This window comes from Phaseolus vulgaris, chromosome 5 (genome assembly GCF_000499845.2).
Source record: "Phaseolus vulgaris cultivar G19833 chromosome 5, P. vulgaris v2.0, whole genome shotgun sequence".
NCBI lineage: Eukaryota > Viridiplantae > Streptophyta > Magnoliopsida > Fabales > Fabaceae > Phaseolus > Phaseolus vulgaris.
This window is the reverse complement of record NC_023755.2, coordinates 21,595,210-21,667,298: the sequence shown is the minus strand read 5'-3', so window position 1 is coordinate 21,667,298 and position 72,089 is coordinate 21,595,210. Positions and strand designations below refer to the sequence as shown.

Here is a 72,089-nt window from a genome sequence, read left to right as displayed (position 1 = left end):
CATGATTCCGAGAAGAGCTCCATGAATTTGCCAAGACCCAAAAATATTTTTAAGACAAAGTTCATCACTAACAATATTACCTATTATATAAAACCCATAAGATCATTCATTGAGGTCATGTTTTGACCTAGATATGAGAAATGAATCATCAATACCACGTAAACATTCAACACTTTTGCAATGTTGAAAACATAAATAATGATGTTTATGGCATTTAAAATATGAAGTTTACAAAAGAAGAAGAGAGTTATAAATGAAATGAAATATGAATATTTTATTATTTAAATATAATGTTTATAAATAAAAAAAAGTTAACTATTTAACTTTTATTTAAAAAACTGTTATTTCTATAAAACATTTTCTCTTTACCTTTTTTGACTTCTCTTTATATTTCAAACAAATTTGTTATTTCAATCAAAATCTACTTTAGCATAACTTCATCTCCACCATTTTTCTTGAGTTAGTTTTGAAAAACTTTGCATGTTTGGGAAGGGGATATCTTGTATGTGGGTTTTATAGCGCCAAGATGAGTTTTTGTTAGTCCAAGATCAAATAGGTATGTTCACATCATTGATTAGAACTTTCCATGTACATGTTTAGTCTTCCTATGAGTCTTTTGGAGTTGGAGCTTGGTTTTGTGTTGAGCAAGCTAAATATGTAAGGGAAGAATATTATTTGATAGTAATTATTGAATTCATATATTTTTTGGAAATGTAAAGAATTTTGATTAGATATTGAAAGATTTTGAGCTATATTGTTTGAGGTTTAAGCAGTTATGAAAGTTGTTGATCAAATTATAGGTTTGATTTTGAACTTGGTTGAGTTTTTGTTTTAATGTCTTGGATATATATGTTGATCTATAAGTACAATGAGACATCAAGTTATTCTTTTAGCAAAGTAATCTCATGTTAATCTTTTAAGTTATACAAAAAAAAAAGTACAAATTGATGTATTGACTTTGGGTAAGGGTTTTGAAAATAAGTTCGTTATGCTACCTAATATTTTGATATTTTTCTCAAGCAACAAATATTTTACTCAAGCAAAAATATAACAAGAAAACTTATCTTTTCTCTTAGTTCCATTTTCTCTCAAGAAAAAATGGAGTATAAATTGTCTCTCTTTCTACTCTGTTTTCGTTCAAGTGAAAGTAGTACTAAAAGTGAACCCTTGTCTCAATCACATTTTCGTTCAAGCAAAGAAATTTTCACTCAAATTAAAAAATATATATACTTTTTTTGTTTAGTTATTATTTATTGTTTTTAGTGTTTTAAATGTGGATGTTTATTTATGCATGTAAATTGAATATTGATTCTATGTAATGATGTGTCCCGACCAGTCCTCAGTCATCGATTCCAGAGACCGACCTCAGACATCGCACACTAATGCCTGATAGTGGAAGTGGGTCACGTAAGGGGGGGCCCATACGCACCTATCAGGAGATTGGTCAGTCTTCGGACATCGGTACCATAGACCTCGACGTCGGAGATCGACATCAGACCTTGCCAACGAAGGAAGAGATCGGACATCGGCAGTCTGAACATTATAGTGGGCCACGTAAGGTGGACCCTAGAATTATACTAAGTTATCAGTTAAAACATCAGATAAGGGAAAAGCCTAAGTCACGAGGGATCTATGCACGTGGTGTGTATAGCGCATACAGGCACGACACGTGAGAATAACCCTTGGAGGCGTTGAGGCCCACTAGGGTTAGGGTTTCTAAGGGAAGTTGCATGCATGGCACGTGAATACTTAGGGCACCCGCAGAAACAGATGGCGCCAGAGATTAGGTGCACAAGTTGGTACCCAGGCGGCCACTCTGTTAGTCGTTGCACTCCAGTTAAGGGAAGTTCTATATGCCAAATGTTGTAAAAGCTCAAATGATGAATGTAAACCAAGTGGACCCACATTCATAAGGGGACCAAATCTTTGTACTTGAAAAATTACTTTGTAGGAAACCTTGAAGGAGAGCATGCAGCAATGGTACCTGGACAGTGGGTGCTCAAAGCACATGATTGGGGACAAATCAAAGTTTCTAAGCATCTCCTTTAAGCAAGAAGGACACGTTACCTATGGGGACAACAACAAGGGGAGGATTCTTGGGAGAGGATCCATAAAAGACAAAGATATCTTGGTCATTCATGATGTTCTCTATGTAGAATGATTAAAGCACAATCTGTTGAGCATTAGTCAATTGTGTGACAAAGGATATCAGGTTATCTTCAAAACAAACTCCTGTGAAATCTGTCTTCCCAACACAAAAGAGGTAATATTAATTGGTAAGAGAATCAATAATGTTTATCTTCTAGATATCTTTTCACCTTGTTCAATTGGTTGTCTTCTATCCAAGCATGATGAGTCTTGGCTTTGGCATAGAAGAATTGCTCACATTCACATGAATCACTTGAACAAGTTAATTTCTAAAGATCTTGTGATTGGGCTGTCAAAGCTCAAGTTTGAGAAGGACCATATTTGTGAAGCTTGCCAAAAAGGGAAACCAGTGAAAAACTCTTTTAAAATAAAAAATGTTGTTTCTTCTTTAAAACTTCTTGAGCTACTTCACATGAATCTTTTTGGACCTTCAATAACCATGAGCCTTGGTGGAAACTACTATGCTATTGTTATTGTGGATGATTTTTCTAGGTTCACTTGGACTCTCTTCTTGGAATCAAAAAGTGATGCCTTTTCTGCATTCAAGAAGCTTGCAAGAAGATTGCAAAATACAAAGAACAACAACATAGGCTCAATAAGAAGTGATCATGGAGGTGAATTCCAAAATGAAAAGTTCAGCAAGTTCTGTGAAAAGATGGGAATTTTGCATAATTTCTCTGCTCCAAGAACTCCACAACAGAATGGTGTGGTGGAGAGGAAGAACAGGTCCCTTGAAGAGCTAGCTAAAACAATGCTAAGTGAATCATCTCTTCCTAAGTATTTTTGGGCTGATGCAGTTAGCACTTCTTGTTATGTGATGAATAGAGTGTTAATTAGGCCAATTCTGAAGAAGACTCCTTATGAACTCTTTAATGGAAGGAAGCCAAACATCAATCATCTCAGAGTTTTCGGTTGTAGCTGCTTTGTTCTTAACAATGGAAAGGAAAACCTAGGGAAGTTTGATGAAAAAGCTGATCATGGTATCTTCATAGGCTATTCTCTAACAAGTCATGCATACAGAATCTACAACAAGAGGCTAATGATTGTAGAAGAGTTTGTTCATGTTGTCTTTGATGAAGTGGATTGCAAACATTCAAATCCCGAAGAACAGTGCTGAAGAGGATGAGCAAAACATCAGTTTGGAGAAGCTGGACATCTGTGCAGAAAAACAACTGGTTGATTCCTCGAAACAACCGATTGAAATTATGCAGCAGAGTGAGTTGCCCAAAGAATGGAGGATTCCTAGAGATCTATCAGTGGAAAACATCATTGGGCAGATAAAGGAAGGTGACTCAACACGTAGCTCCATCTCAAACTTTTGCAGGCACACTACTTTTGTCTCTCAAATTGAACCAAAGTCAATTGATGAAGCCCTCAAGGATGAAAAATGGGTTGAAGCTATGCATGAAGAGCTGACTCAGTTTGCAAGGAATGAGGTATGGTTTCTTGTCCCTAAAACAGCTGAGATGAACATCATTGGTTCGAAGTGGGTATTAAGAAACAAACTGGATGAGGATGGTGTGATCACAAGGAACAAAGCAAGGCTAGTTGCCAAAGGCTACAATCAAGATGAGGGAATTGATTATGGTGAAACCTTTGCTCCTGTTGCAAGATTGGAGGTTGTGAGGTTGTTTTTGGCTTTTGCATGTATGAGTGGTTTTAAACTCTTTCAAATGGATGTCAAAAGTTCTTTTTTGAATGGCTACATCAATGAGGAAGTGTATGTGAATCAACCACCGGGCTTTGAAGATCATCAATATCCCAATCATGTCTTCAAGCTGAAAAAGACTTTGTATGGGCTGAAGCAAGCTCCAAGGCAGTGGTATGAAAGGCTTAGCAACTTCTTGTTGTCTCACGACTATGAAAGGGGAATGATTGACAAGACTCTCTTCATCAAAAAGTCAAATTCTGAAATTATCCTTGTGCAAATCTATGTAAATGACATCATCTTTGGTGCTACACAAGATAATTTGTGTGAAGAATTTGTGGCTGCTATGAAAGGTCTATGATGGGAGAATTGTCTTTCTTTCTTGGATTGCAGGTTAAGCAAACAAAGGATGGAATCTTTCTATGCCAATCAAAGTATTGTAAAGAGATTCTCAAGAAATTTGAAATGGAGAGTTGCAAGGAAGCAAGCACACTTATGCCATCGAGTTGCTACACGGATGCAGATGTTGTTGGAAAAGGGGTAGATCAAACTAAATACAGAGGTTTGATTGGCTCTTTGCTCTATCTAACAGCAAGTAGAGCAGACATTATGTTTGCGGTATGTCTTTGTGCAAGATATCAAGAAAATCCTAAGGAGTCACACTTCAAAGCTGCAAAGAGAATTCTGAAATATCTCAAAGGAACATCAACTGTTGGGTTATGGTATCCTTCTCACTCTCCCATTCATTTAATTGGCTATTCAAATTTTGATTTTCCAGGATGCAAGCTAGATAGGAAAAGCACAAGTGGTACTTGCCACCTTCTTGGTTCAAGCCTCATCTCATGGCATAGCCAGAAGCAAGCATGTGTGGCTTTCTCTACTGCAGAGGCTGAGTACATAGCTGCTGGAAGCTGTTGTGGACAAATTCTGTGGCTCAAACAGCAACTTGCAGACTTTGGATTGCAAATCAGCAAGGTCCCTTTGATGTGTGACAACACAAGTGCTATCAATCTTACCAAAAATCAGATTCAGCACTCAAGAACTAAGCATATTGAAATACGCCATCATTTCATCAGGGATGATGTGAGCAATGGGTACTGTGAAGTGAAGTTTGTTGAGACAAAACTGCAGCTAGCAGATATCTTCACAAAACCATTACCAAAAGAGAGGTTCTTCTTTTTGAGAAATGAGTTAGGTATCCTTGACCTTCAAAATCTTTCCTAAATATGTTTTAATATCTGTTAGAGTCTATTTGTGAAGACAAATAGGGGGAGAATTGATTGGTTCTTGTGTATCTTTCTCTGAAACTGTTTAAATCTGCTGAAATCTCTGATATCAAAATTGTTTATGCTTCTGCTGATAGAAACAATTGATTGTTTCGTGTAAACAACTGATTGTTTGTCTGGAATTCTGCTTTAAATATGTGAAAATCTAACCTGCTGTTGTAGGAAACATTGGAGTGTATATATGTTGTTTTTGCAGGAAACTGCTTCAGATTCAATCAAATCCAACACAAGCAACCAGGAATTTGTCTTCATCAAATAGGGGGAGATGGTTGAATCAAGTGTGTTCAAGCTTTGAAAATTCCAAACCCTTTGAAGGTTGATGAAAGGCTGGATGTGCTTGTTGTTGCTGAGCTGTCTTTAGATAGGATCTGGGGTAGATTATCTATGTAAATCCACTCTTGATTGAATCCAAATCTTAAGCATTCTCAAACCTTTTAAATGAAAAGTGTTTTTCAAGCTAAGTGAAAAACAACTTGTTGCTTTGTCGAAAAAACCGATTGTTTTATACTTAGATGTTTTTAGAAAGGTTGAAAACTATTTTTGATGGTTGACTTGCTATCAAACCAAAACAACCAATTGATTCAAGCATTCAACCGATTGTTTGTTTTGGGACCATAACAGAAAACTGTTTTGTGCTTTGACTGAGCATTAAATGATTTTGTAACTGAATACGCTCCAGTTTTAAATGCTTTGACCAATCTTTGAATGCAATAAATAGTTTGTTCAGATTTAGTAACAAACAACAACTAGGATTTAATCAAAGAAAAACAAATTTGAGTTTTTCACTAATTTTGCTTATGAAAGAGTTGGAGATTATTTTAAGATTGCTTGGATCAAAGAGAGTGTGATATAGGATTTTCATCTTATATTGATTTCAGATCTTTTTTGTAACAAGTGTAATCCTTTGTACCTTTGAAGAAACTCTGTGTGAAGCTGAGAAGTGTTGTGTCTTCTTGAGGTTGTCAAGATCAGCATTCTTAGTGGTGTTTGTGCTGAGTCAAAGGAAGTGTGTGTCTTGAGAGGATCAAGGTCACTTCTTTGGTGGTGTTGTAAGTAATCTAGAGTTGATTGTTTAGTGGATTTCCCAGTGGTTTCTGGGAAGACTGGATGTAGCTCTTGGTTAAGAGTGAACTAGTATAAACTTGTGTGTTCAATCTATATATCCCTTGAACTCTTTAATTTCAGTTTGTATTTGTTAACTGGTATAAACAACCGATTGTTTCTGCGAAACAACCAATTGTTTTTCTGGTGCTGTGCTAAATTGCTTTGTGTTTTTGGCAAACTGAATTCTGATTCAAGTTTTCTCGAAGTGATTTCATTCTAGACTTAAAAGTTTGCGAAAAATCTCTTTAAACCATTCACCCCCCCCCTCCCCCTCTAGTTTAAAGTCATACATTCTAACAAGGTTGAAGCCGAGCTCGTGGAAAAGACTGAAGCTTTAGCAAAAACCAAAGAGGAACTGGCTGCACAAACTGAGGCCCTTGAGAACATCAAGGTTGAGCTAGCTGAGCAGGCCAAAAGCTTTGAGGAGATCAAACAAGAGCTTTCACATAAAGCTGAAGCCCTTGTCCAAGCTGAGAAAGAGATGGATGCCCAAGTTGAGGGCTTCAAAAAGGTCGAGACAGAACTCATCGACGCTGCGGACGCCTACGCCGCTGGGTTTGAAGATACCCTGGCTCAGGTTGTTTTCAAACATCCTAAGATGGACACTTCGCCCTTTGCTACAGCGAACCACGTCGTCGAAGGAGAAATCGTGCCAAGGAGCCTTCCACATGATGCTGCTTAGCTTTGTGTTAAAAAATTGTATTCTTAAGAACCTTTCACATTTTGAATGTATCTCACACTTTTAACTTAACTGCTTTGCTTATTTTTGCTTGCATTTTTACTTGCTTCCTATACTAATAACGCTTCTGATGCTTACTTCGTTCTTTACTTCGAGTAGCTTTGTTTTCTCGAACTATAGGTAGCACGCCCTTTCATCTTTTAACTTTACTGTCAAACAATCTGCAACGAGACAGGCGTGCGCGGACCTTCAATTCTCCCGTTCCCCAAGGCCTCGGTTACCCTAAAGGGACCAGTCCACTTAGGAGACAGCTTGTTCTCCAGTTTGTACGGATGAGCCTTCCGCATTACCAAATCAGCAACTTGGAACTGTCGGGGCTTTATCTTGGAACTGTATTGGTGTTCCACCCTTCTCTTCAATGCCTTGGCTTTGATCCTTGCCTCCTCTCTGACCTCGTCCAACAAATCCAGATTCACCTTCCTTTCCTCGTTACACTCCTTGGCCACAAAACTTTGAAAACGTGGCGAGCTCTCGTCGATCTCTACCGGGATCATCGCATCCGATCCATACACCAGGCTAAAAGGCGTCTCCTTAGTGGAGGATTGAGGCGTGGTGTGGTAAGCCCACACTATCCTGGGAACCTTTTTCGCCCAGGTCCCCTTAGCTTTCTCAAGCCTTCTCTTCAATCTTCTAAGCAAGATTCTGTTAGCAGACTCCACCTGCCCGTTCGTCTGGGGGTGCTCGACGGACGCGAACACCTGCTGTATGTCGACCTCTTTACACAACTTGCCCAACAGCTAGCTTGCAAACTATGTACTATTGTCGGAGACAAGACGCCTTGGTACGCCAAAGCGACACACAATATTTCTCCGCACAAAATGTTGTACCTTGTGAGCCGTGATCTGCGCTACCGGCTCAGCTTCAATCCACTTCGTAAAGTATTCGATGGCCACTATCAAAAATACTTCATCTGTCTTATTGCCAACGGAAAGGGTCCCAGAATGTTGATTCCCCACGTATGGAAGGGTCACGGACTATAGATGGACCTCAACTCTTCTAGTGGCGCCTTGTGTCAGTCGGCGTGCTGCTGACACTGCTTGCACCGCTGGGCGTACCTCACGCAATCTTCTCTTACTGTCGGCCAGTAATACCCTGCGTGTACAACCTTCAACGCTAAAGACCTACCTCCAACATGGCTCCCACAAATTCCCTCGTGGAGCTCAGCCATTATCCTCGTACACTGATCTTCGCTCACACACGTCAGGATCGGGTGTGTGAACCCATGCCTGAACAATGCTCCGTCAACGAGGGTGTACCTTGCGGAGTTTCTCTTTACCTTCTTTCCTTCATCGAGCTCTACTGGGAGTATCCCATCGGCAAGGTAGCGCCTATAGGGCGTCATCCATGCGTCTGATAGCTCCACTGCGTAGCGTACCATCCTCCCTGCCACGTCTGGCTTCTGCAGCACTTTCCAGATAGGGAGGTCCGTCATCACTACCACCATGAAGCTCTGGAAGTAATGACGGAGCCTCCTGGCCGAGAACACCACGGCCAGTGATGCCTTCTCTAAGACTTGATACCTCGCCTCTGGCCCTTGTAACACCTTGCTCACGAAGTATATTGGCTTTTGCCTCTAGTCCTACTCCTGAACAACGACTGAGCTGATCGCCCTCTCATTCACAGCAAAATACAACCGGAGGAGCACACCCATCTGTGGCTTGCACAATACAGGGGGAGCGGCCAGGTACTTCTTTAGCTTGAGGAACGCCGCCTCACACTCCTCAGTCCACACGAACCGACTGTTTCTTCTTAAACACTGGAAGTAGGGGTGGCTCTTGTCACCTCCAGCAGATACGAATCTGGACAGGGCCGCCATCCGCCCTGTCAGCTGTTTTACTTCTTTCACCGAGGCAGGGCTCCTCATGGCGAGGATCGCCGCACACTTTTCTGGGTTCGCATCTATCCCACGCTCGATGAGTAGAAACCCCAAGAATTTATCCGCCTCGACTCTGAATACGCACTTTTTGGGGTTTAGCTTCAAACGATATTTGGCTATTGTAGCGAACAGCTCTTCCAAATCAGCTATGTGTTGTCCTCTCTCCTGCGAGGTCACCACCATGTCATCTACGTAGGCCTGCACGTTTCTTCCCAACATGGGTGCAAGGACCTTATCCATCAACCACTGATAGGTGGCGCCTGCATTCTTCAGGCCGAACGACATCACTGTGTAACAGTAGCAGGACGTCTCGGTCATGAACGCCGTTTTGCACTCGTCGCGGGGGTGCATCTTGATCTGGTTGTACCCGGAGAATGCATCCAAAAAGTTGAGCATCTTGCAGCCCGATGTGCTGTCTACCAACGCGTCGATGCTTGGTAAATGGTACGAATCCTTTGGGCACGCCTTGTTGAGGTCAGTGAAGTCTACACACATCCTCCACTTCCCATTGGCCTTCTTCACCAAGAACACATTGGCCAACCATCAGGATATTGGATCTCCCTGATGTGGCCGGCGTTCAACAACTTCCTCGTCTCTTCCTGTACGACCAGCCGCCTTTCTTCGTTAAACTTTCTTCTTGTCTGGCGCACGGGTCGGACTTTGGGGTCCATGGTGAGGCGGTGGCATAGAAAATCCGGGTCAATACTTGGCATGTCCAAGGCAGACAATGCGAAGGCGTCCAGATGACGAGATATCACCTCTGCCACCTGGTTTTGTTCCTCCTGGTCCAGCGATTTACCCAACTTGAACGTCTTACCACCAATATGCCTCTCCACAACGTTCTCAGCTGGCTCAAGTTTCCTCTCCCGAGATTTTTCTGTGCGGGCCAAGCTTACACGGTCCTCGTCCATGGGCGCCTCCCCATGGATGGGCGCTCCACTACCATGAACACGCCCCTCTTCGTTTTGAGGTTATTCTTGTTGAAGATGGTTGCTGCCCCTTCAAGATTGTGTTTGATGAAGACTTGTATGTAGTGTTTGATGAAGACATTTATGTACTTTCCATGTATTTGTGCTTTGCTTTAAGTGTGTCTTAGTTAGTGCTTAGAGGTTGTCTAAGAGTAGCTTTTTGCTGAGTATCTCACCTCATAACCACTGGCCATGTGTTAAGAACAAGCATAAGCTTTCTAAAACTGTTTTGCACATGTTTTATACAAAAACACGTTTTACTGCATAAAAATAAATATGTTCTTTTCTAAATAAACAGATTCATTTTCTTCACTGATGCCTTGGCTAAAGTCTTGTAAAAATTGGATTTTGTGCATCAGGTATTTTGACTAAGTCTTCTTCTTTTCAAAACGACTGAGTTTCAAATAGTTAAACTTCCTCTGTTTTCGTTTTGAAAAATAAATCTGTTCATCTGTAAATGAATAGATTCTTTTTTGCCTCTGGTGCCATATCATACTTAAACGTTTTTCAGTTTTATCTCAGCACCAGAATGGTTGACTAAGTCTCCTCACTTAACAGATTCTCTAACTGCTTTTGAAAATAAATCAGTTTATTTTATTTTCAATCTGTTCATTTTATAACAGCTTTAACTGTTTTTCAAAATTCTGTTATAAGCTGGCTTTCTATAAAATGCAAACTTGTTTTCTGAGTTTAATAACGATTCAAACAGTTTATACATTTGCAAAAAACAAGTTTTAACAACAGAGAGTTAAGTGTTTTCAAGGATTAGCATTTGTTCTTCAAAGATTTCAAAAATCACAAAGTGCTTGTTCTTGGTTTGGTTCCAAAAGCTTGGTGTGAGGTGCAGCTACTGTTCTAGCAATCTTGCCTACTGGTTTAAGGCAGATCTGTGTATCCTCAATCAGGTGTAGTCGTTTCACTTCTTATTACTTGTAATAGTTTGGTTGAATCCTCTTCTTGATAGGTGTTCTTGGAGAGTGGATGTGTGTGTATGAGTGCTGAAATAGGTTTTTTCAGCAAGAGTACCTAAGTTCTTGTAGGTTTCAAGAACAGTGGGAAGTGTACTTGATTGTACTGTGTGTTAGTGAATTCCACCTGTTGTTGGTGAAGACTGGATGTAGCTCAGGTTGAGTGAACCAGTATAATTGCTTGTGTTCATTCTCTCTCTCTCTCTGCAATTTCGTTTCTGCATAATTGATAAAACAGCAAAGAAATAAATCTGTTCAATTGAAAATAAATCTGTTCTTTCTGGGCACAGTGCATACTGTTCTTGATTTCTGAAAAAGCTGTTTTAATCTGATAAGAACATATAAAATCTGCTAAAAGCCACTGGAACAGATTGACTGTGATAGGTTGCTCAAGAAAACTGTCAACGTCATTAATTGAACCTTAAACAATTGCTTAAAATTAAAGCTTGCTGTTCTGTGATTAAGTGTTCTTAATTTCTGGAAAATTGCTTAACATCAAGAAGAACATTCATAGTCTGTTAAAAGTCACAGGAACAGCTTGTTTGCAAAGGTCACTCAATTAACTAGCATACTATCAATTGAACCTTAATCACTTGCTTGAAATTGAAACTTGCAGTTTTGTGTTTCACTGTTCTTCAAATCTGATATCTGTGTGTGTGCTGCTGGAAATTCTCACTGCATAGTCTTGTGATTAACCTTGCTGTATTAAAAGCGTTTTCAAACAAAAAACAGTGCTGAAATAAATCTGTTCATTTTTACATAAATCGATTTATTTTCTGTAAAACTGGATTAAACACTGTTTCTGCGAAGAAGTTTTAAAAGGTCAATTCACCCCCCCTCTTGAACTTTGGCACTATTAAACCCAACAATTCTCGTAGCACTTCTTGGCCTCTTGCTGATCGGATTTGATCACGATCACCTTTCCACTAAGATCGAGCAGCTTCAACTTCATATGGCGTGTAGAGGACACCATGCTCAGCCGATTCAGGGTCGGGCTTCCCAACAAGATGTTGTACGTCGAGTGGGCGTTTATCACTACGTATCTCATGTTTTCTGTGCGAGATGCGGAGCCATCTGTAAAGGTCATCCTCAACTCCAAATAGTCACGCACCTCCACTTGATCTCTCGCAAAACCATACAAACATCCCATGTATGGCTTAAGCTGGTCAGGAGACAACTGCAACTTATTAAACATAGGCTAGAACATTACATCTGCCGAACTGCCCTGGTCTACCAGCACTCGGTGTACTTTCCTCCCCGCGGTTACAACCGAAATCACCACGGGGTCATTATCATGTGGAACGGCGTCGCGAAGATCAGCCCTCGTGAACGTGAGGTCGACGTCGAGCGAGTCGTTTGCCACCTGTTCTGCTACTGACATTACCGAACGCACGTACCTCTTGCGCTGAGAGGTAGTGCACCCTCCACCCGAGAATCCACTTGAGATGGTGTGGATTTCCCCGTGGATGGGCATCTCGTGGGCTTGGTCCTCTGTTGATGTCTTCAAGGCCTCGGTCCCTAATGACCCCGCCAGGTAATCATTCAAGAAATCGCTCTTCACAAGCTCATCCAGCTTATGCCCCAACGCCAAGCAGTTGTTTATCAGATGACCAAACGCCTGGTGGAACTCGCACCATGCATCCTTGTGTGGTCCCAACACCTTATCAGTCTTCATAGGCATCTTCAACTTGTCCGCTATGTTGGCCACAACGATCAGGTCTTTCAACTCCACCATAAAGTTGTGCCTCGCCGGCTTATTCTCCTCCGAGCACCCCTTAGCCTGGGGCTTCCTTGGCTCGTAGGGACGCTTTCCTCCTTGACCCCTCTTCCCCGTCGCGGCCTCGTTCACCCTCATGGGCTGTGCGCACGACGAAACTAGTGGACACGCGGGAACGATGCTCACGCGCTTCTCATTTACTTCACCTTCCGCTGCAATGTGTGCCATCGCACGACGCCTGATCTCAGCGAAAGTATTGGGGCGACTTCTGATGAGCGACTCGCTGAAAGGTCCAGGGAAGATTCCCTTTCTGAACGCATGGACTATCATCGACTCATCCGTGGTGTTGACCCTCACCACCTGTGCCCCAAAGCGATTAACAAACTCTTTCGACGTTTTCCCCTGATACTGCCTTACGTCGAAGAGATCATAGGAGTTGGGTGGGGGAGCACGATTCGCTATGTACTGCTCCCTGAACAGCTTCGACAGCTGTGTGAATGAAGTCACGTGGCCATCTGGAAGGCTGATGAACCATTCCATCGCCGTTCCCACCAACGTACTCATGAACAACTTACATCTGACGGCGTTGGAACCGCCAATTAGCATCACTTGAGTATTGAATGCTATGAGGTGCGCCTCTGGATCCTCCATCCCGGTGAACGTGGCTTTCGACCCCACAAACGTGGCACGGATAGCAACATCCATGATTGCTTGTGAGAAAGGCATAGGAAACTCCCTGGGAGGCGCTGTGCACTCTTGCTCCTCTGTTTCGCGACTCCCAGCCTGGTTGCGTAACCCACGACGCAACTCTTCGTTGGTGCGGTGCAACTCCTCATTCCTTGCTTGCGACGCCGCAAGGTCCAACTAAATACGCTTCTGCTCCGCCTTCGACGCCGCCATAGCCTCCTAGAGGCCCTGCATCATTTCCATGACCTGCTGCAAGGTCAAACTCCCACCTCCCACATGCGCCGTAGAACTCTGCCTAGTATTCCTCATTCTTGGATGTTTCTTGGCGAATCTTGAACTGTTTTATCGAATCTTGGAACTTTCTTCGGTGAATCTGAGCAAACCTTGAGGATTCTTGACGAACCTTTCAAGAATCTTGAAAAACTTTGACGAATTTCCACAACTCTCACTGAATCTTCTCCTTCTTGCTGTGGGACAGATGTTTTAGACCAAGCCCCACGATGGGCGCCAAATGTTCCCGCCGGTTGACTAGAAAACCTTCGTGCGTCTCTACAAACCGCGCTCTAAGAACTCCTTTACTTCTGTTCCAACGTTCTCCTTCCTCTGTCGTGAACACCTGAAACAGAGAGACAAATGGCGCCCTCGCGGCCGTTTGCACTCCAACGATCAAGTCAGCTATTGAACAGGAAACACCAAACACTTCTCGTCGCAGAACACCGTAAGGTCAATGTTCAAAGAAATGCGTAACTGAATCGTAACTGAAAATGCTAGCTTCCGGTCAAAATGTCTTAGAATGTGTAAAATGTACCTTATTCTGTTTATCGTAAAACCTTATATTACCTTCCTGGTGTTTCTGTCCACGTGTCATCTTGAGACTTGCGCATTCTGGGGGTGCTCCTTAGCAACACTGTTCCCAGTCTTAGAGCCTTCTCAGTGTGTAAGGTTGCCCTGTCGAAGTGCAACTCGCGCGGGGTGACTGCATGGGTGTCAACTCATGCGCCCATTCTTTGAGTCAGCCGCCCTGGGAGTTCTCTGCCTTCCTCACGTGCCATGCATGCAGATCACCCTCTGGGACGTGACCCTCCCATGGGTCGTCTCTGCCCCAGTGGCTTTCCAACGGTGGTGCGTATTGTCGCGTCCCTACACCTCATTCACGGATCCCTTGTGAGTTGGGTCTCTCCCTTCTGGTAACTGGGGATGTGGCTTGAAAACCACCTTTCTTTATCTATTATTACTGTCTTGGGTGCCGAGGCCCGAGGCCTTCACGCTCCTACTGTGCCGCCTTCTCCACGGTTATCCCTACCCGTGGGTATCAGGAGGGGACACTTCCCTGGCTTGCCAAGCTTCCTGGGCGCCTTTATTATGTTGAACCTGGGCGACGTCCGAGGCCAGTCAACGCTCGAGGTCGTGGACCTTAAAGAAACTCCTTCCTGCCCTGCAGTACTTTCTAGTGGATCCCTCTCTCGGGGTCCCACTGTGTTGACTTTGGTCAACGCCCGAGGACCGTACGGTACAGAAATGAAAATCAATTCAACAAATTGATTTTACTTAAGAATGAAATCAACATATTTAATTAAGTCTTCAATTTGTTATAAGCTTTAGATATATTTAAAAACATTTTTCTTGGATTTATGTGGATTATTTACCTTGATATATAAAGACAAACAAACATTGAATCAAAATATATTCAAAGTCTTCACAAGGGATTGGATTCATCAAATACTAAGTTTCAACTCCAATAGGAAAAACACATAATCTGTCTTTAAGAATTATATGAAGAAAAACCTGATTTGTGTCCTGATTTTTGACAAAACAAGAGTTAGCGTGAAACTCAAAATATACACCATTATCTTTAGCAAAACGAGAGAGTAATAAGAATACATGTGCCAATACCTAAGCCATTACCAGTTTTAATCGTCTCAATGCCTTGATATTCATGTTTCACATAAAAAAATAGATGAATTATTTTTTTATGTGATAGGTAGCATTGTTGTCTAGGTATTGGAAGGGATCGTCAAGGGTTGAAGGAACGTCCAACGTGATGGAATCAAAGGTATCGCTTATTGTGGAAGGAAGCTGAGAAATGCTAGCATGAAAAGATGGTGAGTAATGTTGATCAAATCTTCTCCAACATTGTAAGATCGTGTGTCCAAGTTCGGCATAAATTTGGCACACATGTTTGCTAGCAAGAATTTGGACCGGGGTGGAAAGGACGTGGAAATTTTGATGCTCCAATGAGAAATTTGGGAAATGTTCTTGTACCACATATAGAATGACTTTTAAATCTTGGTCGAACAGAAGACGACTATGAGGGAACCTATGGGCCCAAAGTAATGTTGGCTTGCAAAATATGTTAATCAATTTTGGTTTGTTTCTCTAAATGGTCTTTTTAAGCAAGAAGAAGCGCTTCAATGTCTTCCACAGTGTTGGGGTTCAACCTAGACATAACAACCGTAACAAAGGAATTGTAGTCATTTGAGAGATTATCTACCATAACTTTAATATGTTCTTCAATAGATATGGGTGCTTCTATAACAACAAGTGAATCAACAGTCTTCTTGATTTCAAGAAGACATGTATGAATGTTCTGATTGTTCTTTGGAGTCTTGAGTTGAACCTTGATTTTATTGATTTGAGCTCGATTGTGAGAGCCAAAATAATTTTTTAGAGTCTTCCAAATTTGGGAAGAGGTGTTGAGACCAACCATTTTCATTAAAATCGTCATGGACATGGAAGAAAGCATCCATACAACTATGAGATGATCTTATTGAACGCATGTGCCCTCAAGAAAATGAAAGAAATGTTAGAAATAGTGGCCTAAACAAGAGGAGGTGTGTAAGGACCGAGAAAAATAAGTCTTAGAGTAAAAATGGTACAATTAAAATGACACCTGAATATTTTATTATTAAAGTGAAAAAGCTATATAAATAGAAAATTAGTTATTCAGGTTTCATTTTAAAAGAACCATCATCTCTCTAAAAGTTTCTTTTTTCCTTTCCTCTCCCTTCTCTCTAATATTCTGACCTCCTCGCTCATCTGTTTGACGATCGGAGTCCACCATTAGACTCCTGGCAGCGAGATTTACAAGACTGCCCGATCAGAATCTTTCATAGAGTTGGGTTATCCTTAAGCTTTTGGTGGGTTGGAGCTCTTAGTGAGCATCTCCTCAATTCCAGGTAATGGAAGCTAGTCTTATTTTTTTCATTAAAACCCTAGGTTAGAAGATTCTGAATGTGGGGGTGATGTGGTCACCAATTCCAATTGTTTTTGCTTGCAGGATTGTCTCTTTTGAAGAGTAAAGTAATATATTGACTGAAATAGTTGACTTTGAATATTTTATATTGATTTTAAGGTGAATAAGTTGTTGAAGGTGTTTGTGATTGAGAATTGAAAGTGTTTGAATAATAATATAAATGAGTTGAACTATTTTAGAATATTTTGTTGAATTACTTAAGTGAGATGTTTGATGAGAAGTGGTTGTTTGATTTTAAATGATGATTGACTTAAAGAGAATATATTTGGAATTAATTATGTGTTTAAGTAAAGTTTGAGATATATTTTGATTGTTTAGAAAGTTTAAATATGATGTGATTGAGTGGTGCATTGATATGTTAAATGATGTATGTAATGAGGTTAAAGTGTGATCAAGACATAGTATTTTCAGGAAAAGGAAATACCGTGTTGAGATTGTTATTAGGGTGTATTGATTTGTAAGTGTCCTGTGAATGAGACGATCCTGACTCTACTGATATAATGGAATCACATAGATGAAGTTATTCAGTTGGTGAGAGTCGAAGGAGGTCCATTTGGCTGTCTGAGGTTTGAAAGAATTGATCAGAGCATATCAAATGGATTTACCCTATCATATGAAGATGATGAGATATTGAGATAATTATGCACATGGTTGTGAGGGTTTCACAGCAGTAGTATGACAGGTGCAGGTCTCTGAATGCTAATTTCAATACACGAGTCTTCCGGAAGTAGAGTCAAGTGTCTGAGTATGTGAGTCAGTAGAAATCTGACAGGAGTAATGTGGATGATGAACGTGATAGACACTTGATGGTTATGTGAAATGTTTGAGAAATTGTATGAGAATTTATGAATTTTGTGTATCAATTTGAAATTTAAATTATATAGAAAATTTTGTTATAGCTAGCTTACCCTCTTATTTGTTTGTGTTTGTTTCTTTATCTGTGATGATCGTGTTGTACACAGGAGCAGATGAGATTGCAGGTAATAGAGCTCCTAAGTGAGTAGCTGGAGGATGTGATAATTTTAATTTGAATGCTCTGTTTGTTTTTAAAACTTTTGATGTATATATTAAAATCCCTATGAAGAGGGATATTTTTTTTAGATACAATTATGAGATAGTTATATATATTCATATGTTAAGTAGATAGTGTTTGTTTTACTTTTATTTTATTATATATGGGTAAAAATTAGGGATGTTACAAGGTGAATTATTTTCACAAGATTTTCGCAAAGTTTGGAAATAGAGTGAAAAACTCTGAAAAATCAACCAATTGATTTTCTGTTCAACTCAATTAAATTTTTGTTTTAAGGTTATTTATAGAGAATCAACTTGTTGTTTTCACAAAACAACCAGTTGTTTATACCAACACAATATGAAACCAAGTTAAAACAATTTATAAGAGTAAAGATAGAGAGAATCACACAAGAGGTTTATACTGGTTCACTCTTAACCAAGAGCTACATCCATTCCTAAGCTAAACATGGAGAATTCGCTATGTAATCAAACATAGATTACAAAATACTCACAAAGAGTGATGATCTTAAACCCCTAAAGAACACACACCACTTTGAAACATTATATGAAAGAATTGTAGATATATTTGTATTATGTTTTTATATTTATTTTAATATTTCATACAGATTATGATTATTAGATATGGGAAACTATAGGGATATTACATCATGTACCACATGCAAAGAACATTTATCCAAGTAAATAGAAAAACTTAAAATCTGACTCAAAGAAAAAATTAGCAGAATTGAATTTGCGCTAATAAAAAATTTGACGACTAGTATTACTCTACTCAGTGTCAAGAGTCCAAAGATAGCATCTAATTGTTAGTCTAATAAAAAATGTTGTTATAAATCTAAAGAAGACAAAGGAAAAAAAAGTAAAACTTTTTTAGTAATTATTTTAAAATAAAATCTAAATAACTGTTTTTTTCATTTATATAATTTTTTATTTTAATAATAAAATATTGAGACGTTTCTAACTTCTTACACTTATTTTCTTAATTTTTTTTCATATATTATTAATACGCTGCTACAAATTTAATGGATTGATAAAATTTATATAAAAAAAAATATAATGATAAAGTACATTAAAAAATTATATAGAAAAGTTCACAAAATAATAACAATTGAAGACATAAAATTACCATTACATTTTTTTATCCATTATAATACCGTTAATTGATAACTATATTACTAGTTAATTGTTTAAAAAAATAATAACATTCGTCTCTCTTCCATTTTTTATTTGAATATAAAAATATATAAAACTTTAAATAAAGAAGAATTGAAAAATATTAATGTGCAATTTTTTTTTATTAAAATTCTTATAAATGATCATAAAGAATGAGGACCACGTCTCATACAAATATGTTGTTAATAAAAGAAATTAATGCTCTTTTAAAAACATACTACTATATATGTTAAAAGAATTTTTTCTAAATGTGTAATTAGTAATGAAAAATCATTAATAATAATAATAGACTATAAGAAAATTATTAAATAAAAATTAATTTTAAAAAAAATAATTAATTGATATTAAATTAAATTAAATAATATTTTAAAAATTAAAATTTTTATTGATATCTAAATTAATTTTTATGATTGAGAAGTAGTTTCTAAATGATATCTAATTAGCTATTAAAGTTTTTATTACATATTATTTAGATTATAAAGTTGGTAAGTAAAATTTTGGTATCTAATTAAATATTAATTTATAAAAAATTTATTAATAATAAAAATTAATAACTTTTTTATTTTTTAAATAGTATTTAATTTAATTAATATAGTAGTTAATTATTTTTTATTTTTATAATTAATTTTTAATTAATAATTTTTTTTAGTGATAAAATTTGTGATTGGATTAATTATTCATTTAAAATGAAACCAAATAGATTAATCTAATTTATAATTGGTAGGAAGAAAAAGAAAAATTGTGAAGTTCCTTCTTGTGTATTGTATCTAACATACAGAAGTGGACAATTTTGGCTTGTGGGTCTAGTAGGACCAGTAGTACCAAACTCCATTTTTCTTGCCATACACTATACTTTGATCAAACTTACACTTTTAAACAAAACAAAATACAAAAAAATGTACATTAATACCTTGTTGTAAAAGAATCCTAATAAATATATATGCTATTATTGGAGTGCTTATACAAGACAATGGATTTTCAATTATCTTCATCCTGCTAAATTGTCAGTGTACCAAAGTAAGATTTTCTTAGGATTAAATAATGTAAAGTTTTGATGGAATCAAGTTCCATAAATGACTTTTTTCTTTATTAATATAACTTTTATTTGGATAATTTTACATCAAAGGAATCACAAAATGGCATCAATATTGCAGGATCTCATCCTTTTATTTATTTTCAATACTTAATAGGAAAGAAAGAATAATTAAAGTTTGAAAAGTGAGATCATCTAAAAACATACACAGCTGTTGCTGATGTTATTTTGACTATAAAATTAAGAGTTAAATATTTTTTTTCTTCTGTATTATAATTTGAAAATATTTTTTTAATAAGAAAATTATTAAAATGGATAATTTTTTACATAATAAACTCATTCAAATATATCCAAAAAAAATCAAAAGTTTATATTAGATATGAAAAATATATTTAACCTTAAAATTAATTATTTTTATGTTCAAATCTCTTTATTTTGAGTATAAAAACTACAAAAAGTGGAAACATTTAGATTTCTTGTTAAATATCAGATTAAAGTATATAATTTATTGACTCATCAACAATCAATTCTTCAACCTCTGCATAAAATATTTTTTGTATGAAAAAATACACACTAAGTTTTATAAAGAATTTGTGTGAAAGAAAAGTTATATATAGAAATATGAATGAGACGAAAAAATTAAAGTAAACCCTAAGTTAACATATATGTTTTTGCCCATAGATTGAAATGTTATATAGTTAACGGGTAAATCCGAAGAAGTATTTTAACTAATGTTTACTTTCTTCTCTCTCTTTTTCATATGTTTTTTATTCTCTCTAAAACTATTTGGTTTTAATTTTCTTAAAAATTTAATTTTAGTTCCTCTAATTTCGAAATGTACAAATTTCTATTCTTTAAGGTAATTTGCATAACACTTTCCAAAATTAACTTAAAAAATATTTAAGGGAAAAAATGGTGAATTTTAAGATTAAATTACTAAATTAGATAAAAAATTTAGAGTGTTTACAAATATAATTTATTATTATTTAAATTATTATAAGAAAATTATTAAATAAAAATTAATTTTAAAGACAAATGATCACTAGAAACAAAATTATCAAATAAAAAATAATTTTAAAAATAAAAAATAATTAATCACTGAATAAAAAAATATTAGTATGTAAAATAGTTTTTATTCTTAATAAATACACTAAAAATACTTTAAATAAAAATTAATTTTAAAATTAAAAATAATTAATTGTTATATTGATTAAATTAAATATTATCTTAAATGTTAAAAAACTATTAGTATTTAAATTAGTTTCTATTATTTGATAATTAATTTTTTAATTTAATTAATTGATATTTAATTAAATATTAATTTAAAAATTAATATCAATATTTTTAATCTTTAAGATAATATTAATTTAATTAATATAATAACTATTTTTCTCTAAATTAATTTATATCTAATAATATTTTTAGTGAATTATAAACTTTTTATTATTTTAAATATAAAAAATAAAATTAACTTTAGAGATTGAAATAATGGTATGCTTATTATACATAACTAGCGGAAACATAGGCGCGGTTATACTTATATATTTACATTTTCCTCTCCTACTCAACTTCCATTATGATAGAAATTTAACATATATACCGAAATAATTTTGGATGATTCGAAATTGAAAAGAAAAAATAACATGTAAAAGAAAAATAATGAATTGATTAATCAACATCTTTTTTTTTCTTCTTTGATTTGACTTTCTCTTCTTTTTGAAGTTTTTTCTCTTATTCCATTAGTAGTTTTGAGATTAGAGAATGTGATGATGCTTACGTTAAGGTTAAGATTCACTTGTTGATAGATACAAAAGAATAATGACTTTACCAAATAATAGAGTTGCTGACGAGTGGAGAGAGTGATTGAAAATGAATGTTATTTTATTTTATTGGTGTGTGAACTGAATAAAGGTGAGAGTATGTTCTCTTTTTCTTTCTTTCTATTGTTGCCTTAAAATGAGAAATTAAGGAAAGAGTGAAGCAATTAATTTGCATATAAAACTTGTCTATTAATATTAATTAAAAAATTAAAAAAATAATTATTTTTAAGTAATTTATATGAAATGAAAAATATTTCATTATACTAATAGAATGAGATATATTAAATAATAATATAATAAGAAATAATTTGCGTGAAAAAAAACAGTTATTTAAAAGAATTCTGTTTATATATTGGAATGTATTAAAATTTAATTATTTATCTTTAATTAATATTACCAAATTAATTAAAAAAATTACAATTTTTATTTACAAAAGGATAACGTGTTGTCGTATCTATGCTTAAATCTAAGAAAATTTTAAATGAGTTTATGATGTAGTCTTCTGGATATAATGTGATGTAAGTTTTCAACTGACCTTACTATATACTGCATTACTTTTTATCACTCACACTATACTTTATTAAAGGATAAAATTTTATAAAATATATTTTCATTTTTTAGTTTTACTTTTATAACTTAGATTAATAAACTTTCTATTTTTTTAAGCCTTTTTTTTTGTCTGAAAAGAAGACATTAATTATTTTCACATATTATATTTTTTTTTTCCTGAAAAGAAGATGAAGTAGTCCCACAGTTGTTGTACCTTAGTACCCTACACTCTGTAACACAGTCTCACACTTCGCCATCCCAAAGCAGACTACAATTATACCTTTTTAAGGGTATGATTTTTAAATTAAATTTTGTACTATTCTTTTAGTTGGTTCTGCTGAAATAGATTTTCTTTTAAATCTTATTTAATTTTTTTAATGATAAATTTATTTTTCTTTAACATTTTTTATATTTTTATTTAAAGAAAAATTATTATATTATTTTATAGAAAAATTAATTGAAAATATTGAATATAATAGTAAAAAATACTATCAAATCTTTATTTTTTGATTTCACAAAATAAGATGAAAATAATAGTAAAAAATACTAGAAAATATTTATTTTTAGATTTTAGATTTTAGATTTTAAAAAAAATATTTATAATTTAAGTTTTAAATTATGAAAGTATTAAGTTATTTTAAAATACTTTGAGAGTTTATCTATGAAAATTTATGATATTTATTTTAACCAAGATGTCATAAAAAAAACATGATTTTGCATCTCAAAATAGATTGCACGCTCTTATAAATACACCCCCCTTTCTTCCTATTTCTCCCACACCCACCCACCCACCACCTCCACCACCCAAAGCATTAGTCACGCGCCGCCGCATTTATTTCCCCGGAGACCCATCCTTTGCATGGCAGTGAGCTTTCTGGCGCGCGATGTATCGGACCTCTGCCTTGGGAAGCCGCCGCTGAGGTCGCTGTCCACCGCCGCCACCGTCGCCGACGCCTTGGCCGCGCTGAAAAACACTGACGAGAGTTTCATCAGCGTGTGGCTCTGCTGTGAGCACGAGAAGGAGCAGGAACTGTGCAGATGTGTAGGGAAAGTGTGCATGGTTGATGTTATCTGCTACCTTAGCAAAGAGGACAATCTCTTGTCTCCTTCTTCTGCTCTGAACCAACCCATTTCTGTGATTCTCCCTAAGGATTGCTCCCTCGTTGTGCATCTCCAACCTTCTTCTAGGTGCTTCCCTTTTTCCCTATCCATTTTCAACATGAATATGGAGACACTAAGTTACTATTATTCCTTCAATCAATTTTATTATTGGAGGATTTTTTAAGTAAACTACTCTAAAATCCGAAGAGTTTTTAAGAGATTTTGCTAAATTGTGTTTTTTTTTTTTATGTTTATAACGACCTCTCTTCCAGCTAATGTTTGTTGCACAATTAGGGGTTCATATAATCTATAAGGGGGTGTTAATGTAGTATATTTCAAACAGTGGAAGGATTTGGGGTTAGTTGAAAAATGGGGGCTTTCAGCAATCTACGAAACTTCAAGATACCAGTGTGATTTACTACATTTTTTTAGGTTTTAAATTACTACACTTTTACTACCTTTTTACTTTGATATTGTCGGAAATGTACTAAATAATTTTCTGCTGTTGTCACAATTATGATCCTGAATGATCACTTCAAAATGTTATGGTACAATTTGCAGTATTAAGCTAATTTTTGAAATCATATTTTTATTATAAAATAGAGGTTTGAAAGAATAAATGGCGTGATTGTGATTAATAAAAGGATGTAAGTTTTCTTATATAAGGGAAAATAGTATTTGATGAATAAAATGTGAGGATAATTCCTTTAGCGTGTTGGATTGTGTAAGTCAAGGTCAGAGTGCAAGGTGTTTGGATGATTTTATCATGTAAACTTAATCTGATTCGGATACCGGTTATTTTAAAAAATCTAGATTTGGAATCTGGACTAATTTCGAGAGATTAGTAGAGGTAAGAAGAAAACTTTGACAAACCAAAACAAATCAATAAGGCAAGGTTGAGTGATTCTTTTTATTTCTAATTGTAGCCTGATTTTTTTATTATAGCCTCTTTTGAATTTGTTGAATCTGTTTTTTTTTTTGGATGGAGTTAAACTTTTGTTTCTTCCTGGTGTTTTAGTGTGTAGTGCAGATGAAGAGCTAGGTGAATTAACCATTCTTGATCTTTGTTGTTTGGATTTTTCAGCTTGTTGGAAGCTATTGATCTTATACTCCAAGGGGCACAGAATCTTGTGGTGCCAATATTGCCAACTAAGAGGAGTGGAGTTTCAAGAAGGAAACAGCATCTGAAGGCATCATCAACTGTTATTAACAGCCACAACGGTGGTGAATTCTGCTGGTTGACTCAAGAGGATGTGATTCGATTCCTTCTTGGTTCCATTGGGGTCTTCACTCCACTTCCTGCACTGTCTCTTGACTCTCTTGGGATCATCAGCTCTGATGTGCTTGCCATTGACTACTTCTCCCCTGCATCTTCAGCAGTGGGAGCTATCTCAAAGTCCCTCGCCCAACAAACTTCTGTTGCCATTGTGGACAGTGACGGAACTTTCATTGGGGAGATATCACCCTTCACCCTTGCTTGTTGTGATGAGACGGTTGCGGCCGCCATTGCCACATTGTCTGCAGGGGACTTGATGGCCTACATTGATTGCGGAGGCCCTCCTGAGGATCTTGTGAGAGTGGTAAAGGCTAGGTTGAAGGAGAAGAGTTTGGAGAAAATGCTGCAAGAGTACACAGTTTTGTCATCTTGTGAGAGTTTACACTCTGCATTTTCCTCTTCCTCTGATGAGGAGTCACCAACAAGAACAATGACTAGGTCTGGGAGGTACTCAAGGTCATCTAGCTATTCAGCCAGGATGGTGAGGAAAGCGGAGGCTATAGTTTGTCATCCCAAGAGCTCGCTTATCGCTGTAATGATCCAGGCCATTGCTCATAGAGTGAACTACTTGTGGGTTATTGAGGATGATTGTAGCTTAGTCGGCATTGTTACTTTTTCTGACATGTTGAAAGTGTTCAGAGAACATTTAGAGACCATGTAGATTGCTAGGATTCTGTGGTGAGGTTTTGGCTTTGGATGTTGGTGAGAAGCATGAAACCAAGGTCAATGAACATGGCCCTTCTGTTGTTTTGAGTATTGCAATGTGGCCCGGGAGGTTTGGATTTTGTTGTGGTTTTTTTCAGTGTGCTTCCCCTTCTAATAAAACTCCCTTCAACGCAATTCTTTGTAGAGGACCAGTTTTTCCTGCCTTAGTTTGCCTGAGAGTACCTACTTAAAATGTACCCTTCTTTAATGGAACACTTTCTTTTGCAACGACATTTGTGTATCAATTTGCTTTAGATTTTGTGTTTTAAAAGGTTTCCTTTCATCAGTTTATTAGGTAACTACAACTTCTCTTAACAATGAAGTTTTCTGATAATGCATATATATCGTCTGCGTTTTAAGGTTCCTACTGTCACAAGAGATGAATGACACCCACAATTTCTTTTAAGGTACATTATGCAAAGTGAGAAAATCACCTTCAAGTCAAATAATTCTAAATTTGAATACATTTTGAAATTGACTGAAACTATTGAAGAACCAAGTTTATAGTAGAGGTGGTGGCCCTATCACAGATTATTAGTCTCTGTGCTCTTAAGAATTTGTTGACTATTACAGATATGGACAGTTGGACACCATCGGAATATGATATGAGTGAAGTACTTTGTTATAGTGTATGGCTAGGGGAAATTTGAAATCATTGCATCATTTAGTGACAACGATGTGGTTGTTCACAGAAAACACAGCACACATTTTCTTGTACCACTTTAGTTTTAGAAAATACAAGATGGGCAGAGATATTTATTTTTACTATAATACTTTTGAAGATATTAGACAGTTTTTTACATTATATGAAGCAAGAGTGTTGATATGTCGGACACGTGTCTGACACACCCCTTGCACATGTATGTATATCTGGTATGGGATCTTATCTTCTTTGTTTTATCAACTCTGCCAGTGGGGTTATACAAGATAACAACACTTCATTTTTAAGAATACAAGACAATTAGTGCCGGCTTCTTTTAACATTCAAGTTGTTCTTTTAGACTTTACATATAAGTATTATAAAATTAACTAATTTATTATAGTACATGATAATATATTTTTAAATGATAAAATAAGAACATATTCTAATTACATGCAATAGAATTTAGTGAGACTAATTGAAAAAATCTAGATAAAATTTCAATTATAATTTTCATTCACTCAGGTTAATGCCAGACTAGATTGATTTATTGTCTAATAAATCGGAAATTTTAATAACTTCCTGAAAAATTTATACGAGCATCTACAATCTTCTTTTATAACAATTTATGTATGCTTAAAAGGTTTAAATTTTACCTTCTATGGATGAACTCTCGATCCATATATATTTAATTAATCTGGATTTTAATTAATTCTTCATTAAAAATTAATTATGCACCGTGTAAAATATATATACTTTTTCGTTTATTAAAATAATGGTTTCGAATGCAAAATTAAAATAAACAAAAAGGAATTAAAAACTCATTAACCTTGAAGAATTTTAAAATACTAAAACCTCACCAAGTAATTTTTGTCCCGGTACTAATACTCAACTAGTCTAAATGCAACAATACATCTAATAGTTTGTTTGTCCATTCAAGAATTACAAACACAAATCATTATTTCATTAATAATATGAAAGCCAGCAAAATAGAAATTGAGTTCCAGAATTGCATAGCAAAACAAAATCCACCCTTAAGGGTGAAGAAAAATGAAGATAATGTTGTGTCATTTATTATTGTTTTAAAAAACTATAACATAATACAATATAGAACAGTAAGCTATAACATAATACAATATAGAACAGTAAGCTATAACATAATACAATATAGAACAGTAAGCTATAACATAATACAATATAGAACAGTAAGCTATAACAGTAGTGATGAATATAACACTAGGGGAGTCAGGTATCTGATGTATCAGACCCACACATAGAAAGAGGTGATTGCTTTTGGAGCCTCACATGCTTTCTTTCTACATCTTCAGATGCCTCTATTGAAAATTTGAGTTGGCTCAAGGCAGCTTCTTAATGTGTCGTGACCAAGTTGTGCTCTTTCATTATCTCCAAAGCCAAATATCTTTCCCCTGCTAGTGATCACCACAGTGTGGAACAAGCCAGTGCTAATTTGAGAAACATGGTGAGATTTCAAGGTATCTAAGATTCGAGGTTTCAATACTTTATCTAATACCCTTCTGTCCAGGAATCCGAGGCTGCCAAATCCCATGGAGCCAAAGCCATAGACTAAACCAGAATCAATTAGCACAAATGTTTTCCTCTTCCTTGCACAGACCTACAAGTAACAAATAAACATAAGCCCTTACACTATGAATATGATAGGACTATGCATGCAGTGTCAAGTCTCATCACAACTAAGACTTCATCTAGAAAGGCAAATTGCAAATGTGGTAAACCATTGATCTCTCAACAAAGATTGACCTAGAATATGGGAAAATAAATAATAATACCTGAACAGCCAGTTGATTCTTAAGACTAGTTAACATCTCTGGAGTTGTCTTCTCAATCTCATCGCCATGGCCTAAAGCACCACAGTATCCCTTGCCCCATGTATATACCTGGACCATTAATAACAAAATCCTAGTAATTCTCACAAGCTCTTAAATAATGAAAACCAAGAATAACAAATAAAACTTGGAAATATATCTTGCCCAATGAAACTCACAAATCCATTTGAGTCAAGGGCCACTGCATGCTCATCCCCAGCAGATACACGGACAATATGAATACCTTTCCGTCTGAATTTCTGTACAGCACGTGGCTGAAACTCATTGTGTTGCTCACCATGGCCAAGACAGAAATTTGCACCTGACCCAAAGGAGTACACTGTTCCATTTTCTGTTACGGATAAGATATAGCTTGGTCCTGCAGCAATCTGAACAACAGATCCAAGAACTTCAATCATTTTGGGGGTTGGCCTGTCCTGAGTGTCACCATGACCAAGTTGGCCATGTGTGTTGGTTCCACATGTATAAACATGACCTTGTCTGGTGAGGAAAACTGTGAAGTTAAGCCCCGCCGCAACCTAAGACATTCAGGCACTTCTCAATATCTTTTAATGGGGACCTTACAAAAATAAACATCATGGAGAAATAATAAAATTGAGAACTAAAGAGTTAGTAGTAAATGGACATCAAATGAATGGCTAGAAAACAGCACACCATAGCAAACTGGTGGAACATCTTATGTGCCTACCAGCATGAACAGTTGTCGAGACTCAATATAGGATTTACAGATGTCCAACTTGAAACAACACACAATGTCTCAAATATATGAAAAAACACTTATATGAAAGAAATAAGAACCACAGCAAACTAACTTGGTTTGAAACTAAAATTACAAAATACTTTACTTCAGATTTCACAGAAAAACTGGATTGCACGTCTTGAATTAACTTTAAACTCAGCCAACAACTATTTAATCCATGAGATTAGTAATAAACAATAGGATACCGACATTATTTTCAACTTAGCCAACAACTATCATCTCTAAATAATTCGATGATGATTTGCAAACCTGTTTGCAAGGAATCCCCTTAAGGGATTCAACAAGACGAGGCCTGGAAATTGGTCGGCTAGTATCTCTGTGTCCACAGCAAGAAGCTGAATTATCTCCACATGTGAATACCTGCATCAGTCAAAGTTGAAATTGTTTGTTTATGATAAAAACACTTATTAATCATTATGCAGTCTCATACCATTAGTTTCAATCCCAGGAAAAGAAAGCAACAATGGATCTCAATTATCAAAACGGAGCATACACACAAATTCTTTAGACTTAGCCTTGTATTTAGAGCTGCTAAGAATTATAAGAATTTTGTAGCTAAGTTTTACTATTTAAGGCACACCGTTACACAAACACTAATGAGTGCAAGTATAGCATACATCATTTCCTAATATTTGCATTATCTCCCCAGTAACTGAAGACCAGATGAAGAAAACTTCATAATTGACGGATATATGTTTAAATACAAAAGTTTACTATGATGTAGCTCTGAGTAAGAAATATTAGAAATAGTTAAACTACCTGTTATTACCTTTCTTTTAAAAAAATTCATAACATTACAAAAGTCTAATCTATTCCAGTTACAGGAATAAAATCAATTCCAGTTGTCCCAGGTAGTCAGATCCAAAACCAGACAAAAATAATGATAGGCAAGGAATAATTTTGGGCCATGCGACCAGGTATCCGCCATCTCTCATACCAGCAGATGAAAGGGCGGAGCAAGAAGGGGTTATGCTAGGGGTGTGGTAGACCTTACCACCCACGACATCTCTTCTTCTCTAGGTAGCACTTTTGGTTTACCTCTTTGCAAGACACCGTTGAACCAGCCACCACCACGCATGCTCTATTTTCATTTCTCCTCTTCTTTGGCTTCTTCATCCTCTGTTTTTCTGAATTTTCTTTTTTCTATTTTCAACCAAGCCCGGATTATAAGTGTACTGTTTCTATACTTTTTACCGATTATATATATATATATATATATATATACTGTATTTTGTATTTCTTTATTTATTATATTATAAACGGTATTTTATGTTGTTTCTATATGTTTTTTATCATACTTTTTGTAGGATTATATGTACTTTATACACAAACACAGACTACAGAAAGGTGATTTTATAATGTATCAATTAATTTGTTTTGTTCTAGAGATGAATACTGCTACTAATCCAGCAATAAAACAAGAGGATAAAATTAGATCTCTATGGAAATATTTTTTAAAAGTAAGAAAGGTTCCTAGCAGTGGAAATTTCCAAATTAAGTGCAATTTATGTGAACTTGCATACAATGGATCTTATACTAGAATTCTCAACAACTAGAGTTAGAGTTTGTTCAAAAGTCTTAACAACTAGACTTCTTTTATTTAAGAAGTTGGACAACAAAGTATAATGGAAAATTGAGAGGTCAAAGAAAAAATGTGTCTCTTTGCCCCGTCTCTAACTAAGACAAAGTCATAAACATTGGATCTAATCCAAAAAAGTAACATCTTTGGAAGCTACTTTGCACAAGGCCCAAATACTCTTGATTGTGAAATTGCAAGGATGTTTTACTCTTCAAAACTACCATTTCATCTAGCATAGGATCCTTAGTTTACAATAGCATTTTTTTGAGGCCTCCACTATTTCTAATCTTAGTGGGTATGTATATTGAGCTTGCAATAAAAGTTGAGAACTACCTTGCTTTTGAAGGAAAGAAACCATGTAGAGAACTGTTGGAGATCCCACATCGACTAGAGATTAGAGCCTTTCATTGTATATAAGTGGGTGCAAACCTCAACCCTATGAGCCGGTTTTATGGGGGTTGAGTTAGGCTTAAAGTCCACTTCTTAACATGGTATCAGAGCCATTTCGAGCCTATCCTAGCGAGTGTTTGTGTTGGGCTTATCAGGCCACCCGCTATCGGGCCGCTATCGGACCACCCATAATATATAGTCCCACGCACGAGTTGGCAGTCTCGGCGTGAGGGGGGTGTGTTGGAGATCCCACATCGACTAGAGATTAGAGCCTTTCATTGTATATAAGTGGGTGCAAACCTCAACCCTATGAGCCGGTTTTATGGGGTTGAGTTAGGCTTAAAGTCCACTTCTTAACAAGAACCTTTTGCAAATAGTAAAATATCATGGAGTGGGAAGGGAGTGACATAGGTAGCAATGGGCGGAGTGATCTTCAAAAAAGACCTTTGATAAATTCAATGGTTGTCACTATGAGTAGACTAAGTTTTTAAGCGCATTAAATTGCTCTAGTGAGATAAAAAAAAACAAAGACTTCATTGCTAAGCACATGAGAAATGTAAATATAGAGGTTGGAGCAACAAATGTGACGCAAACTGTAACTGACGATGCAGTTATTTGTGACGCAACAAGTTTGCTAAAAAAGGCTTGTGTTGTATTGAAAAAATAGTGTTGCATGCCAACAATGTTCTTGGATCACACAAATTGCAGATGTTGTGACTTATATCGGAAACTTCATCGTGGGGGCATTTCATGAGATTGCCAATGTTGAACACTGCAACTCATTGAAGTTGGTTTCTGTTGTTCCAACAAAATTTGTGTCAACCATAGTAATACAAAAGAGGTTTAGAAGCTTGAACAAAGGATTCCAAAGGATGGTTATTAGTGATGGATGTTGAGACCCTGGACAATCTGTCTAGACGGTTTGTTAAGCCCTTAGACGGTGTGTTGAGGCACTTGACGGTCTCTGACCCACTAGACGGTTTGATAACCAGAAAATCATGTGGAATTTATGTTTTTATGTTTGATGATAACAAAAACTAACTAAATTGTTTACTTGTATTCTGATTGTTCTAACAATGTTTTGTACAAATGCAGTTTTCAGTAGACCTTCTAAGCGTCTACAACATGCATTCATGATAAAAGTCTGATAAGACTAGTTGATTAAATAATCTAACAGAGGTTAGTGAAAGTTGTGGGCATCTACAGTTTTATTCATGTTAGACAGTCTAATGAATGTATTAAACATGTAATAGGTTTGTTTAAAACAATTAATTATGAAAAATGAAATCTTCTAAATGCATATATCTGCTAAAAGCACGTTCAGTCAAATAGAGATTATACCTAAAAATAAAAAAGATTTTATCTGCAAGTTTAGTGGAACAAAAAGATATTAACGTGAGTGGAAAGAAATAGATGAAATATATTTCTGAGATATCTTACAAATGTGATTACAGTCTCTATTTATAGACTGTTTTACAACCTAATTAAAGAAAGAAATAATAGGCAATGAAAGCCAGAAATAATGAGTGTTTAAAGCTGTACAAATCAAATAAAATCAAATCACTAACAAATCTGTCCTAATAAATATAAAATGGAATCTGCACTTAATTATAACATAATTCTCCTGATTATGCAACACTCCCCCTCAAGTTGGTGAATGTATATCTATCATTCCCAACTTGCAAGTAAGATCTTCGAATTGTTTTGTGGAAAGTCCCTTAGTAAACATATCTGCCAATTGGAGTCTTGAAGGGATGTACTCAGTGGCTATAAGACCATCATCCAACTTCTCTTTAATAAAGTGTCGGTCTATCTCTACGTGCTTTGTTCGATCATGTTGAACCGGATTGTGTGCAATACTGATAGCGGACTTATTATCACATGCCAAACCCATAGGAGCTTCATATTTTATTTTTAGGTCATCAAGTATGATCTTCATCCATAAGAGTTCACACACCCCTTGAGCCATGGCTCTAAATTCTGCCTCTGCACTTGATCTTGCAACTACATTTTGCTTCTTGCTCCTCCATGTCACCAGATTTCTACCCAAGATCATGCAGTAGCCTGTGGTGGATCTCCTATCAACAATCGATCCTGCATAGTCAGCATCAGTATATACTTTCAAGGATAAGTTTTCCCCCTTTTTGAATAGCAATCCTTTTCCTGGAGAGGCTTTTAAGTACTGAATAATTTTATCTACTGCCTGCAAGTGTCTTTCTCTTGGATCATGCATAAATTGACTAACCACACTAACTGCATAGGCTATATCTGGCCTAGTGTGTGAAAGATAAATGAGTTTTCCCACAAGTCTTTGATATTGTGTCTTCTCCACTTTTGGGTTTTCCTCATCATTCCCAATCCTATGATTTTGCTCTATTGGCACTCCAGTGGGCTTACAACCCAACTTACCAATCTCTTTGAGAAGATCAAGGATGTATTTCCTTTGAGAAATAAAGATGCCCTGTCTCGAGTAAGCAACCTCTATCCCAAGGAAGTACTTCAGCTTCCCAAGATCCTTCATTTCAAATTGAGCAGCTAGTCTCTCCCTCAAATTTTGTTTTTCAATCTCATCATCACCTGTAATAATCATATCATCTACATAGACCAAAAGTAGAGTGAGCTTACCATTCTGAGAATGTTTTATAAACAGAGTATGGTCACCTTGGCTTTGTCGGTACCCCAAAGATACCATAGCTTGAGTAAACCTTCCAAACCAAGCACGAGGTGATTGTTTAAGACCATATAGGGCCTTCTTAAGTCTGCACACCTTATTCCCTTCATTAACAATACCATAACCAGGTGGAATCTCCATGTATACTTCTTCCTCCAAGCTTCCATGCAAGAAGGCATTTTTAACATCAAATTGGTGCATTGCCCAACCAAAGTGTGCTGCCAGGGAGAGAATAATCCTGACGGTATTCATTTTTGCCACTGGAGCAAAAGTCTCCTCATAATCGATCCCATAGGTTTGAGTGTACCCTTTTGCAACCAACCTTGCTTTATACCGATCCAGTGTGCCATCAGACTTATACTTAACTGTGTATATCCACCTACAACCCACTGCTTTCTTATCTTTTGGTCTCTCTACAATCTCCCAAGTCTCATTCCTTTCTAACGCGCTCATTTCTTCATTCATGGCTCGAATCCAGTTCTCATCTTTTAAGGCTTCTTGTACCGATGAAGGGATTTTGATAGAATCAATAGCTGAAAGAAAACTCTGGTGCTGCATAGAAAGTTTTTTTGTAGACACAAATTGGGATATAGGATATTTGGCACAAGATCTTTTTTCTTTTCTCAAGGCAATAGGTAAATCATTTAGGTTAGGTTCAAAAGCAGTATTTAAGGTGTCCTCAAGAGTCTCACTGGTATGAGTTCTTACCTCCGGTTCAGACAATTGAAGTTGCTGTTCGACCAGGACGGGTTCTTGTTGCCTTCGCTGATATTGTTTTCCAAAATATTTGTCTTCATTATTCTTCTCTGGTAATGATGTTGGTGCAGGGTCTTTGTCATCCTCCCTAAGAACGAAATCCTGCAACAAAGGAAAAGGTGGCAACTCAAGGTCCTCAGCTTCTTAAATACTCTCCCCCTGAAGCTGAGAACTAGGAAAGAAAGACTCTGTTTCATGGAAGGTGACATCTTTGGAAATATACACTTTACGACTTTGAGGATGATAACATTTGTACCCCTTTTTGTTGGGGGCATAACCGATGAAGACACATTTGATGGCACGAGGATCTAACTTACCCCGATAAGGACTATGAACATGGACAAAAGCAGGACAACCAAAGACACGATTCTGAAGACTATTCAACATGGGAATAGAAGGATAGAATGTGGTCATAACCTGAATAGGAGTAACACCCTCTAAAACCCGAGAGGGTAATCTATTAATCAAATAAGTGGCAGTCAGGACTGCTTCCCCCCAGTAAGATCTAGAAACAGATGTTTGGAAAAGTAAAGCTCGAGTAACCTCAAGGAGATGACGATTTTTCCTTTCAGCAACCCCATTTTGTTGAGGAGTGTCCACACAGGTTAATTCATGAACAACTCCATTTTCCTCAAGGAACTTGGAAAGGTTTTGGTTCACATATTCTCTTCCATTATCAGAACGCAATCTCTTAATTGGACTTTCAAATTGTGTTTGAATCATTCTGTAAAACTTTACAAACAAGTGAAAAACTTCAGACTTATCTTTCATGAGGAATATCCAAGTAACCCGAGTACAATCATCAATAAATGAAACAAACCATTTTGCACCCGAGATATTAGGAATAGGTGAAGGTCCCCATACATCTGAATGAATAAGATCAAAAGGTTTAGAACTTTTATTACCATTGGGAGGAAAAGTTGTCCGATGGTGTTTAGCAAACTGACAAACATCACAATGAAATGACTCAGCAGACACTTTTGTAAATAAAACAGGAAATAAGGACTTTAGGGTACTAAATGGAGGATGACCAAGACGTCTGTGTTGAAGCCATATCTGAGAGGATGACCAAGATTCACGACCTTGCTGAAAATTAGAAGTGTGTGCCTGTAGTCTAGCACCCTTTTTACTTTCTTCATGTTGTAAATAATATAACCTGCCCTGCTCTTTAGCAATTCCAATAGTCTTCCCCGTGGCAAGATCCTGAAAAACACAATGGGAAGGGAAAAATACCACTACACAATTTAAATCTTGGGTAATCTTTTGAATAGACAAGAGGTTATTGGATAGTTTGGGAACATGAAGCACATTTTTTAAAGGAAATGAAGGTTGAAGGTGAATGTTACCACAACCATTAATGGGGGTAGTGGAACCATTAGCAACAGTAATATATGGCTTACCGGATAAAGTAGTGTAGGATGAAAAAAAAGAGGAATGAGGTGTCATATGATCAGTAGCACCAGAATCTATAATCCAGATATTTTCAGTACTAGAAGCATTAAAGGATAAAAAACTAGAACTCTTACCACTCATAGTAAAGGAACAATAGCTAGATGGCTTACTAAGGGAGTCCATGAGAGTTCAAAACCAACTTTTTTCAGATTGGCAAAATTTGATCCTGTTCACGCACAAAAAAAAAAAATCCGTCGGAAAAATTTTCCGGTGGCGGTTTCCGGCGAGCAGTGGCAGTTTCGGCGAGCGACGGCAGTGGTGGTCGGTGGTGGTGGTCGGCGGTGGTCAATGGCGGTGGCAGTAACGGTCAATGGTGCAAGGTGGTGGTGGTGGTCAATGGAGAAAGGATAAGGAAAATAAAAAGTTGCAGCAATGAAGGCTGTCCAACAAAAAAAAAATAATTGCAGCAATGAAGGCTGTCCAAAAGAAAAATAATTGCAGCAATGAAGGCTGTCAAGAAAAATGATTACAGCAATGAAGGCTGTCAAGGAAAATGATTACAGCAATGAAGGCTAAAAAAAAAATTGCGGAAGCAGAGTCTCCTAGATCAGGAGCTCTGATACCAAGTGGAAAGAAATAGATGAAATATATTTCTGAGATATCTTACAAATGTGATTACAGTCTCTATTTATAGACTGTTTTACAACCTAATTAAAGAAAGAAATAATAGGCAATGAAAGCCAGAAATAATGAGTGTTTAAAGCTGTACAAATCAAATAAAATCAAATCACTAACAAATCTGTCCTAATAAATATAAAATGGAATCTGCACTTAACTATAACATAATTCTCCTGATTATGCAACAACGTGTTTTAGGAAACAAAGATATCTTTATTATCTCTTTTGGAATTATCTTGCTTAAACAGATGTTATTAGTTGTGATATATTGAGAATATCTCTAAATCATTTTTAACAAAAACAAATTGAAAATCTCAAATAATCTGATTTTAGCATCATGTAAATCTGGAATGAAAAGATTTTCTGATTATGTTTTGATTTGTTTTTACTAATCCATATTGCAAATACTTTCAAATTAGTTTCCTACACAAATTCGAAGAAAAATAAATTGAAAGATTGCAAATCCAAGATTTTTGTTTGTCTATCACCAAAAAGATGAAGATATGGAGATATTGCAAAATCCAAAGTTAACCAATTCAAGTATCAAAGGAAAGATTCAAAAAGCTAAATAAAGGGATTGAAGTTGAAGAACGCAAGTGTGGCAAGCCAAACAAATCAAGTTATTCAAATGATCTTGCTGAAAATACAACAAGAGTTATAGTGAGCATCTAATCAAGTAGTTAGAGTTTCTAGTCTTCAGGTTGTGTGTTAAACCTTTGTAATTCTTTGCATTGTGAAATTATACCCTTGTGAGGTTTCTCTGTGCTCTCTTTGGGAGTGTTCTTTATTTTTCTTGAATTTTAATCTCAAGGGGAGGTTAAGAAGGTGTAACCTAGAGAGGTGTGAATGCTCTTGTAACATGGAGGTGAGAATACTCGTTGTAACCAAGGGTGTTGGTTAGTGGAAGCTCTCAAGCAATTTGTTAAGGGGACTATATGTAGCCCAAGTTTGAGTGAACCAAAATAAATTATTGTGTGTTGATCTCTTGTTACTCTCTTTGTTGCTCATGTTTTATTATTTTTCTTGTTAGACGATACAGTTCTACAAAAACATTTTTACTAGACGATCTACTAGCCAGTTTTTTAATCCGCTGCAAAAAGAGTCTAAGGCCCCATTCAACCCCACCCCTACCCTGCCTTCTGGAGCCAACTGTTCCTACAATGGATGGTTTTCTTATAGGGAGGATGCTATTGAGAAGGAAAAATTTGCAGAAGAAACTTTGTTGGATGATATTTGGTGGGGCAAGATTGATTACATACTTTCATTGATCCTATTTATGATGTCCTTCCTTAGAAAGTCATATATGAATATGGCTTGTCTTCACTTAGTATGTGAAATGTTGGATTAAGTGATTCAAAAAGGGAGAAAGTCCATATACTAACATGAAAGAAAGAAAAAAGTTGAAGAATTTTCACTTTTATGAGGTAGTGCACTCAATATTAATTGACCTTTGAACTAAGAGTAGCACACATTGTTGTTGGAAATATTAAGAAGTGAGTTTAAAATTAACTTAACTTTACAAAACCAGCTTATAAAGTAAGGATTTTTCCCACTTATATATTGTAAATTGACCTTATTTCTAATCGACTTGAGATTTCCAACAAGAAACATTTTTTAGATGTTTCATTGTTGATCAATCCAAGGTGTGAGCTCATTGGATTCCATCGGCCAAGTATTGGTGCAATACTATGTTCTGTGCCTCCAAAAATTTCACTTTGTTTGATATTGTGTATGGGTGCCCACTTCCAATTCTTTCGCCCTATTTACCCAATGACACAAAAGTCTATTTACCCAATGACACAAAAGTCGAGAAAATGCTTTTTTGGAAATGGGTCAATGTTTGTGCCAATTGGAACCCAATTTAACACTCACTTAGACTCGTATGAAGAGCTTGAAAGATTCACATTGAAAGGAAGTCCCATTTGCTATTGGTGCTTGGATTTTCCTTAAATTACATCCTCATGCTCAGATATGTTGAAGCCCACATTAGCGCAAAACTAGCACCCCACTACTATGGTCCATTTCAGGTTGTTGAGTTCATTGGAGTAGTACCCTACAAACTTCAACTGCCAACTCTTCTTGCATCCCCCCGGTGTTTCACATTTCTTTACTAAAGTCAGCTACTGAAATTACCATGTTTTGCAAGAGCTGCCAAAGAACCTTGAGAGTGCTATTGCTAGTGCTTGGGAACCTCTCCACGTCTTGGCTTCCAAAGGTGACAATCAAGGGAAAGATTTTGTCTCAAATACTTGTCCAGTGGTGCGATATACCAATTGAAAAGGCTACATGGGAGGACACTTTTACCATGCAACCCCAGACTTGAGGACAAGTTCTCAAGTCTGCTGCTCAAGAAGGGAGTATCCATAGGCCCTCGGACAATAGAGAGGCCTAGTTAAATAGGTCCAAAGTGTGGAAATTTGCGAGGAGGAATAGGAAATCTATTGGAGGACAAAATATCTTTCTTAGTGAGGAGTTGAGCTCTGGGGTAGTGGAGGTTTCTCTACTGCATTTTTACATCAGTATCATCAATATAACGTATTATTCACCCATTCTCATTCACTTTACTGCTATATCGTGTGAATTTACTTTCTGGTTTGCATCAAAGCATTTAATAATTACTTCAAAAGGGAAGCTTGGAAGCAAGCTTGTTAAGTAATTAAAATTAAAGATTTCAATCAGTACATCTATTAAACCCAATTCATATACTGAACAAAAAATTCATCATGGCATTCTCATAGAAGGATATAGTTTGTTCCAGACCAATGACTTGCTCATGAGTCATGAGTCATATAGCTAACTGAATAAAGGTTAAGCAACCACTAACCTCTCCAGATTGCAAGACAAAAGCTGCATGATTAAAGGAGGCTGAAACATGAACCACACGTGCCAAAGGTGGGAAATTAATCCGGGTAAATGCTACACACTGTGTTATTTCAGACCCATGACCAAGTACTCCACATAAACAAGAACCACAGGAATAGACAGAAGCATTGCTGATCAACAAGGTGTGATACTTTCCAGTTGTTATTTGCATCTGCCAATAAAATGTTCTTCATCATTATTTACAACTCCACCAGTTTTCCTTCAAATGGACAGTAAGAAGACTATAAAAAGTAAAAAAAATAATGAGGTATCCAAATTATGATATTTGTTCTTTACAAATCATAATAATGTGTCGGTAAAATGTTTCCAGTTGTTCAAAATCATTATAATGTCTATCGATGGTATGAGATGTATTTTCATAACATTTAAAACTCTAACTCCATTCGTTTTTCTTTGTTTTAATAACATTTTTCTGCTTTATTCCATTTCATTACAAAAGTGACATTGAACAAAAAGGAGTGGGGAGCAAACCATGCAATGTCAACACTTACACTTCAAAAGCAAAAGGAAAATATCTCCACCCTTGAGAAACACCTTTCTTATTTTATCAAAAGAAAAAAGAAAAAAATAACACGTTGGGAACCTAATAATTCACGCAGGAAATACTTTTTTTCTTTTTCACCAAAAGCAGACAAAAGTAATTATTTGATATAATGAAATAGTACATTGCCTGATGATGTCTCGACCATCTGAGAGGATTGTTCCACAGACTGCAAGAACCTCAAAACTCGCTTCCAATTTCCTCCACATCTGTCATACAACTCCCTCTGAGAAATCAAACTCATCCCAGCATATGTAACATGGGAGGCACACAATTGAAATGCAGCAAAGTCAATCAAGGACTTAAATTTGAAAGGGTACAAGCCATGAATACCACCAAAAGTTTTGGAAGTCAATTCTAAGCAAACAAGGTCCATTGCACTGAGCCTACCCGAGCACAGAATATCTAAAACCAAATGTGATGGCAATTCCTCAATGGAAAAATGTCTACAACGGTCTCCCATTCTCAAAATTCGCTCTTTCTCTTTCTTACTCCTCACCAAAGAAACTAGATGTGATTCAGAGAACCGGCAGAAAGATTCACAGTGACAACAACCAGCAACTCCCCTCTGGATCACAGCATCAAATTTTGAGACGAAATCTCAGGCAATTGAAGCAGCATATGAAGAACACGTCAGAGGGGAGAAAAACATGGGAAATTGAGTAGGAGAAAGGAGGTCTAGAGAATGGATAAGCAGGTGATGATTGAAACAATGGTTGGAAATAAAACATCAGAAGAGAACTAGTCACACACCCCACAAAAATCACCGTGCAATATCGAAGATCAAATTGAACCCTCTTGACATGCAAATTTACATCCAACACAGAAAAAGACACACACACACCCACACACAATTGTGAAAAAATACGAGTGAACTTCTGCAACCAACCAAACACCAATTAGATCAAATTTAAATCAGCAAACACTGATCTAGTGGGCTGAGCACGTAACTGGTGAAAACAAATTGAGAAAGAAAAAGGTGGGTGTTTGAGATCAGAAGGGAAGAAGGTGGATTGAACCAAAGAGAAAAAGAAAGCAAGTGGTGAGGGCGTGCCCAGAAGAGAAAAAAGCTAAAGGAAGTAACTTTTTGAGAAAAATGGAAAGAGGAGCGTGTTTGGGAGGGAATAAGTAGTAGTGATTGATGGGTTTGGTGAAAACGAGAAAAAGGTTAGTTAGGGTTTCTCATATAGGGATTATTTTCGCTGCTAATTGTTTCCTAGTTGCTGGGCCTAAATAGCTTAGGCTTTCTCTGTGTTGAATGAATGTTTGGTTTAGTGAGTGGGAAATTTTGAAGAGAGAAGAGAGAAATTGAGCAATTTCATGGCAATTCTCTTCTTTTCATTTTTGTTATGAAAGCATGAAAATGAAAACTGAGGAAAAAAACAGGGTGTTGTTTTGGTGGTACCTGCTGCTTAGATTCCATCTATGTTTTGTCGTCCAGCTTCATTACGCGTGGCAGTTTTCTACTGTGACACGTCAGCAACTCTTGTGTTTCACAAGTTGGGTTACAAGAGTACTAGCAACCCATTAGTGGGTTTAAGTAATTTACAAACTTTGATGGAAAGAGAAATGAATAATCACTTTATTATCTTGTTAAATACTGCAACGATGATGTATAATAGTTTGTTAAGTATTGAACTTTTTCTTAAATTACTCTCTCAGTACAAAGTAAAATATATCAGTGGACTACAATTGATAGATATTCAATATTTTAGGACTATATTATGTTGGCAAATTCTTCTGCAACTTCAATATTTTCATTCCCTTATTTTTATTTTTATTTTTTAAGTCATAAAACTAATAAAAAAAAATCAATGAAATGTAGAAATGGACTATAAAATTGCTTACTAATGTCTAGTTAGAAAGTGATTCTTATTTAGTTTGTGTTGTGTTTACGGTTAAGATAAATGTTCATTGAATATTGTTTCGTAATGGAATACTTGTCTTAATTATTATGGAAAAACCAGGTTTAGGGTTACTCATATTTTTCGTGAAGGGAATGCGTGTGCAGATAAGTTGGCTAATTTAGGATTTATTTATAAAAAATCTTTTCATTGTTATAATAGGTTACTATCTAGTTTGTTATTAGAATTCTTTATAAATAGGTGTAGTCTACCTATATATCGTTTTTGTTAACGTATGCGTTTTGGTTTAGTTCCCCATATTTTTGTATTTTCTTTCTTTTTTTTCTTTTTTAATAATATTTTTTTCATGCAATGGCAAATGATTGTTCTTACTTGAGGTGTCAGCATAGCTGAGATACCAAGTTGCATAATGATACCAAAATGGAGTATAAATTTAAAAAAAAAAATTATCTTCATATTGAGAATGTAGAATATAATAAATCTTTTCGTTATTTTATCTCTCACACTTAAATGATAAAATTATCTCTCGAATATTATAGTGGAACAAAAATAAAAATGTTACAATTGAAAGAAAAATATAAAAATACGATATGTAATTGAAGTTATTTAAAAATATAATGTTATATTTTACTTAGATTATTTAAAAAAATTAAAAAATTAAAATAAATTTAAACAATTAAAATAAAGATGCAAGAAGGAGGAATGGAGAATTTACCAGTTATGTTTAAGGAGTTAAATTGATGTTCTATTTAGAAAACGATTACATGATTTAATTTTACATTTTATTAATCTTCACGTTTCATATAATTATTTTAATTTATAACGTGCCTAGTGATGAAGTACATTAATAAAGAATGCATTAAAAAAAGTTTTAGACTCTTGTAGTGAGTGGATACTACTTTCCGTTGTGCAATAAAGTAAAAGGATCATGGTGCATTCCGTGTAAGATACCAAACTATGAATTCACCAAATGATTTTATTAAAGAAGTATAAAATAGAATGTTTATATTTAATTTTAAAATGAATTTAGTTAAAATAATTCTTTTTTAAGTTTTTATTTTATCATTCAAACTCTAATATTACTGACACTGAAACCAATGTTCCTAAAAAGATTATGTAAGATTTATATAAAATTAAACATAAATTGTTTTTAAAATCCCTAGTATGACATAGTGTATCTTCCAACCTCTGATTGAGAATAATTAATACTAATGGTGTGAATGACTTTATTATAATAAATTATATATAATATACATAACATTATTTCATACTCAATCATATTCATAATTCAATTATTAATAAGTTATTTATTCAAGGATGATACATTGCATTTATTATATCCCATCTTCATGTATCAATAAGTCATTTATTTTAGGATGATACATTGCACTTACTATATCACACTTATTATATAACATCTTGATGAAAGGTTTTATTAATTTCTCATTATCTAATAAACTTAATATATGTGATTAGTCCACTAGTGAAGTTAAGATATGGTCATTTTTTTAAGTCACATGTTTAATATCTAATTCTCTAAATTACAAAATCTTTTTCTCGTGTAATCATCAAACATCCATACAAAAAAAAATAATAACACTGGCTATAATATCATTAAGGGTCACAATAACAAAGTATATCATTTAATATCATCAAATTATTTCTATCATATCTTGATAAACATAATATATACTATCACAATCATGTATAAATGCATATAAACTTCAATATAACTAAATTAATCATAAAATATTACTTGAATGATTGGTTTTCACATGAGCAAAAGCATACATAGAATAAATGTTATAGTTTTTACCTTAATTTCGCTTAAACGAAAATACTATTGCACGAGTGAAAATCTTCTTATTTAAGCGAAAATTTCTCGCTTGATTGAGAACACAAGAGAGAAGATGTTCACTCTCTAACTCATTTTTGTTTAAACGAAAATATCTTACTTGAACAATAATGTATTACAACAAATCTAATGTTTTTAACAAATTATACCAGATCATACATAAAATTTATTCTACAAAATCTAATATTTTTAACAAGTTTAAAATTCATCAAACACTACTTTATCAATTCAAAACTCTTATCTCAAAAATATGTTCAAATTGACTAAAAACAATATAATAAAAATAATCATAATATAATTACCACAATCATAAAAGAATTCAATTTACAGACCAATAATAAAATGTGTATCCAAAACATAAAAATTTATAGATTTTTCTTAATTTCAAATCACACTATACACTCTAGTAATTGTTTTTTATAAAAAAAATATAATAAGAAAACATTATGAGTGTTTCTGTAATTAAAAACAAATGGTTAAAAAAACATATGCAAAAATTATACATTTTACATATATATATATATATTAATTATAATTTATTTACTTAACACTTAAAAATATTTAATTTAATCTTATAAAACTTAACTCGTCTTAAACACAATCAATTTCAATACAAGATTCAACATTAAAATTTAAACCCTAAAATTTTTAATTTATTCTTCCCAAATCTCACATATTTGTAGAAAACTTATATATGTAAGTCATGGAAGTAAAGATAAAACTAATTATGTAAGGAAAAATAAAATTCACTCTAAAAGATTCTAATTGATTGAAATTATCCTAAATTATACTATTTTCTAACCTGTGACTTATTATCGAAGAAAAAATTAACAAAAAAAGTAAAGGCACTTGAAAAAATGAAATTTAAAAGATAATAGTAATTTATAAATGAAATTAAATAATTAAACTTTATTTATATATATTAGATATATTTTTAAACTTTAACTCATATTACTTTTAAAATTATTTCTATTAAGCAGTGTTAGAAAACCATTGTTTATGTGAGTGTTGAAACTGAGTATTGTGTTCAACACTTGATTATTTTAAATAATTATAACTAAAAAATTCTTCTTATCACATTATATTATTTATTATATCGATTTATTTTTATGTTTTCTTTCTTATTTTTTATCTCTGGATGTCAATTAGAACTTTATTTAGGTTCATGGTACATGTTCCAGACAAGAAGAAAGATGATATCGTTTTAAAGCATTAGGTTTACTAGAGATATAGTGATTTCTAGCTAAATTGTGATTTGTCTATTCCTATCAACGTTCTCCATTATATGCTAAAATTCTCTCCCTTTCACCTTGTATCCGGTCTTATTTTAAGCCTTTTTCAGTATTAAACACTATTCCTCTATTTAAGGTTGATTTTATGGGATCTCTGTTTCTCCACTGATACGACATTAATGTCCTTGATTTGCACTACTACGGTATTAATGTCCTTAATTACATAGATATGTACTTGATTTGTTCATGATAATATCGAGCTCGACCTATGACACCACAACCCCCTAGCCTCATACAAAAGCCAATGAGACTAAGCTTAAATCCACATTAAGTCCAACTTTTAGGATCAACAAGTGATTTGTTATTGTCACAATTGGGCTCGATTCATGACACCACAACCCCTTAACCTTAGGCAGAAGCCAATGAGGCTAAGCTTAAATCCAAAATAAGTCTAATCTTTTAGGATCGACAACTGATTTGTTCTTGTCACAATTAAACTTGACCCATGACACCATAGTTCCCTAGCCTCAGGAAGTCAATGAGCCTAAGCTCAAATCCACAATAAGTCTAATCTTTAGGATCTACAACTAATTTGTTCTCGTCACAATCGAACTCGGCCCATGACACCAAAACTCCCTAGCCTCAAGCAACAACCAATGAGGCTAAGCTTAAATCCACAATAAGTCTAATCTATTAGAATCAACAAATAATATGTTCCTAGCATAATCATGCTCAACCCATGACACCATAACTGATGTGATTCCAATAGCCACATAGAACAAGATTCTTGACACTTTGAGGAATCACCTTGAGCTGGAAAATATAGAGGCACTTTCTTAGAAGTTGGATCATGGTTCTAAGTCAAGAACTCACCAATAACAAGTACCAAATCCCAAACTCATTTGGATGAACCAAATATTGTCAAATTGAATCAACAAAGGAATTTAAAAAGAAGAGACCGAACAGAATTGAATCAAAATCAAATGTACCGAACAGAATTAAGAAACAAACAGAATATAGGTGCTGGAAAATTAGAAGAACCGAAACAACAACAACTCAAAACACAAGGCAACATGAACAAATTGAAGAAGAATAAAGGAAAGAGAAGAGAATGCTCATGAAGATGGAAGAATGGTTGGATGATCACGCCACTAGAAGTATGGATGCTCCTAGATGAGTGTGCAAGCCGCCACTTGAGGAAACCATGGTCCTTCAAGATAAGACTAGAGTAGAAGCTCAAAAGCTCTCCAAAAGCTCACTCCAATTTTGAGTATAGTTTCTTTAGATGAATTCAAATCTGAATTTTACAAGGAAGACACCTCTATTTATAGCCTAAGGTGCTGAAAAATGAAAGCTAAAACAATTCAAAATTCCCTCCAATTCAAACTAGAACCGGCGCCTATTTGCAAAGCAAGGAAGGTGTGATCCTTTCCTTCACTTTGGCACCCCCTATTCTACTCCTACACCTATCTACTAATACACCCCCCTAAAGCTCCTAACTAAAGCCTAAAAGATGCTATAACAAAAGAGGTTTCTAAGGTTTCCCTCTAAGCACCTTCAACTAAAGACACTACAAAAAGAGAAAATAAATGTCCTCTAGCTCCCAAGGCTTTGAACATGCTTCTTGTAATCCTTTGAGGTGGACTTTGACCTCCATGGGCGTCCTCCATTTGTGCCTCCACCTCTTCTTGAGCTTGATGAGTGGCCTCCATGTTCTCTTGAGCTTGATCTCCATCAATAACCCCCTAACTTTAGGCAGAAGCCAATACGTCTAAGCTTAAATCCACAATAAGTCTAATCTTTAGGATCAACAACTGATTTGTTCCTATCACAATCAGACTCGGCCCATGACACCACACTAACATATTAGAATGTTTCAAAGATGACATTGTGATCTTCTATATGATTGATGTGTGTTATATATAATTTTCACAACATTGAAGCTAAAATGGGAAATGTTATTTTTCGAATAAGTATCTATTAACATGTATCATGTTATGAATCAGTAAGATTGAATCTTCAAAGCGATTAAGTCATTGTAAAAGTATCATACTATCTCTGTATATCACATACAATTTGATCAATAAGTATTCACCATACCCTATTAATCCATTCCTTCAAAGCATTTAAATAAGTAATTTGTCGACGTCATACCTGTATATCATCATGATTTCTCATATTAGCATATATTTTATTAATAACTAATCTTTGTACCTTTTATTAGACCAATGCCATGGTCAGCATATTGTAGGTTGATAACCCATGATTTTTTCTTTCATAGTGGATCGAGGTCGTGATCAGCACCATATAGGGTGAATAACCATACATAGTTTTTTCTTTCATAATAGTTTTTTCTTTCATAATGGACTAAGATCGTGCTCAACACCATGCAGGGTGAGAACCTATACATGGTTTTGTTATTGGACTGAGGTCATGCTCGGTACCATATAGAGTGAATACCCATATATGGTTTTTTCTTTCATAATGGATCGAGGTCATGCTCGGCACCATGTAGGGTGAGAACCCATACATGATTTTGTTATTGGACCGAGGTTGTGCTCGATACCATATAAGATGAATACCCATACATGATTTTTTCTTTCATAATGAACCGAGGTCGTGATCGACACCATGCAAGGTGAGAATCCATACATGGTTTTGTTGTTGATCTGAAGTCATGTCAACACCATATAGAGTGAATACCCATACATGGTTTTTTCTTTCATAATGGATCGAGGTCGTGTTCGGCACCATGCAGGATGAGAACTCATACATGGTTTTGTTATTGGACTGAGGTCGTTCTTGGCACCATATAGGATGAATACCTGTACATGGTTTTTTCTTCAATAGTGGACCGACAAACAAAAATTTCGTTGTTCCTGGATGTAATATTCTGAATAGCAAACTTTATTTCATCATTAGAAAGCGTAATTGTAAAGTTTACAAATACAATAAATTAACTGTAATAAAAATGAAGATTGACTATATTCCATGTTCTTAGTATAAGCCTCATATCCAATAATTTTTTTAAAAATAAAAAATAAATAAAAGAAAACATTAATAGCATAAGCTCATAACAACGAATTCAGACACCAAATCACAAAAACATGATTTCCTGTGTAGAAACATACCTAACCTCTGACATATTTCCATAGCTTGATATTACTACTTAAAAATATTTTTTTTTTCTTTTTTAAAGTATTATTTCCCTAAAATATAATGTGTGTTATTTCTCTCCTCATAATTTTTGTCAAGCAAACTTTGTAAGTATGAGACGGTTTTAAAATGAGATTAAAGTTTAAGAGGTTTATTTTTAATAGAATTTAATATTTTCTCATTATATGCATTATGAAATAATTTATATTAATATAGAAATAAACATATCAACAATTTTGATTTACTAATTCTGACAGGACCAAGTTTCATAGAGTTAGATAAAAAATAGATTTTGTGTATATGAATGTTTTCAACCTTTTCTATTTAACAAGTAAATAAGTATATAACAACACATTTAATAAATTTTTTTTAAAAAACTTTTAGTTATAAATAGTAATTAAAAGTATAGTTTAAACTTTTGTTAGAAATCAACGAGTTTAAACATATTTACAACTGTTTTTCTATTTAAAAAATTTAAATATGATTTTAAACTCAGTTCAACCAATATTTTAATTACTTTTTCTTCTTTCTTTTTTCATTGATCGTTTTCAAGTTCTGTTTCACAATAAAATTCGACGTTTATAAGAAGTTAACCTCATTATTAAAAAAACACCTTATTAACATAACATTTTATGATGACATAAAAGGAAATATTACTAATTTATAAAATAAAATTAATAATTATATAGCATTGTAAATAAATGTATTCATTTTAATTTAATTTTGGTACATACCAAAGTACTTATAATACAAAATGTCATTTAAATATTTCTCAGATATTTTTGTGAAGTATATTTCCTATTACAAATTTAATTCAATTTCACTTTCTTTATAATAATATTTCTTTTGAGTTTTAATTATCTTTTATCTAGATTTTTTTTAATATTTTTATGTGAGAGAACATAAATCATGAATGACGTTGAATATATAACAATGTGACCATTCTATTAATCTGTTCACATGTTTTATTTTCACTACGATTTAATTTTTTTTATTTATTTTTGTACTTAAGGTGATCAATCATGAATGAAAACAATAACGAAATTGAAATTAATATGCTCATTAAAATTAAAGGCAATGGCAATGTACCTGTCGGAAAATCACTTCACCCTGACGAGGCGCGTTCAACACGGTATTCCAATTATTCATTAGAATTGACACGGTGGCAGCGAGCTGCATCAACTATGGTAGAACGATTCTTTCATGGGTGGTGTATGTGTTGCCTTGTGCAATAAAGAAAAAAATTTTACATAAATATTGTGGAGGTAGGAAAATTTTTACCTAACTCCACGGTGGACACCAAAATCTTCCAGCCAAGAAAAAAGACGATCTCGACTTAGAGCATTAGGTTTACTAGAAATATAGGGATTTCTAGCTAAATTGTTATTTTTCTACTCCTATCATACATTCTCTATTATATGCTAAAATCCTCTCCTGTTTCACTTTGTAACTGGTCTTGTTTTCGGGCTTTTTAAGTATTAAATATATCCCTCTGTTTAAGGTTGATTTTATGGTATCTTCGCTTCTCCACTGATATAACATCAATGTCCTTGATTTGCATTGATACGATATTAATGTCCTTAATTACATATATATTGGTATTGTTCATGATAATATCGAGCTCGACCTATAATACCATAATACAGAATATAACTAAAAACCATGTATCTTTATTTTCCTTAGTTGCAAAAGTTAACTCTTGTATAAATTGATATTGGAAAATTAGTAGGGTATTTTATGACTTTAGTTTTCACATGTTAACAATGTAAAAATTATTATATTATTAGTGTTATCAATGTAAATTTTTTTTATATTATTAGTATAATAAAAAGTTGATCCTCCTCCAACCACTTTCATATCAAACTGATTTTAAAATTAAAATAGAAGACATTTTGATAAGTAATATGAACAAACTAGGAAGCTTCTTAAACAGAGAATAAATTCAAAGCATTACTTTAGATATTTGTATATAAACCTTGATCAAATAACTTATATTCATTTTATGTTTGTAGTATATTAAAATTGTCACTATAGATAATATTGTACTTAATAACTATATTCTTGGAGGATTGCACTTCTGAGACAATTTTCTTGTTATATTAAAAAATAAGTAATATCTAAATTAATATCATATAACATATTAGCAAACCATATAAGAGGAAAATAAGAAAAACATATCTAAATTGATCTAATTTAATGGCCAAATTTTGTGGTTAGATGATAATAAGATCTGAGGTTATGGAGGATGTTAGAGTTATACACATCTCTATCATTATAAAACCAAACCATTATGATTAAATAGGTAGAACTACTCTTATACTCTCTCAAAAGCTTTTGTCTCATAAATACATTTCATGGCCAAAACAATCATATTCAAAAAACCAGTGATAATTAAACCATTTTTACATTAAGCTTTCTTCTATAATCATCAAGCAAAGTTTTGAATAAGTCATATCCATCCACAATGTAACTTTCAAAATGGCATTGTAAATATTATTCTATTGAGAAGGTATTTGAAAATAGTATTGAAATTTGAAAAAGGAGTTGTTGACATTAAAGGGGACAAAATAATAGAAGAAAGTTAAAGAAAAAAAAGTGGCATGCCCCATCTGCATCATATATAATGCTAAATGTGAGAATTATTTAGCTCAAAGCCACAAATTGTCCATATGCTACCAGCTATATGTATGTATACTCAAATGCTACCTAACATTTTCTTTCAAATTTCAAAATAGATTGCATTTGAATTTCAAACCTTTCAGTCTTCCAATTCAATTATTAAATACAACTTTTTTTAAAATGAATGACATACAGTGACAAAAGGGGCTTTCGTGTCTTTTTTTTAATTCTTATATTATATAGATAAAATATTAAGATTTTATTAAAATAAAAACGAGAACACTATAATTTAAGAATTATAATTTTTTATTGTATTATTTACTGCAATTTAAACTATTAATATTTACAAATAAAATTGTAATAATTGGTTGTAATTGAATATTTTATCCTATAAAAATAATAATATTTTCAGTTTATCTCATTAAAACATCAACTAATTAATTGATATGATTTCAATAAATAAATAATATATATATATATATATATATTTTAAAATATTAACGAGCTAATAGTGAATAAACTTATCTCGATTTATTTTTAACGAATTAAAGATAGAACAAATCAACCTTTTTTTTTATCATTACTGTCATTCTTTAGTTAACTTGATAACACATATCAATATGAAATTATATGTTACAAATAAATGAATCCCATGTCTTAAAAAAAATAGCTTTTGGCTTTCAACTGAAAACATCCAAATTAAAGAGATGAAAAACTTGATGACTTCTTTTTTTTTTTTTAATTTTTGTTCAAGAGTGACACTTTTTGTCTTCTCCTTTTGGTCTTCACAGTCTCCAAATGTGATAGTCTCCAATTGATACTTCCTTCCGTCAAACGAGTGAGGGAAAACCTATAAAGGCATTCTGACGATCAAGTTAGTTTGAGTACAATATGCACGTGAGTCAAAAGAGAAAAATTACCTTTGACGTTGGGTCTCCTATGATATTTATACCTTTAGGATGGACTTCAGTTGTCATGGGTCTGCTCGTGGATCCAAAAGAGGGCCCAATAATTGTGCCTTAATTATCATTTACAATTAAACTGGCTTAATTATGGTTAACTATGAGTTTATGGGTTGTGTTTAGATTAAAAGAGTCATTTAGCCTTCTCGGTCATGTCAGCCTTCTCGGCTATCTGGTAGTACATTTGCTCCAGGCTCGAGTGGAGCATTTGAGTGTGATGTAGAATGTGTGTAAAAGAAAAATTGCTTTATCTTTAAATATGTGTTCATCTTGGGTCGTATGCGCCACAGGCCCTAGCAGAGGAACTCTATGCAGGGTCTTATATGGTCGACAAACCGGGTAGTCGCTACTCCATGTGATTGGCACTTCCACATGACTGTTATGTCGTGTGATTACTCATGTGCCCTCGAAGCTGAGAAAGCTCATTGGGGCGTTTAAGGCGCGTGGATGTGACGTGTTTTCAGGAGGCGCAAATTTGCATGATCTGGACCGTTGATGCCGAGTTGATCCAACGGTGCAGATTAAGAGTGGCAGTTCGTATTAGTCCATTCCTCCACCTATAAATAGGAGTAGTGTTGGGTTCCATCTTTCATGCGTTAACCATGAATTTGCTCCAAGAGTCTGAGAGCCAAGAGTGTTTGCCTTAGAATCCGTGTGTACCAGTTGAAGAGTCTTCGTAGGTAACCATGTCTTCCCTTTCCGTTACCACTTTATTTTCATCTCTGTCAGGGGGTTCGAGTAGGGGAAGACCGATGGTTGAAGATATTAGTTATAGTGAGAGCACTGAGAAGTCTTCTCAGGCTGTTGATCCCATAGATAGGAATGATTTAGAGCCTGTAGTGTAGTCTTTTTCTTCCCTAAGTGCATACGAGGGGGAGAAGGTCCGAGAGGCTGACTACGCATGGGTAGACAACCTGGTTCAAGAGATTTTCTCTAAGTTTCGACAACCATCCATCCTTCAAACTTTTGCCAAGGGTGTAGATATCCTTTTAGAGGGTGTTATGGATGGTATATTATCCTTACGAAGGTGTAGGGAGTACGAAATCGTTTTTTTGGGTAGGGGGAGAGAAACCAAAGATTTTTTCTATTTTTACTCTTGCTTGATCTTAGACATTCATGTTGATAACTTCACCATGGAGGTTTTGCGCGTCTTAAACGTGACTCCTACTCAATTACATCTGAATAGCTGCGTTGCGCTTCAGGTCTTTCGGCTGCTCTGCGATGTGCTTAGCCTTAAAGTCACGCCTAGGTCTATTTTGCATTATTTTGGTATGAGGCCAGGAGACCGGATAATTTGGGTATCTTTAGTCGGCCAGTCGAAAACGGGTCTCTTTACTCCTTTCACCACATCTTATAAGAACTTAAAGGGGAGTTTCTTCAAGGTCATAATTAAGGAGGAAGGCTGCCAACTTTTTTATGATGGCGAGACTCCTAGATTTCCCTTTTATTGGAAAAAAGGATCTAACACAATTTCATATGTGGTCGAGATCCTTGATCACCGAGGATGACCTGCAAGTGCTATCGGTTTTGGAAGGGCATCACCGCAAGATCCCAACCTGGCCTCTCGTTCGTGCCTATTATTATCCCCCAAAAAAATCATTGATGTTGATGGTATGTTATTTTACTCCTCTCGACATATTTCTAATGTGATGTTGACTTAACCTTTGGTCGTGCGTAGGAATAATGGTTGGCATGGCACCGAAGGGAAAATAAGACTACTTCTGAGAGCTCAGTATGAGGAGGCAAGCCCAAAGGGCCAAGAAAGCAGCCGGATCTAATACCCATACTTTCGAAGCTGTTATTCCAATAACTGTGATACCGAGGCTAGAAAGCACCTATCATCCCTTCAATCCAAAGAAGAGAACGAAGGAAGACCATGGTCGCTATTCTCGAGGTCCTGGAGAGTGTTCATCTGGCAAGTCTCCAAGAAAAGGTCGTGTCACCAGGGGGTCGAGTTCTACTGACCCAACTTTTTGGGTCACGACCTTCAAGTGACCGACGGTGTGGCGATAACGCTAAATCCTTATGAGAAAAAAACATACACGTCAGCCCGACCTTCTCAACTTCATGATGCTTTCCATGGAGCTTTGCTCACGCACTCTTGTTCTCGGCTAGTGCATGCCTTTGGATCTGATGAAGTGAGACAAAAGTGTTGCTGAAATGGATAGTCTTTGTTCCCAACTAGAGGAGTTGATTGCCAACCTCAAATCAACCTTAGATGAGTACAATGGTCTCTTGGATAGGAACCAACACCTAGAGTTCGAGATGAACCATTGGAAGAATTTGTGCACCGAGGCCGAGAGGGCGGGGAAAAAGCTGGCTATGAAGGCGGATGAGGAGATCAGAGGGCTTAAGGAAAGCCTTTCGGAAATGACCCTCTCGAACTACTGGTCTGAGGAAAAAGTAGAGAAGTTGCTGAAGGACCTGAAGATTGTCGAAGATAATGTATTAGACCAACATGAACTCGGCTTCCAGAAAGCTCTTCAACAAGTGGCTTTCTTCTACAACATTCCATTGGAAGAGGGCAAGTTTGATGTCGGAAAAGACTTCTATCTGGGTCAACTTAAGTCTATTGAAGAAATTCTGAGTCTCCGAGAAGTCGTGTTCTGAAATTTACAAAGAGAGCACCTCTATTCCAAGTAAAGGAGGATTTTATTAATGAAGGAAGAGGCAATTCACCATCACACTTGAAGTTCTTCCTTCTAGTCTTCTCAAAATTAAAAGAAGACATAAAATAAAGAGAGGCCCAAGCCCAAAGCCCAAACCCAAGTCCATCCTATGAAGGGCAAGGCCAAGTATTAAATAATAAAGAATATTGTTGAAGGTGCTTAGAGGGAAACATTAGAAACCTCTATTGTTAAAGCATCTTTTAGTCTTTAGTTAAGAGTCTTAGGGGGGGGTGTTAGTAGATAGGTGTAGGAGTAAATAAGGTGGTGCCAAAGTGAGAGAAGGGATCACACCTTCCTCATGCTTTGTTTTAGGCGCAAATTCTAGAAGCTTTTTAGGAGGGAGTTTTTTTGAATTTGTGTAGCTTACATTTCAGCACCTTAGGCTATAAATAGAGGTGCTCTCTTTGTAAATTTCAGATTGGAATTTATCTAAAGAAACTATACTCAAAATTGGAGTGAGCATTTGGAGAGCTTTTGAGCCTTCTTCTCTAGTCTTATCTTGAAGGATCATGGTTTCCTCAAGTGGCGGCTTGCACACTCATCTAGGAGCATCCATACTTCTAGTGGTGTGATCATCCAACCTTTCTTCCATCTTCATGAGCATTCTCTTCTCCTTCCTTTCTTCTCTTGTTAATTTCCTTGTCTTAGCTTGTTTCCTAGTTGTTTTGGTTCGGCAATTTCAGCTTGTTATTGTGTAGCTATGGTTCATTTGTGTTCTTGGCTGTTCTTCATCTTTTCTTCTTCAATTCCAGCATTTTGATTCGGTACCTTGCTGTTTTGTGTTGTTAATTAGTGTTTTTGCCTTTCCTCCATTTCTTTTTTGTTCAATTTGACAATATGTGGAACATCCAAATGAGTTTGGGATTTGGTACTAGTTTTTGGTGAGTTCTTGTCTTAGAACATTGATCCAACTCTAAGGAAAGTGCCTCAATAATGTCCAGCTCAAAGTGATTCCTAAGAATGTCAAGAATCATTCTCTATATGGCTAGTGGAATCACATCATGTGGTATCATGAGTCTTAGGTTCTTCTTGTTTAATTGTTGTGCTTGCTTTGACATCTTTCATTTGAGGATTCCAAGGCCTCAAGATCAGATTGGTGCAAGGACATTATTTCTTTGAGAGTGACCTCTTTTTTCTGCCTCAATTCACTTCGGCATTTTTGCTTAAAACACTCACTGTTTTTGCTAATTTTGTTTCTTGACTTGTTTGCTGTTTTGTGTGTTTGCTGTTTTTAATTTCAAATGGCTGGATTTTCAAGTGATGCACCCTACAAGCAGAATTCTCCTTCCAAAGCTTCAATCCTTGGTGAATTACATGAAGCACAAATAACTATTAGACGCTTGGAAGAGAAAATGCAAAAGATGGAGGTCCAACAAGCTAGACCATCTCCTTCTATCCATGATGGGCATCATTCTCATAGACCATCTTCAAGAGCCTCTTCAAATGATTTTGGCCGTGAAGAAGAGCATAGGAGAAGGAGGAATCCACCACAATTTCATGGACAAAGACCTCATCATCAAGGAGAAAGACATCACTACGGCAATGGTTACTACCAAGATGCAAAGGCTAGGCTACCTTCGGTCAAGCTTCCTTATTTTAATGGCTCTAGTGATCCTAATGTATATTTAGATTGGGAGGCTAAGTGTGAACAAATATTTGAGATCCATGAGATCCAAGATGAGCATAAGCTTAAGCTAGCCACCCTAGAGTTTAGTGATTATGCCATGAAATGGTGGCATGGAATTGTAAAGGACATTATCTATCACAAGGGTCCTCCCGTGGACTCTTGGAACTCTTTAAAGGATCAAATGCGCGCTAGATTTGTGCCCCCACATTTTAGGAAAGACCTCATGTTGAGACTCCAACGGTTTCAACAAGGCACGCTAAATGTGGATGAATATTATAAAGAGCTAGAAACGCTTGTGCTTAAAATTGAATTAGAGGAAAGTGAGGAAGCTATGATTGCTAGGTTTGTGAGTGGTCTTAGGAAGGATATTCAAGACATTGTTGAGTTACAAGAGTATTCATCATTGGGCTCTTTAGTTCATCTTGCAATGAAGGTGGAAGCCCAACTTGCTAAGAAAAACTCTTTCAAAAATGCTTCCAATGATGGATACTACTCCAAGTCTTGGAGAAACAAAAATTCTTTTTCTAAACATCCTTCCAAAGATTCTTCTTTCAAACCCAAGGATCCTACGCCATCTACTTCTAGGCCTAAATCCCCAATTTTTCAAACCCAAGGATCCTACGCCATCTACTTCTAGGCCTAAATCCCCAATTAAATCGTCTAGTCAAAAGTGTTTTAAATGTTTGGGATATGGTCACATTGCTGCTCATTGCCCTTCTAAACGAAGTATCTACATGCATGAAGGCATTGTAGTTAGTGAGCATGATTCCAATTCACCTAGGCATTCTTCACCTTCTAGACCATCAAGTGAAAATGAGAGTGAAAGTCCTTGTGAAGGTGACTTATTGATGGTAAGACGTATGTTAGGCACAATTCCAAAATCTTTGAATGATACTCAAAGAGAAAATATTTTTCACACCCGATGTCTTATCAACAACAAGTTATGTTCCTTGATTATTGATGGGGGAAGTTGCACTAATGTGGCTAGTACAAGAGTTGTGGAGAAGTTAGCCTTACCCACTATCTCTCATACCAAGCCCTACAAATTACAATGGCTTAGTGAAGTAGGTGAAATCATGGTGAATAAACAAGTCCTCATTAACTTTGCAATAGGAAAGTATAAAGATGAGGTTTTATGTGATGTTGTGCCCATGGAAGCATCTCATCTTCTTTTAGGAAGGCCTTGGCAATATGATAGACATGTTTTACATGATGGCCTATCCAATACAATGTCTTTTTCCTTCCTAGGGCGCAAGGTTATATTAAAACCCCTCTCTCCCAATGAGGTTCATGAGGACCAAATAAAAATGAAAACTAAAAGAGAAAATGAGACAGAAAAAGAAGTAAGTACTACACCGAGTCACACCATTTTCTCCTCTAAATCCATCATGTTGACTCGTGCTATACCTCAAATGGACCCTCCAAGGTCTTCTTCTTCTTCTTTATCTTTTTCATTACCCAAGGTTCCTATTTCAACACCACATTGGTTCAAATATGTTAGGGATGATTTTTTCATACCTCCTAAAGGGTTTCACCATTTAAGAGGTCTTTTTCCAAAAAACATCATCATTCCCAAACAAATTTTTCCAACTTGATCGATTTATAGGACATCCTTTTCTGCAATCCCTTTGGTTCCATCTTCTAAGTCATGTCTTCCTTTTTCTTACACTTTTGATTATAAAAGTAAACTGACTTTGTTATATGCAGGGATTCAGAATTCGTGGACGAATTCTCTCCAACTCGGGGAGTATGATGAGAGTCAAGTAAAGGAGGTTTTTATTAATGAAGGAAGAGGCAATTCACCATCACACTTGAAGTTCTTCCTTCTAGTCTTCTCAAAATTAAAAGAAGACATAAAATAAAGAGAGGCCCAAGCCCAAGCCCAAACCCAAGTCCATCCTATGAAGGGCAAGGCCAAGTATTAAATAATAAAGAATATTGTTGAAGGTGCTTAGAGGGAAACATTAGAAACCTCTATTGTTAAAACATCTTTTAGTCTTTAGTTAAGAGTCTTAGGGGGGGGTGTTAGTAGATAGGTGTAGGAGTAAATAAGGAGGTGCCAAAGTGAGAGAAGGGATCACACCTTCCTCATGCTTTGTTTTAGGCGCAAATTCTAGAAGCTTTTTAGGAGGGAGTTTTTTTGAATTTGTGTAGCTTACATTTCAGCACCTTAGGCTATAAATAGAGGTGCTCTCTTTGTAAATTTCAGATTGGAATTTATCTAAAGAAACTATACTCAAAATTGGAGTGAGCATTTGGAGAGCTTTTGAGCCTTCTTCTCTAGTCTTATCTTGAAGGATCATGGTTTCCTCAAGTGGCGGCTTGCACACTCGTCTAGGAGCATCCATACTTCTAGTGGCGTGATCATCCAACCTTTCTTCCATCTTCATGAGCATTCTCTTCTCCTTCCTTTCTTCTCTTGTTAATTTCCTTGTCTTAGCTTGTTTCCTAGTTGTTTTGGTTCGGCAATTTCAGCTTGTTATTGTGTAGCTATGGTTCATTTGTGTTCTTGGCTGTTCTTCATCTTTTCTTCTTCAATTCCAGCATTTTGATTCGGTACCTTGCTGTTTTGTGTTGTTAATTAGTGTTTTTTCCTTTCCTCCATTTCTTTTTGGTTCAATTTGACAATATGTGGAACATCCAAATGAGTTTGGGATTTGGTACTAGTTTTTGGTGAGTTCTTGTCTTAGAACATTGATCCAACTCTAAGAAAAGTGCCTCAATAATGTCCAGCTCAAGGTGATTCCTATGAATGTCAAGAATCATTCTCTATATGGCTAGTGGAATCACATCACCGATAGTGATGGCAAATTCATGAAGCTCTTCTTGGAATCATGTGAAAAATGGTGCGGAAGCCGTGGATGTAAATGTGCAAGATCCTCCTAGGAGCTATGATGATCTTGAAGGTGCATGATGTGTATGGAAGTAGGGAGGTTCGGCCAGCCCTATGGTAGGTGAGGAAGATGAAGATTAGAGCCTAGAAACTAGGTAGAAGCAAAGCATGGCACAATGTTGGCAGCATAACTTTACTCTCATTAATCTTTTCAAATACAAGAGCTAGGCATCTCCTTTTATAGGCTAAGGAGGCCGTAATTCTTAAGCTAAGTGCAAATGAAATGCTAGCTAAATGTAATGTAAATGTGAAGCACATGGGTGCACATGGCACATGGGTGCACATGGGTGCACATGGTCCTTTATTAGTAAAGGCTTCTAGAAACCTTTAGCTAATCAAGATTAATGCTTCCTTAATTCTAATGTGCAGAAAATTAAACAATTGTCCACATGGTTATGCTATTTACACCTCATTTAAAGCTAAACTACACTTGATGGGCCTTCACGGAATATGTGCTATTAGGCCTTTTTCCTATTCATAGCTTGATCCAAGTCTTCTTGTTCTAGACGCTCTTGGCTTGGGCTTAGACGCTCCTAGCTTGATCTTAGATGCTCCTAGCTTGATCTTAGACGCTCCTAGCTTGATCTTTAGACGCTCCTAGCTTGGTCTTAGATGCTTGGCTTGGGTCTAGACGCTCTTGGCTTGGGGTCTAGACGCTCTTGACTTGGCTCTTGCCTTTCATGGAAGGTTGTGCTTGGCCCTCTTCCATCATCCACTCCCTCTTGAAAAGGATTTGTCCTCAAATCCAATGCTTTTTCTTCAACTAGGGGGATGAGTGTGGCTGGATGGTGTCCATCATCTCCTCCTTCTTGAGAAGATCTATCCTCAGATCTTCAGGCTTGATCTCGGATAGCAGCCTCTTGCTTTGAGAACTAGGAGTGCCCTCCCGGGTCAAACGTGTACCTACGGAAATCATCAAATAAAGCAGAGGTGTGAGTTTGAAAATTAATTTCACTAAGTTGCCATTTTTGTTTTTCTTTTGTGTTTGGAAAATTTTTACAATATTTCTTTTTTGATTGTTGTATGTGTTCTCTAATCATCTTATGCATTTTAAAATTTTCAATTGTGGTTACTTTCTCCTTAGTCACAAATCCTATAGGAGATGGTAACAACTAAAAAGAAGAAAGATGATTTAGCCCACATACAACCTCAAAAGTAGAAATATAAGTAGTTTTGTGAACTACTTTATGGTGCGCATGCTCATCTCTAGATTTGTGTTTGTCTTTCATGATTACTCTAGGCATAGTAGAAAGAGCTAGATTTTCAATTGTATTTTGACCATTCTTTTGAGGATAAAAATTTGAAGAGTACAACTTAATTTCAAGTTTTTCTAAAAGAATCCTCAAATCATGGTTTGCGAAATTTGGAGCTCTATCCAACACTATGCTTGAGGATAAACCATGAAGATGTACCACATCTCTAGAGAAGAGTTTATCCATGAAAATTGAATCAAAACCTTTTGTTGTCCTAGGAAGCTCTAATATGAAGTTTGTGTCTTCCCAAGGATCATTTACAAAAGGTGAAGGAGTATAGAGTTCTTGAGACTTTGCCTTAGGTGTAGTTTGAAAACAAGAATTGTACCTAAAGTAATGTCTTTGAACCTCTTTTCTCATGGGGGACAAAAGTTTTCCTTTTAAAAGCTCTAGAGTTTTATCAACTCTAATTTGACCCATGAGTTCTCCTTCATGAAGACTTTCTCTCTTATGTGTAAAGATAGTCTCGTTGTTACAACCATTGTTTATGAGAATTTGTACACTTGGCAATGGTTGTCTCAATAAGACATGACAAGTTTCTTTAGGCACTACCTTACATAAAAATTTGTTTTTGTAGATGCTTATAGATAACTTGACATTCAATTGGTGATATCCTAGCACATATGAGAAATAATCTACTTTATCTTTATCTATGCAAGCTTTTTTTAAAGACTCTTCTTTTTTGCTTATGCTTGCAAGTGTTCCTTTACAAAAGGTAAGGCTTTGAGGTTGTTCAACAAGATACATATTTTCAAAGGTATTTTTAAATCTTTTGTCTTGTTGAATGACCTTGTGGGAAGGAACACTCTTCTCCCACGCCTTTTGTTTCTCAAGGGTCTTCTCATGCTTTTCTTTTTCTTTTTCTTTTTGTTTAGCTTCCCTTTCGACTTCCTCTCTTTTCTTTTGTATTTTTCTTTCCTTTCTTTCTTTATGGGAAGCAAACAATTTTTCTACCCTCATTTCCCAATCTAGGCAAGGTTCTATATTTTCTTTTCCATGGAAATGGGGTTGGTCTACCCTAACCTCTCTTGGGTTTTCTTGTTCTTTTCTATCTCTTCTATGTCTTCTAGGGGGTGCTTGATAATAATCATTTATTCTAAGGCTTCCCTCCCCAAAAGAATCATGATCTTTAGAGATAGATGCATGAGAAGGTAATTTTTTTAAAATGTGAGACTTCTCATCCTTTGCTTTAGTCAATTCATTAGTTTTAGCCTCATTCTCCAATTGTTTAGATGAAATTGATTGCATATCCTTGGAAAGTTGTTTCAAAAGAGATTTCAAGGATTTCACATCACTTTTAAGAGATTTAGAGGAGTGAGAAGACATGACTAAAGCTTTGTGTTTAGAAATGTTTTACTTTTAAGAAAGAGGAGGGAAGCTAATGAAGGTAGTTTTCCAGGTAAGAGAGGTGAGTCACAATGGACTACTTAAATACCAAGTCTTTGCCTTAGCCAAAAACTATCCCTCAAGACCTTCACACAAATCTTTCTTTAGGTAAATCACTTGAAACACAATGAGGATATAGAAATCAAATTTTGAATGCAAGAAAACAATGCAAACTATTTAACAAACAAAACAAATAATCAAAGCTTTAAACAAGACTAAACAAAAGCAATTAACAAAACAATTAACAATTGCTAATTAGAAAACTCTACACTAGTCGGCCCTAGGTGAGGCTTCTTGGACACTTGGAGCCCTTGAAGACACACTCACCGTCTAATCACGTAATTAAAGAAGTAATTAACACAAGTTAAGTTGCAAAGAAAATTAAGAAAACTCCCTTTGTTGATCTTTTTTTGCTATTGGCACTTCCTTGGTTGTCTTTTCTTGTTGGGTCCTCCAAGTGTTTGTGGTGTTTTAAGAAGTATTTGTTTCTGCCTTTGCTTTTGTTCCCCTTAGAATTAAGGACTTAATTCTCCAATTCCAACACCTATCAAGAAGACTAGACCTTACTCAAGTCAAATTTCCACTCAAATAAGCACCAATTGAGAATGAATTCCAACACCAAATTTAGAGGCCAAAGAATGAAAGCAAGAAACAATTTAATTGGAAAAACAGTACCACATAAATGGAGTTAGATTGTGACAACTAGAAAGAGTTCCAAGAAATATTAGACAAGCAAATAAAGGTACTCAAATAAAGGTAGGCACACAAAATGAATCATAAGAATAGCACTAGAATAGATTTCAAAATCAAAAAACAGCACCACTTAAAAAAATTGTTGTGGGCCAGAGAATGTGATTTTCCCCAATTTATGCTGAGCTGCCCCTTTAATATTTGATTCTTAAATTTTATATGCAAAATATTCAAGATCTTAACTAAAATCTGGCGTTGGAATCACTCCAAACGCATGAACCATTTTTTTTTAATAAATTTTTCAAATTCAGTGTTCAGTTACGCCAACTGTAGTGCCCAGATTTGCACACTGTTTTTAAAATATTTATCATTTTTTTTCTATTGACTCTTTTGGGCTGATTCTTTTTTTTTCTTTTCTGTAACACCTTAATCTTGCATAATCCAGAGAATCAAAAATTTCTTATGAGGGAAAATAATTTTCTGAAACAAAACAGCCAGCACAGAGAATGTAAAACAGGGGATTCTGTAAAAACTGGAAAAAAACCAACAAGAGACCAAAAGATAAACACAATGGAATTGATAAAAGGAATTTGTGTAAGATCTAAACACAAATATGAACTCAAGCTAAAAATAAAAGGCACCAAAAGATCGAGAACACAGCAGATTCAAAACAAATAAAAATACCCAAAATCAAGAAACAATCAAGCCAAACAAAGGACTACTATGAGTTGATGACATTGTGGATGAACATGACTTGACAAAACATATATGGATTCAGAAATTAAAAGACTCAAAGAGCATAAAATGAACCAAATAAAAGGGCAATAAAGACTCAAATACCTAAAAGAAAAACAGCAACTCAAAGGTGTATGAAATCCTATCACAAATTACACAAGGATTGTTCAAGATCAATTGAACAAAGTGCACCGGTTGATTCTTCCAAATAGCACACCAAAACAAAGTAAAAATTAAAAAACAGCAAGACAATTATGGAAACAAGATGAACAACATGAAATAAAGAAGAACTCAAAATGAAAAGACCAAGAACTACTCATCTTTGAAGAACCTATGCTCATGATACCAAATGATGGCAAATTCATGAAGCTCTTCTTGGAATCATGTGAAAAATGGTGCGGAAGACGTGGATGTAAATGTGCAAGATCCTCCTAGGAGCTATGGTGATCTTGAAGGTGCATGATGTGTATGGAAGTAGGGAGGTTCGGCCAACCCTATGGTAGGTGAGGAAGATGAAGATTAGAGCCTAGAAACTAGGTAGAAGCAAAGCATGGCACAATGTTGGCAGCATAACTTTACTCTCATTAATCTTTTCAAATACAAGAGCTAGGCATCTCCTTTTATAGGCTAAGGAGGCCGTAATTCTTAAGCTAAGTGCAAATGAAATGCTAGCTAAATGTAATGTAAATGTGAAGCACATGGGTGCACATGGCACATGGGTGCACATGGGTGCACATGGTCCTTTATTAGTAAAGGCTTCTAGAAACCTTTAGCTAATCAAGATTAATGCTTCCTTAATTCTAATGTGCAGAAAATTAAACAATTGTTCACATGGTTATGCTATTTACACCTCATTTAAAGCTAAACTACACTTGATGGACCTTCACGGAATATGTGCTATTAGGCCTTTTTCCCATTCTTAGCTTGATCCAAGTCTTCTTGTTCTAGACGCTCTTGGCTTGGTCTTAGACGCTCCTAGCTTGATATTAGATGCTCCTAGCTTGATCTTAGACGCTCCTAGCTTGATCTTTAGACGCTCCTAGCTTGGTCTTAGATGCTTGGCTTGGGTCTAGACGCTCTTGGCTTGGGGTCTAGACGCTCTTGACTTGGCTCTTGCCTTTCATGGAAGGTTGTGCTTGGCCCTCTTCCATCATAGATGTCGACTCCTAGGTGGGCTTTGTTGCTCTTTGACTGGGCACACACGTTTATTCTTTTGTAAACAAGTGCCCTATTTTGTGTATTTTAACGGCCTGTTGGCCTTTTACGAAAGGACTTAACTTTCCATGGCGTTATTTCTTTTACGCTTTAGTTGCTTACGTTTTCTTCATTATGCTTTAGGTTTTCTTCTTTTGATCGACTCTCAGTAGGGTTTCACTGGTGAATTCTTCCTTTGTTGAGAGGATTCTTTAACGTACTATCGGCAGGGATTCACTTAGGTTAATTCTTCCTTCGTCGATAGGTTTCTTTAACATGCTCTCGGCAGAGATTCACTTAGGCGAATTCTTCCATTGCCGAGAGGTTTCTTTAACATGCTCTCGGCAAGGATTCACTTACGTGAGTTCTTCCTTCGCCAAACGTGCTCTCGGCAAGGATTTACTTAGGTCAATTCTTCCTTCTTCGAGAGGTTTCTTTAACATGCTTCATGCAGGGATTCACTTAGGTGAATTATTCCTTTGCCGAGAGGTTCCTTTAACGCGCTCTCGACAGGGATTCACTTAGGTGAATTCTTCCTTCGTCAAGAGATTTCTTTAACGTGCTCTTGGCAAGGATTCACTTAGGTGAATTCTTCCTTCGTCGAAAGGTTCCTTTAACGCGCTCTCCACAGGTATTCACTTAGGTGAATTCTTCCTTCGTAGAGAGGTTTCTTTAACATCCTCTTGGCAGGGATTCATTTAGGTAAATTCTTCCTTTGCCGAGAGGTTTCTTTCACACACTCTCGATTGTGATTCACTTAGGTGAATTCTTCCGTCGTCGAGAGGTTTCTTTAACGTGCCCTCGGCGGAGATTCACTTAGTTGAATTCTTCCTCACTGAACATGCTCTCAGAAGGGATTCACTTAGGTAAATTCTTCCTTCGACAAGAGTTTTCTATAACGTGCTCTCAGCAGGGATTCACATAGTTGAATTCTTCCTTTGCCGAGAGGTTCCTATAACGCGCTCTCGGCAGGGATTCACTTAAGTGAATTCTTCCTTCGCCGAGAGGTTTCTTTCACGCGCTCTCAGCAGGGATTCACTTAGGTTTATTCTTCCTTCGCCGAGAGGTTTTTTAATGTGCTCTTGATAGGGATTCACTTAGGTGAATTCTTCCTTCGCCGAGAGGTATCTTTCATGCGCTCTCAATTGGGATTCACTTAGATGAATTCTTCCTTCGCCAAGAGGTTCCTTTAACGTGCTCTTGACAGGGATTCACTTAGGTGAATTCTTCCTTCGTCGAGAGGTTTCTTTCATCCACTATTGGCAGGGATTCACTTTGGTGAATTCCTCCTTCGCCGAGAGGTTCCTTTAATGCGCTCTTTATAGGGATTCAGTTAGGTGAATTCTTGCTTCGTCGAGAGGCTTCTTTAATGCGCTCTCGACAGGTATTCATTTCGGTTAATTCTTCCTTCGTCGAAAGGTTTTTTTAACGTGCTCTCGGCAAGGAATCACTTAGGTGAATTCTTCCTTCGCTGAGAGGTTTCTTTCACGTGCTCTCAATAAGGATTCACTTAGGTGAATTCTTCCTTCGCAGAGAGGTTTCTTTCATGCATTCTCGGCTGGGATTCACTTAGGTGAATTCTTCCTTTGCCCTTGGCAAGGATTCACTTAGGTGAATTCTTCATTTGCCGAGAGGTTTCTTTCATGCGCCGTCGTCAGGGATTCTCTTAAGTGAATTCATCCTTCGCTGAGAGGTTCTTTATCGTGTTGTCAGCGAGGATTCAATTGTGTAACTTACAAGTCTGTTTTCATTAATATGATGCCTCGTTAAAACCTACTTTAGCCAAAACCTTTTTTGGGGAAAAAGATCGAAAGTAGGAAAGAGTACATTTGCAATATATATCAGTTAAAACACATTTTCAAGTGGCTTGCATTCTAGGTGCTCGACACATCTTGGCCATCCAACTGCTGCAAGCCATATGCTCCATTGTGTAGGCTTTCCTTGACTTTAAATGGTCCTTCCCCATTTGAACTAAACTTACCCTCTGCCGAAGTCTTACGAGCTTCTCCTTTCATCCTCCACACGAGATCACCTTCTTGGAATGACCTTGGTTTGTTCAGAAGTAATAATATGTCTCTAAGGACGAATATCAAACCCACAAGGAACAATTGAATAATCAAGTAAAATATTCACTAAATATAAAACAGAATAATAAAAATGTGTGACAATTGTTATGATGGCAAGAATTAAAAAGGAAACAAGTCACAAAGTTGTTGCTTTAATTGGAAAAATAGGGATTGGATTTCATCTTTCTCACTCTTTTGTATTTTGATTAACATGATAATATTGTTCTCTTTTATTGATATTGATGTCCATATAAAAATTATTTATATTGATTCCTCACATATAAAATTCTTAAGGTGTTTCCTAAATATCCATTCCTCGCATATTTATAAAAACAACTTAGCTTTACGATTAGACATTGATAGAAATTAACATTTCAAGTTTATTCCTAGCACTCAAATATGTTAAGAATTATTGTTTAGGTCATAACCATAAAAATTCTTTCCCATTTGAGATTTTAGATCAAGAATTAGAAACAAAACAATAATACCAATAATCAATCAAGAACATAATATTATATTTAAATATCACCTCAATACATTAGATTTGAACAAATTACTCTCAATCGCAAAGGGTTGAATTAGCCACACATCTTCTAACACCTTTTAGTCTCCCAATTGGGTTACAAGTCACTCAATGGTGTTTTCCTTTCAATCTTGCACACCAGGGTTGTGCCTCAAGCCCCCTATTTAACCTAATTTTCTTGGGCTTAAGTGACATCTCGTGTGGGCACTAATGGACTTGCTTGGGCAAATAAAACATTAAAAGGCCCAACATTACTGGCGTTATCTCACTCAAGCGAGTCTCGCTTGAGCGAGATCCACTGGTGGCATCTTAGCTTTTTGAGAATTTGGGCAACTTTGGTGAGTGTTGATGCATTCCAACTTTCCCTTTTTAGCTTTATATATTCTCCTTCTGCCCAATCATCTTCATTCTCCCCTAGAATCCTGAAATTAACACCAAATTTGGGCACTACAAGAAAAATCCATTTTAGCTACCAACAAAAAGCGGGGAGTATAAAAAAGATACATTAGCAAGGGTGAAGTCTACTCAAGTTGGACACAAATAAATTTCAAATATTGTGTACACAATGGAGACCTTTAACTCACACTACAAACTATTAAAATAATAATAATAAGTTAGCGTCTAGAATGGACACACAATACAATAAAAAAATAAGTTGTAGAATAATATTGTATCAAGAATGGAGACACAAAGTGGATGTAAGTTAATATTTTATTACTTTGAGTGTAGGTCTAGGCAACACTAATATTTGTTTCCCAAGTAGTGTCCCCAACGGTGACACTAAGTTTAATTATTGTTGGAGATCCTACTACATCGACTACAAATTAGGACATTTCATAGTATATAAGTGGGTGCAAACCTCACCTTATAAATTGGTTTTATGAGGTTGAGTTAGGCTTAAAATTCACTTCTTAATATGGTATCATAGACATTTCGAGCCTATTCTAGCGATTGTTTATTGGGCTTATCAGGCCACCTACTATTTGTTCGTTATCGAACCACTCATAATATATAGTCACACGCTTAAGTTGGTAGCCTAGGTGCAAACCTCACCTTATAAATTTGTTTTATGGGGTTGAGTTAGGCTTGAAGTTCACTTCTTAATAATTATTTAATTTTATATCCATTTTAATGTCTCCCAAACCTATGTTATCGCTAAATAATGTATTTTTCTTTATGTAGGCTTAGCCAACACTACCTTGTAAATTTGTGTCTCATTGGAGGTCGTCCCTAATGCATAGCCACCAAAAGATTAACTTCCATTTCTATTGGGACGTTAAGCCTCATGTAGCGTCTCTCTTTTGGGGACCCTACAATCATTATTTCTTGTAGTGGGGAATAAATCGTTCCTATTCAAATTTAAATTATTAAATATGTAAAAAGGTATAAATTCATAAATTATGGGTTATTTTATACTTATTTTATTAATTAATATTCATAAGTGCCTATATTTTAATATGAAATATTACTGAAATTTGGCACTTTTCAACACCTTTGTTTACATGTCTCTTCTCGTATCTTTGCCTTATCACGTAGCTCCTGGAGTAGATCCAACTCGATTTTCAGGCATTCTTAATTTAGCTTAAGGTTGCCAAGTGCACGCCGGATTGTCAACTCTCTGACCTCAACTGGTAGCATTGCATTTGTTTCGTAGGTGAGGTTGTACGGAGTTTCCCCTGTAGCCGAGTGCGAGGTGCACCTATAGGCCTAGAGGACCTCAAGGAGCTTTTATGTCCACCTTCCTTTTGCACTACCTAACTTCTTCTTCAACTCGATCAGTATGACCTTGTTTGCAGACTCTGCTTGTCCATTAGTTTGTGGGTGTTCCACTAAACTTGTTTTGTGTCGAATGCGAAGACTGTCATAGAATTCGGCAAGCTTTCGGTCTGTAAATTGTCTTCCATTGTCAATGATAACAATGTGTGGAATGCCGAATTGGCATACTATTATACCCTTCCAAAAAAGCCTTGAACCTATTGAGCAATGATCTTTGCAAGGGGTCCGACCTCAATCCACTTGGTGAAATAATCCATTGCTACTAGCAAGAATTTTCTTTTCCCGGTTGTTGATGGAAATGGACCGACTATATTCATCCCCCATAAGGCAAACAACCACGAAGAATTGATATTTTGCAAATCTTAAGGGTGGAGGTGTATGAGAGGACCATGCTCTTGGAAGTTTTTGAATCTCTTAACAAAGTCAACACGGCTCTCAGGGTGGGTCAATAATAGCCTGGTCTCAGTACCCTCGCCGCCATTGTTCATGGCCTCGAATGTAGGCCGCATGCACCATGGTGTAGCTCCTCCAAGATGTATTCAGCCTCGGTTTTGAATACACATTTAAGCAGCGGATTCGAGAAACCTCTTTTATATAAGTCATTCCCCACTAAGACGAATTGAGTTGCCTTCTTCGTAATTGCAAGGTCATGGACTTCCTTCCCAACCTCTCGGTCTTCCAGCACACCCTTGATTTCAGAAATCCAATTTGCTTCTTATTGTCCTGTCGTCATGCATTCCTCAATTCCAACCGATGGAGTAGATAAATTTTGTTGTATGATGGTGTCATGCTGACCTTTTTTCTTACTACTGGCCAACTTTGACAAGATGTCAACCCGAGAGTTATCTTCCCATTTTATGTGATTTTTAGTATCACTTTTAAACCTTACCATGATGCCGACCACTCGGTGATAATACTTCAAGAGCAAAGGATCTTTCACTTGGTACTCCCTGCTTATGTAACTGATTGTTAGTTGTGAGTCTTTTGCACTCAACCTTCTGGGCTCCCATGTCTTTAGCCAGTAACAACCCAACTATTAGGGCTTCATACTTAGCTTAGTTGTTTGACGCTTTGAAACCAAAGCGTAAAGATTGTTCTATCCGAAGACTTCTCGGCCTTTCGAGAACAATTCCTGCTCCTCCCCCACCCTTATTGGAAGACCCATCAACATATAACACCCATGGTGCTTCTGGCTCCAGGTTGTCTTGCAACTCTGAGGTGAAGTCGGTTATAGGCCCTCTTGGTTCGTACTTAATTCTAAACTATAATAACTCTACCGACTAGCCGATCATTCTTCCTACCAGCTCAAGTTTTACCAACACCTTACTAATGGGGCAGTCAATTCGCACAATAATTTCATGACTTTGAAAATAGAGCCGGAGACTCCTAAAGTGGGGGACGAGTGTCAGAGCTACCTTATCAATTATCTGGTATCTGGTCTCGACATCTTGTAGTACCCAACTCACAAAATAAATCGGCTTCTAGTCAATTGTGCATTGAACAATGGCGACATTCACGAATTTTGGCGACGCGATAAGATACACCAGTAGGAGAAGTCCTGGTGATATGAATCCAAATAGAACTGACAAGAGAACTAGGAATTTAGGTTTATGAAACAGAATCAATTAAAAATAGTAACAATGAAAAACCTGAATTGAGGCAGGCGCCACAAACAAAGTTTGATAAGCCTAAGGAGGATCACTAGAAGAATTGGTGGATTCTTGAAAAAATCGCAAGATGCAGGGAAAAACCCTAGTAGAGGAATATTCTCTCTTAAATTACCAAAATATTCATCCTTCATTCTGAATTCCAACAATGTATAAATACAAATTTAGCTCGAGGTCTTTTCTCATTTGTAAGTAAATAAAATGAAAATACAATCCCTATATTTCAAGAAGGATCATTTGTCCCAATGGTTAAATTGATATTTTCTAACTGGTTTTGGGTTCAAATCCCACTCTAAGCAAATTAATAATATTATTTTATTTTAATACTCCAAACATGTTGTGCATGTAATCAACATAGTCTTTTTAAACTGTGGGCAATTCAACAATTGGGCCTCCAAAAAATTAGTCACCTGGTGTTGTAAAGTCTCTTAGGCCTTTCTAAGTCTTCCTCTTGTCATGGGTCCACCTAACTCTGGAATGGCTTGGTCAAGTTCCTGCTCACCATGCCCTTGGACTTGGAAGATGAATCTTGTAGACATTTTCATTAATCTTTTATAAAACTTGGAAAGGTCCATTCCCTCTAGGGTGGAGCTTGGATTTTCTTTGTTAAAGGAACCTTTCTTTCCTCATGTGTACCCAGACCTAATCTCCAGGCTCAAAGATTACTTTCTTTCTTCCTTTGTTAGCTTGCTTAGAATAACCTTCAACTTTTTTTTTCAATTTGTGCTTTGACTTGTTCATGTAGCTTTCTTACATAGTCAGTCGTAGCCTATGCATCTTTATGCTTTAAAACATAAACGGTAGGCATTGGTAACAAGTCTAATGGAGTTAAAGTATTTAATCCATACACAATTTCAAATGGAGAACAATTTGTTGTGCTATGAACCTATTGTAAGCAAATTCAATGAGGTAAACATAATTCCCAAGCTTTCAATTTGTTTTCAAAATAGTTCTAAGTAAGGTACCCAAAGTTCTATTCACTACCTCTATTTGTCCATCTATTTGGGGATGATAAGTAGTTAAAACCAAAAGTTTGGTACATAACTTACTGCATAATGTCCTCCAAAAATGACTTAGGAATTTTGTATCCCTATCATTAACAATACTTTTTGGTAGTCCATGAGGCCTTACTACCTCCCTGAAAATTAAGTCAGCTACATGGCAAGCATCATCAATTTTTTTTACAAGAAATAAAATGAGTCATTTTGGAAAATCTGTCAACAACCACAAAAATATAATCTTTCTCTCCTTGAATTCATGGCAAACCCAATACAAAGTCCATTGAAATATCAATCCAAGGGCTATCAGGAATAGGTAAAGGAGTGTACAAACCATGAGGTTTGACTTTTGATTTGGCCTTTTTACAATGCAATTTTCACAAAACTTTTGCACAACACATTTCATGTGAGGCCAATAAAAATGTTCATGCAAAGTATCAAAGGTCTTTTGAACCCCAATGTGTTCCATTAGCCCTCCTTCATGTGCTTCTCTTAATAAAAGATCCCTAATGGAACATTTAGGAACACACAATATTTTCTCTTTAAACAAATAACCATTGTCCCTAAAATATTCATTGGTGCTAAACTTTGTGGAAGCATTATAGATTTCAGCAAATTCAGAATCATGTGGATACATTTCTTTTAAAAATTCTAGACCAAACAATTTTGTTTCAAGAGTATAAATCAACACATGTCTTCTCGACAAAGCATCAACCACAATATTTCCTTTTCCTTTTTTATGCTTTATGACATATGGAAATTGTTTTAAAAATTCAACCCACTTGGCATGTCTTTTATTTAAATTTCCTTGGCATTTTAAGTACTTTAAAGACTCATGGTCACTATGAATCACAAATTCTTTTGGTAAAAGATAGTGTTGCCATGTTTGTAATGTTCTCACTAACGCATACAATTTCTTATCATAAGGGAGATAGTTTAAGGAACCAATATTTAATTTCTCACTAAAATAAGCAATTAGATGACCTTCTTGCATCAAAACAGCTCTTATACCCATATTAGATGCATCACATTCAATTTCAAAAGATTTTGCAAACTTTGGTAATGCAAGAATGGAGGCATTAGTCAATTCATGCTTAAGGGAGGCAAAGGCTTTTTCCTATTTTTCTTCCCATTTAAGCCTAACATGCTTTTTAACAATCTCATCTAGGGGTGCTACCAAGGTGCTAAGATTCCTTACAAATCTCCTGTAGAAACTAGCTAGGCCATGAAAGCTCCTAACCTCACTCAAATTTTTAAGGATAGGCCATTCTTGGATAGCCTTCATTTTTTTTCATAATCTACCTGAACTCCTTTGGCACTTATCACAAAACCTAAGAATGTGTTGAATCAAGTGTATTCAAAGCTTTGAAGAATCCAAATCCTAGCGTTTGATGGAAGGCTAGAGTTGCTTGAAGATGTTGATCTGCTTTAGAGTAGGATCTGGGTAGCTTATCTTTGTAATCCACTCTTTGTTGAATCTAAAGCTTGAGTGTTTTCAAATCTTTTAAGTTTAAAGTTTTTTTCAAACTAAGTGAAAAACAACCTGTTGTTTTGTCGAAACAACCGATTGTTTTATACTTAGGTGTTTTTGAAAAATTTTGAAAACTGTTTTGAGGGTTGACTTGCTGTCAAACCAAAACAACCGATTGATTCGCTCTTTCAACCGATTGTTTGTTGGAAATCCT

At 35.8% G+C, this 72,089-nt stretch overlaps 3 protein-coding genes across 3 annotated transcripts; 1 reads left to right on the top strand and 2 right to left on the bottom strand.

The window, feature by feature from the left end:
- Positions 1-11,935: 11,935 nt before the first annotated feature.
- On the bottom strand, positions 11,936-13,159 carry LOC137834126 (uncharacterized). Its single transcript, XM_068642189.1, has one exon. The coding sequence runs from the start codon at positions 13,157-13,159 to the stop codon at positions 11,936-11,938; it is 1,224 nt and encodes a 407-aa protein (XP_068498290.1).
- A 9,550-nt stretch (positions 13,160-22,709) lies between these two features.
- On the top strand, positions 22,710-25,314 carry LOC137835292 (CBS domain-containing protein CBSX5-like). Its single transcript, XM_068643738.1, has 2 exons — positions 22,710-23,189; positions 24,187-25,314. The coding sequence occupies exons 1-2, from the start codon at positions 22,861-22,863 to the stop codon at positions 25,037-25,039; spliced, it is 1,182 nt and encodes a 393-aa protein (XP_068499839.1). The 5' UTR covers positions 22,710-22,860; the 3' UTR covers positions 25,040-25,314.
- Positions 25,315-26,665: 1,351 nt separating this feature from the next.
- On the bottom strand, positions 26,666-40,641 carry LOC137835291 (ultraviolet-B receptor UVR8). The gene is made up of 6 exons (XM_068643737.1): positions 39,363-40,641; positions 38,639-38,848; positions 28,598-28,708; positions 27,747-28,106; positions 27,532-27,639; positions 26,666-27,356 (listed from the first exon to the last, which is right to left on the bottom strand). Exons 1-6 carry the CDS (start codon positions 39,699-39,701, stop codon positions 27,048-27,050), a joined length of 1,437 nt encoding a protein of 478 aa, XP_068499838.1. The 5' UTR covers positions 39,702-40,641; the 3' UTR covers positions 26,666-27,047.
- Positions 40,642-72,089: the final 31,448 nt, after the last annotated feature.

Bases quoted from the DNA above. Each gene is read 5' to 3' on its own strand.
- LOC137834126 (XM_068642189.1), bottom strand. From the start codon at position 13,159: ATGGATGTTGCTATCCGTGCCACGTTTGTGGGGTCGAAAGCCACGTTC.
- LOC137835291 (XM_068643737.1), bottom strand. From the start codon at position 39,701: ATGGGAGACCGTTGTAGACATTTTTCCATTGAGGAATTGCCATCACAT. The intron at 38,849-39,362 runs GTACTATTTCAT...TTTTATTGGCAG, and splicing joins TCGAGACATCATCAGGCAAT to ATGCAAATAACAACTGGAAA. The intron at 28,107-28,597 runs GTTTGCAAATCA...TGAATGTCTTAG, and splicing joins AGGGGATTCCTTGCAAACAG to GTTGCGGCGGGGCTTAACTT.
- LOC137835292 (XM_068643738.1), top strand. From the start codon at position 22,861: ATGGCAGTGAGCTTTCTGGCGCGCGATGTATCGGACCTCTGCCTTGGG. The intron at 23,190-24,186 runs GTGCTTCCCTTT...TGGATTTTTCAG, and splicing joins CATCTCCAACCTTCTTCTAG to CTTGTTGGAAGCTATTGATC.